A 60,948-nucleotide genomic window follows, 5' to 3' on the forward strand; every position below is an offset into this window, starting at 1 on the left:
CTGTCTCTCCAAAAACCTGATATAGGAGGTTCCTTCATGCAGGGACCTTGTTCACAACTGCATAATTCCTCCTTTTGGGTTGAATTCTGGATTCCTCCTGTCAGGTTCCTTTTAGTGAACTGGATTCACTTTTCTTTGTCTTGGCCCCTCAAGCCTGTATCTTCTCTCACCAGAACCAGAGGTTGAATTTCACACCAACAAAATATTCAGCCTCCCTCCCCGTTCTTTATTGGCCAATCTGCAAACTCAATAATTCTGAATTCTTTGTGCTTGTTCCTCCTCCTTATTAGTGGATTTCCAACCGGGCTAAGTGGTGCAGGAAGGAGCGCTTAATACTTTCTTTTTTCTTCTTTTTATTCATTTAAAAAATCATATTTTTTCTTAGCCCTTGATTTCTAAGCTAAACTTCTGGTGCTCTTCTTTCTTCACTGGGCATGCATTGTCTTGCTCCATGGCTTTTCATATCTTTCCTGGCTCTTTTCAGATTTTTTTCCCCTCTCAAAGTAGACAAATTCCCTCTGTTCTAGAGGTCTTCAATACTAATTACAAGCTGTTTAATGAGACAGTATGTTTCTTATCGTTCCCCTTAATGTCTATATCTATTAAGCTTACTACCTCTGAGGATCCCACTTCCTATCTTTCTGACTTCTTCCAGTTATATGCATCAAATCCCAGTACCAAGTTATCTCCCTTACTTTTCTTGCCCACTTGCCCCCAGATTTACTTAGTTCCTACTGTATAGTAACCAGCTGGATACTATATTAGGGTTTATATTGAATTGCATTAGAAATATAGTACATTTATTATTACCTTATGCTAAAAAAATGATGGGGGTACCAGACTGCTTATAAAACTGTTTTAGACAGCATTGTCAATAGCTTTTAAAAATAGAAACAATAACTATGTTAAAGGCCATATGATTGTGTTGCCAAAGTTTTCTTCAAATGTTATTCATGAAAAGAGAGATCCAGGGAGACCAAAACCCTGGTTTCGTTCCCAACTTCTCAGCCTCAATAGCTTTAATCATTAATCACTGTATGATGTATGGATGTCCAAAATAGGAAACCTATACATAGATACCTCTTTGTTTCTTGGATCCTGGAATCTGAAGACAATTTCAGCTTTTGCAAATCTTTTGGTAGAAATCTGTAGCCATAAGAGTGCATATATTGCAACTTAATGCACAGTTACTGAAATAAAGCCAAAGGAAGCCTTTGGTTTTAATATGGCATCAGTGTTACCTTCTCACTGTTCCTTTCTATACTGAACCATGTCATGTAAACAAGACCAATATTATTTTGAGCTCAAAAGCTTTTAAGAGATGCTTTTATTTGAAGGAAAGCATAATGCTATGTAGAGAAGATCAGTCCTGGATTCTGAAGACTGGAAATTTCAGTTGATAACTTAGCAGGAATCAACCCCAGTAATGAAGTATTTTATTACCATGTTTTCCTGAAAATAAGACCCTGTCTTATATTTTTTTGAGCCCTGAAATAAGCGCTTGGTCTTATTGCCATGCGCTCAAAAGCCCAATTGGGCTTATTATCAGGGGATGTCTTATTTTGGGGGAAACAGGGTATGATGTGAAACTACTGGTTGGATTCTAACTGGCTGAGCCAAACTTGATCATGATGCCTGAATTTTAAAGGAAGGTGTATTCATTCTAGGAAGTATGTCTACTTTCACATTTTAGTTTGTTTGTTAGATGTTGGTCTTTTGAAAAACATGAATCCATCTATTACTGAATCACTTGTTTAACAAAGCACAATTAGAGTATACCATACCTTAGTATTATATGGCATTATTACTTTATTGCATTATTACATTATTACAGTATTACTTATGTTCTGTCCCCATCTCACACACACACACCAGCAGTCGACCAAGAGTTAAAATAAACCAGCAGACAAGAATTTCCTTTGATAACAGAATTGGCAGCAATCCAGTGGCTGCTTGCCAAAGGTTTTTACTTACAAAGGGAGGTTTATCTCCTCCAACTGAAAACATCAGAGTAAGTCCATAAAAGCCAAAGAATAGTCAAGTCCAGTCCAAGAATCAATCCAAGCAGAGCATATAACAAAGTTCCAGAAATGCAGAATGACTTGCTAGCTTTCAGTTTTGTCCGTCACAAAGCCTGAATGGCCACCACACCCCTTTTTATCCCCTGTGGGGTGTGGTCCAGTAACTCAGTTTAATCTCTGGCATGCCTCCTTCTCTCTGCTGCGCGTGCTTGTCTTTCCAACGCTGTCGGGGATCCAGCCAAGACTTATCTATTTTCTATTTCAGCAAGCTGGCCTGGCCTAACTCCCCTCTTTTAAATTTTTTAAATTTTTTAATTTGTGGCTTTATAAATTGGGTGTTTTAATTTGTGTTTCGGCCAAAATATTTAATAATTTTAAGGGATTTTTAATATTTGTATTATCTGTATTTTATCTTGGCTGTTCACCGCCCTGAGTCCTTCGGGAGTAGGGCAGTATAGAAATTTGATTATAAATAAAATAAAATAAAATCTCCATCGCTGTCTAACTGCAACTGCTCAGAAGTGCCTGGCTCCTGGCCTATCTCTTCTCCTTCGGAAGACACCTGAGGCATTGCCAGAGAGGAGGGTCCTGGAGAGGTAGGCCTTGCCAACTCCTCTCCTTTACTTTTGGAGTCTTCTCCCTCTGATAAGACGGGCTCAGGGGTCGGAGTCACAACAACTTGGTCTGTTGTATGGATGTTTGGGTGGTTTAGGGGTGGGGAATTGTGGTTTTCACCAAATTAAAAGTTTTTCCCCTTCCCCAGTCAATCACATGGTCCAATCAGGGTGCCATCTGGTTGTGTGGCAACATCATTTTCCCTCTCTCTCTGGCCAGGTGTGAGAATGTTCTTGGTTCCCAAGAGAAAGTATTTTGTTTTGGCTACAAACCCCAGCTATCTCTATTCCCACTCCCTATCCCTCAGCTCCAGTGTGGCAATGCTGAAGCTCCAAAATGGTGCCCGTCAGGTCAGCTTCAGAGTTGATAATGGCATTATATCTTAATTATATCATAGATCAGGTAAGAAAGAAACAGTTTTTTCTATGTTGGTCTATGACTGGAATAACAATTTCATTGGATTAGCTTTCTTTTTTAAATTAACCACAGATTTTTCTCGTGTGAAAAATTGCATTTTTTTAATCTTTTACATGAGAACAAATTTGATTTGAAATTTTGGCTTGCACTCACCAATTTATCTAAACAAAGCCATCTGTTTTGAAAAGTTGATTTTTCTGAGTTTTTTTTATATCATTGTTTTTTAAACCAATCAATTATGTTAAATTGCCTAAGAAAAAAGTTGGCCTCTGTTTTTTACTTCAGTTTTTTTCTATGGTTTTCAGATTTGTTTTATTTATAAATAAAGCAATGTTCTGTTACTGAACCTTTGAACCATTAAGACTATTCGTTTAATTTGTGATATAGAAATATCGCTGATATTACTTCATTTGCTAGCATAAAGATAATATAAATGCATACATTTGGAAATCATCACCAAATGTCATTTCTAAGAAATATAAACATATGCTTTGAAAGTAAATATACTCAGTAATAAAACAGAAGTTTCTAATAAGCATTTTAAAGAAATATTAATTCAATGTCATCCTGCTAGTGTTTTTAGATATATTTAAGATACAATTCAATTTTAATCCCTGAGAAATTTGAGTTTCTGTCTTGAATAGACAATATATAAATACAAGAGTGGAGTAAAAATAAGGGAAAAGGGAAAAAAAGAAATCAAGAACAGATGGCTGCTATTTGTAACGATTTTATAGTAAATGAAGCCATCTTGTGGAAAACAGCAGAACAGCAAACAAAGCAAATGCATTACTTTGCATCAGTGATGGGTTTCAAAATTTTTTATTATTGGTTCTGTGGATGTGGCTTGGTGGGCGTGGCATGGCTTGGTGGGCGTGGCAGGGGAAGGATACTGTAAAATCTCCATTCCCACCCCACTCCAGGGGAAGTTTACTGCAAAATCCCCATTTCCTTCTGATCAGCTGGCACTGGGGGGGCAGAGAATAGATGTGGGCGGGGCCAATTAGAAGGGTTGTATTTGCCGATTCTCCAAACTACTAAAAATTTCCGCTACCGGTTCTCCAAAACTGATCAGAACCTACTGAAACCCACCTCTGCTTTGCATGTGTATTTAAACATATAGCAGTTTTAAGTACAAGAAAGAATCATCTTCAAATTGCTTTATTCTCCATGTTTTGCAAGAGAAGGGGGGAAAATTTGCCACCCTGTATTTACAACTCTTAATCAAAACTGTTGGAATTCTAACACATTAACAGTGCTAACCACAGGTAGGCCTATGAGCTAAAAACATTGGGGCCTTAAACTAACTGCAGCGCTACAAAGCAAATAAATCAAAATTAGGTTGTAGCATGGGAAGAAAAAACTACACATCTGACAGATGCCTCATCCCCTGTTTGTCTCCTATTCCCTTTTCCTGAGTTCTGAGGTGATTAGGTGTGGCTATTTTTCCAGGAAAAAGAGTACAGGTAGGTAATTATACTGACATCACCTGTTCCTGAAGGGGAAATGCTTATCTTCCTTAGATTCTGGATAGATCAGAAGAGAAACTCTTCCTTGCCCAAAGTGATTAGACTTAAGCATTTTGGGAGTGCATGGTTGTAGATCACCCAGCCAACATGGGAGTAATTAAGTATTGATGGATTTTTATGTTAAGGAAAGTAACAGAGTAGTGTTGGAATAAATGTCCATTTGGCTTCAGTTCCAAGTGGAGAAAGACACTGGAAACATGGAGGCTGGTTTGGAAAGATGGTTTAATGGTGGACAGGACCACATGGTTTGAAGTCCTGGGTAGCTGTCCACATGGAGTGGAGAGTGAGATATATTTATAACCTCTCTTGGGCTTTGAACTTGCTTCCTGTTCCTGTAAAAGAAATGTATTCTGATTGGTTGTCAGACTCCCATGGGGCGATGCAGGGGTAACTTTGTAGATTGTCTTGAGTCCCAGGCTTGGTTGAATCTTGCTGGGTGATGTAATCTTCCCAGGTGCCATGTGGTGAGATGGTTAGAGGGCTAATCCTATTATGTCCAGAGGGTGAAGGTCTTTTGTGTTGTAGATAAGCTGGCCGAGCCTTTTGTCTTGCAGATAGAATGGCTCAGTCCTTCTGGGGCTATTAACAAAGGTGGGGGCTGCTTTCCAAGTATCTCCTTTTCTCATCCAGGGAGATATAATATTCAGCCTTTTTAATATTTCCTACAATATTTCATTCTTCTAGGAGAAGGGTGGGTTCTAACTTTCTATAGTAGGATCTTCATTGAATAATTTAACTGCAACAAACAGGATAAGGCTGAGATCTATATTCCTAGAGCCAGCACTTAGTAATTTTTAACAGTGGTTCCCAATGTGGGGCCCACACCCCACAGAGGGGCAATTTTATTTTTAAAGGGGGTAATTTGAAGATGAGCTATTAGCTGAATTTTTGAAAGCCCGCTAATTGTTCTTATATATTTGTGATGAAATATCTGTGTTTCATTTACCTATTGTTGTCTTTGTTAAAATGCATTCCCTAGGGCCTGGTCTGAAAAGGATATCCCAGCTGGGGGGGGGAGGGAGCAACTGCCAGCCAATCAGATGTGTTCCCACTAAACTGGCAGAGTCTCTCTCTCCATCTCTCTTTCTTGTGGGCTTTGCTGCTGGGTGGTTGCAGGGAGAGCTGCTCTGTATGGAGACAGAGTGGATGACTGCTGGGGGAAACCCAGCGGTAAGGATACAGAACAGTGGTGGATTGCTACTGGTTCGCCCCAGATCAGGCAAACTGGTAGCGGTGGTAGGAGGCTCCGCCCACCTGCCCGAACGGTTCTGCACATGCACAGAAGTGACGCATGCACCAGCACGTGCGGACCCACAAGCGAACCGGTAGCAACGGGCTTTGAAACCCATCCCTGATACAGAACCAGGACCAAAGTTTAAGTAAGAAACTGTTAGATTTACAGTTATTTTTAGTCTGTGTTTTCCCAGGCCGTGTTTTACAAGACTTTTCCTCTCAGAGCAATCTGGGGCTGGGCCACATATGCGTAGGCCTTGCTAGGCCTGTGTGATTCACCTCCGCCTACTGAACTACCAAAACATTTCCACACTAAGCTGCACGTTCAAACCGAGTGGGTGAGTAGGGGGATTACAACTCCCCTTTCGTTCATGACAATCTTATTATTCATAAATTAAGCTAAGAATGTTTTTTTTAAATTTCTCTCTTTCTGCGCCATCTTCTTTTAATAGTTATTTCTTTTAATAATTTGCATCACTTCATAACTTTTTTTCACATTTATTACTTTCCGTCACAAACCCTATGCATAAAATGAGTAGTGCAAGAAAAAAGTATTACAGGGTCAAAGTATTACAGAAAAAGCGTTCATTAAAATTATTTTATATTTATGCATTTCAGTTCTCTATTATATGTTTTGAAACTTTATTTGCTGTTTTTTCATATCCCTTCATACTATTATTTTTTAAGTTCCTCAGTACTTCTACTATCTTTCATTCTTTTATTTTTCTCTTTCATGGATGCCATGTTCTTTGGAACCTTGTTTAAACCAAGTTAATGGCCTTTTAAGCTTCCTCCATATGAGTAGGAGTTCATTTTTTGAATAGTAAGAATTATATGTCACGGGGGGAGGGGCATCAGGATTTTAGAGATGCTTAGATGGGGCAGGGCCAAAAAAAGGTTGGGAACCACTGGTCTAAGGCTAAGCAACCAAAGAGATCGGTGTTTCTCAACCTCAGCCATATTTAGATGTGGACTTCAGTTCCCAGAATTCCCCAGGCCACATGTGGAATTCTGGGAGTTGAAGTCCACACATTTTAAAGTTGCTAAGATTGAGAAACATTGAGACAGAGTCAGGAGATGATGTAAAATTACTATGATGGAGCAGGTAACATTGACAAGGTTTTTTTTAACCCTCTTACTCAGCTGCTGCCAACTTAACTTCTGTTCCCCTAAAAAAACATTTCATGCCCAAATGTCTTTTCATTACCTGTTTCGTGGATGACTCCCAAATAAACACCCACTGAGAATATTTTACTCCGGGATTGTATTGCACCCCAAATTTGGCTTTCTTAACATGTTTTAATAGTTAACATTGGATGACTTGTTAAAGAACAGATTTTTTAATTGATAGGATGAGAGTTTAAAATTAATATTGTGCTGATTAGTATCACTAAGATCTGCATGTTAATTTGACTTTAACAAAGTATTCAGACAGATAGAACTAAGCTTACATTATACTGAAAAAGTTTACTCACATTTTACTCAGCTTTAGGATATTTGTCTACTTGTGCTTTTCTTGCTTTTTCTTTTTCTCCTTTTAAAATGTTGAATAGGAGAGAGAGAGAATCTCCTCTTCTGAATCCTTACTCTCATTGGGGAAGATTGCAACACTTTTGAAAATGTTTAAAAGTCCCTCAACTACCTATTCTTAATTGTTCATTAAATATACTTACTGGAATACCTGGTTATTTGCAGATAGATTGTGCATATTTGTCAACCAATGATGGATGTTTTGACACTGATTTTCAGACTCAACTCTGGACTTCAGGACTTCAAAAATCTAGTCATATTTGACATTAAGTCTCTCCACAGTAAGAAATAAATGTAGCTTCTGTACATCAATAAACTAAATCAATATATCAATAATCTATTTATGAAGATAAATTTTGCCATTTAAAGCTTTTTTTTTAACTACTTATTTTTAAATAGCCAGTCAAGGCATCTTGCTTTTAATCGGTATAAAGTCCTGTTATGATAGCAACAGCACTTAGACTTACTGGTATATACTGCTTCACAGTGCTTTACAGCCCTCTCTAAGCAGTTTACAGAGTCAGCATATTGCCCCCAACAATCTGGGTCCTCATTTTATCCACCTCAGAAGGATGGAAGGTGGAGTCAACCTTGAGCCTGGTGAGATTTGAACTGCCAAATTTCAGGTAGGCGGCAGTCACCAGAAGTAGCCTGCAGTACTGCATTCTAATCACTGCACCACCATGATGGCCAAAAATAATTGCTATTGTTTTGGCATAATATTATGTTCTATTTCAGCTTAGGTCAGTCATGGAGAACCTATGACACATGTGCCAGAGGTGGCATGCAGCGCCCTCTCTGTGGGCACAAGAGCCTTCGTCCCAGCTCAGCTCTGCCACACATGCATGCATGCCTCCCGCCAGCCAGCTGGTTTTCAGGTCTCTGCCGTGTATGCGCTGGTTCGGGGCACATACAGGGAGGCTGTACGCATATGCACAGGGGCAGGGCCGCACGTCGGGGCCACACACACATTGCATTTTGGGGGTTTGGGCCAGGAGTGGGTACTACTTACCTTTACTACCGGTTCGCAATGGGGCACGCACGCGTGCGCGCTTCTACGCATGCGCAGATGCTTCCTGATGACATTGGGGTTGGTGGGCAGAGCCTCCCGCCGGTTTTACTACCGGTTCTATAGAACCAGTCCGAACCAGGGGCAACCCACCACTGGTTTGGGCGCATTGGGCACTTGGTCCGGAAAAGGTTAGCCATCACTGGCTTCGGTGTTACAAGAGTTGGGAGGAAGGATGGCTTTTTTTCTGATTTTGCTATAAAGTTGTCTTTCATTGTAATGTGAAAAACTCATTCAAAATGAGACATGACTCCATCTTCTTATTGGCTCCTCTCCTAGTAATAACTGTTGTTATCCAGATCTGGGTCCATCCGCCTATTTCAAAGGAGATATGATGGTGGCAAGTGGTTTTACCACTGGCATCCATAAAGAAGAATGTTTTTAATGCAAAGCCAGAGAATGGGTCAGAAACAACACCCAACTAAATTCTGTCTGGATTTTTGCATCACATCTGTAGACATGTTTTCCATATTTCCCTCTGTGGTTGGAATTGCTCCAGTCCTCCTTTCCTTAACCACAGTTAGTTATAAAGTTGTCCCTATATTAATAATGCCCAGCAATGAAGGATCACCATCAATAAAAATATAAACAGGTTGGTTTTAATGAAAGAAGTGCTGCCAAAATACTAATCCAAGCTATAGTAGTATAGTGTTGTAGTATATTGTTTGTCATTGCTCTTCTTGTGGGATTTTTGGGAGGGACTTTTCAGTCTAGCCTAACAACCCTGGTGTTCCCTGGAGCTGCCCAATCAAAATAGGAATCACCCATCCTAGCTTGACTTCCAAAACAAAGCCTGAGAGATTATGATAATCACATGATAATTGGCAAAGTGTAATTGTCACAAGACATTTTGCTACAAGGTGAATGAAAGATCATGTGGCTTCATGCCACTGCAAAATAGCCATCTATTTTAGAATATATTTTTTTTTATTTGATTTATATGCCGCCCTTCTCCGGAGACTCAGGGCGGCTTACAATGCGTTAAGCAATAGCCTTCATACTTTTGTATATTTATACAAAGTCAGCTTTGAACCTTAATGTCTGCCAGTATTTTGAGGTAGGCCAGATCAAGAAGCAAGCACAACAGGACTCCAGGAATATAGGTAGTCCTCGACTTACAATCACAACTAAACAATTTCTGTTGCTAAGTGAGACATTTGTTAAGTGAGTTTTGCCTCATTTTATGACCTTTCTTGCCACATTTGTTAAGTGAATGGTTGCATTTGTTAAGTTAATAACATTTGTTAACTTAGTTGACATGATTATTAAATGAATCTGGCTTCCCCATTGATTTTGCTTGTCTAAAGGTCATAAAAGCTGATCACATGACCCCAGGACATTGCAATTGTCATAATTATGAGTTGCCAAGCATCTGAATTTTGATCATGTGACCATGGGGAAGCTACAATGGTCTTAAGTCTGAAAAACTGTCATGAGTCATTTTTTTCAGTGCCATTGTAACTTTGAATGGTCACTAAATGAACTGTTGTAAGTCGAGGACTACTTGTACTGCTATATTGCTGTAGGACAGTGTTCTTCAAACTTGGTATGCTAGCTGGGGAATTCTGGGAGTTGAAGTCGGTGCATCTTAAAGTTGCCAAGTTTGAAAACTGCTCTTTAGAGTTTATTAACAGAATTATGAAGTTTAATGCTGCTTTTTAAAGGCCATAAGATATAGGTGGGGCTGAATCCTTTTCTGACACTTTCTACTTTCCCACTGCCTGAGTAATAGATTCTACCACCCTCTTCTCAAGGTCTCAGCTAAATTTCTTTACAATGCCACATTGACAGTCTCTTTCACAGCAGCCTGTAAGAACAGGGGACTTAAACTTGTGTTGTCATGGTGAGGTCACATGACGTATGACGACTTTTTCCCCTTCACTAAACTGGGTGTGGGCGTGGCCAGCACATGACGCATCCTGCCCATGGGCCGCAAGTTTGACAGCCCTGCTGAGAAAATAAGAGAGGTCTCTTCTCCAATATCCTATTGCTACTTGCTCACCTTTCTACTATGGGAGCAGTTCATTGTCCATTTTTTAAAAAATGCACACCAGTCACCAGAAACGTGCCACAGGAGCAGATCAAGACATGTATATGCACAATGCCTCTTGAAACACATGATCTGGGCATATGCCTCTTCTCCTAATTGCACGATCAGGAGCCTCTTATTATGGTGTCATCTTGTGATGAATTGGGAGAATATTCATAGCACAGACAGCTCAGCCCAAGAAGCACAGATGTAAACAGGATACCAACTTGTGAAGGTGGAAATTGTTGGGGGATTCAGTTGAGAATGGCTGGGAGTGTTCCTGCCCCCTTCAGAGGGTGAGTGATAGAGCCAAATGTTGTTGTTTTTTAGTACTTCATGAATACTAGTGAAAATGAATGCATGTTCACCATTTCTCAAGCCTTAGAAAAACATTTCAAAATCGCACGTGTAGCAGAGCATAAGATAAAGAGACGCTTGCCCTGTTACAAATGAAATATAAATAATATATCTCTTAGATGTATTGCGTATCATATCTCATTCACTGCATACAGTATTTGAAAACAAGCACAAAGCTTTGCATGTACTGGCTATACAACATCACGTGACCATATTACTTGAAAGACTAGCTTTACTGTACTTGTTTCTATCTAGAATATTTGAACAGTGGAGTACTGTAAAGAAATACAGGTCTCTTTTCTTCTGGTAAAATGAAGTCAGATTCCATTTTATGCTATAAAGATTTTAGCCTCTAAGGAATATATAGGCTAAAAATACAGTTGTAGCTCTGAACAGGATGAAGATATATTTATAAATTATTATCTTTGGACTGAATTTTGCAACTGAAGTGCATTTACAAAATGATTTCAGACATTCAGCTGTTTTCAGCTATGTTGCATGTCACAGCAATAGATCTTCTATAGAGGGGACATCTGCTTATCACGGTAGAAGAAAACGGATTGAATGGAAATTCTAGTTTAAATTCAATCCAGCATCTTCCAATTTATCTTGTTTCATTTTTATAAGCTCTGAGACACACACAGACAGGAGACCAGGTATCAGGCATGCAGTATTTGTCATTTCGTTGCTCCTTTGGTTTGGAACAGAGAAATCCTGCTGGAAGCCTGATTTAAGACTTAATCCTGCCAGAAAGCTCTGTTACTCAGCCAATTATATTGCTGGCATCTGCACAGAGTATTCATTCTATAGCCAGTAATGATACTTCTAAAGACTTTGTAGTTCAAAGGCAAATTGGATTGAATCAGCTAGCTACGAGATTCTTGAGATGATTAGCTTTGAAGGACTGGATGCACTTTTGCCCCAAAACACTTTTAAACCGAGTTTTTGTTGTTGGGATTTTGTGATCAAAAGTAACTCTTATACAGGGTGTGTGAAGGGAGTAGGGGGGATTAGTTTTAACTACAGCAGGTTGGGAAAAAGATAGTAACACTCTGATGGTATAGACTCTATTCCTGTGTGTGCACTAAACCACAAGGTATTACATTTCTTTATGCAAATTATTTTTGTCATGTTGTAGGGACTCAGTCCAGTGTGGTTTGTAAATAGAAGATTAAGCTTTAGTGATTATGTAAATGCAGCAAACTTTATTTTTTGCAATAAATTACAGTGAAGATCTAGCCTTGTTTACAGTGCTGGTAGTTTAAGAATAATAATCAATGAGCCATTTTGAGTTTTCTTTTGTAGAGTATATATGTTTGTGTAATGATAAAGGTGTAGGACTGGAGAAACCCAAGTTCAAATCTATCTTCAATTTATCAAGATAGACAAATAATAGGACAAGAAATGCTAAAGAAGAACAATTTATCATAGGTGGTGTCCCAAAGGTGCTTTTTTTCAAGAGGCAACTTGACTTCCTGGTTTTTCTTTGAAGAACTTTCACTTCTCATCCAAAAAGCTTCTTCAGTTCTGACCTTTGGGACAACCATGACCTGGATGACTGAGAATCTCCATAGATATCATATGTGGTGGTTATATAAAAATAACATCCAAAATACTTTAAAGAAATATATAAAGAATATTCAGAAAACTTTGAAAATAAAATCTGAACATATTTTTATTAGGTATAATCCTAGAAAACTTAAATGAGAAATATCACAATTTATCAAGATAGATGTTGACAGCAGCAAGAACATATTCGGCAAAACATTGAAAAAAAGCTTCTTACTAATGATACAAGATTGGAAGAGCAAAATTGAAAAATATGCAGCAATGTTATAACTGACAGTATATATCCAGTGTATATTATTACTATTAAACATCAGGACAAATCTGGAACATGGTTGCTAGAAAACAGTTATGAGAATAATATAGAAATCACAAGATGAAAGGTCCTTAAATAAATATTACCAATAATCTTCAATATTCAACATAAAGTATATTATAAATATATAGAAATAAATATTTAGGAAACAGAATGGAAGAATATGTTTTTTCATAATGTTTTTATTTTTATTTTTCCTTTAATTCATTCTATTGCCACTGTCTAACATAAACTTCTTTCCCCTTGTATTTCACTATTCTAATAAAGCATCTTTTAAAAAGTCTACCTTCACTGATAGAAATTCACTGGGGGACTGTCATTCACTCAACTCAAATCTATTTCACCATGTGGTTGTTGAGAACTAAAGGAGGCTATGCCACTTGGAGTTCCTGAAGGAAATGTAGCATATAAATCTAACAAATACTTCTTGTATCAGTCTGCCATTAATAGCAAAACATAACATGACAACACGACCTTATCAGGGCTTTTCTTAACTATGATCTATCAGGGAATTTTCTTTTACAAAACATTGTTTGCATTTCTGAACATAAAAATTAAATCCTTTTATTCTGCTGTTTCTTATCCAAGTAAGAAAATCACTAGCTAATTATTTGATTATACTTCCTTGCATCTTCAAAGTATTTACCCCTTTTCCTTGTATCTTCAAATCACATTGTTCCTATTATGTCTATGATACATTTCTTAACTACAAGTCTGGTTGAATGAAAACGCGGAAATATTATCCAAACCACACCTAGCAAAATTAAACCTGTTGCATTCATTAGTACTCTGTGCTCAACAAACAGCTGTAAGCAGGAGTTGGGTAGAACCCAAGATGTTTCATAAAGGAGACACTTCCAAATGATAATTTTACTTTTTGTCTTTGGTTTACGACTCTCCTATATTTTCCTGCCCTATCCTTGAATATTTTTCTTGCTATAAAACATGTGAAAAATTGAGTATCTAACTAAGGGAAGAAAGGGGGTTTAATAATTTGAAAATGAAAATTTCTCTACAAGATGGAAATCAAATTATCTGTTACAGAACTAGTCCCAAAGGTGCTTTTTCAAAAGGGAACTGGACTGTCTTTGTTTTTCCTTGAAGAACTGAAGAAACTTCTTGGATGAGAAGTGAAACATCTTCAAGGAAAAATAAAGTCCAGTTGCCTCTTGAAAAAGCATCTTTGGAATAACCATGACCTGGATGACTAAGAATCTCCAGAGACATGTTGAAGAGTTAATATCCTGGATAAAGCAATAACACCTAATAATAATTTGTATTTCTTGACGCCAGGGAGAAGTGACTATTTTGTCAAATGCCACTTAGAAAAGTAACAATACTTCAAAAATAAGAGAAATCAGTTGGAAAGCTATTTTTGTTTTATTGTATGTATGCAAATTTTCCTGAATGCCATATCTTTCTATCAGCAATTCCCTGTGGCCAGTGTTTAGAGATAGAACTATTTTCACAAGTTGTCAACCCTTCAGGGAGGGCAAGAATAAAAGATAAACACCACAGGGATTCCAGGAACACTCCTTTACTACCAATTGATTATGTGCTATCCACTTAGTGTTGACTACAATAGGTTATAATAAGAGTAACTTGAAATCCTATAAGTGTTTCTCAGTCACCTCTCATAAACACAAAGGGTTAGTCAGAGTTTATTTGCACACTTGCTTCAACCTCTGGGCCACATAATTACTTCTCAAAGCCTTTCCTTATCCAGATATGAAGTTCCTTTATATCAGCAGTAGGCTTTTGATACCCTGTTTCCCCAAAAATAAGACATCCCCTGATAATAAGCCCAATCGGGCTTTTGAACACATGCGCTAAAATAAGCCTCCCCCCGAAAATAAGCCCGCCCCAAAAATATTTAAACGCAGAGCTGGAAATCAGTAAGATGGTAAGAGGAGCCCCATCTTGCTCCACACGCCCCAAAATAATAAGACCTCCCCAAAAATAAGACCAAGCGCTTATTTCAGGGTTCAAAAAAAATATAAGACAGGATCTTATTTTCAGAGAAACACGGTCGCAACATACCCCCTGAAGCATTATGTTAGAGACAGAGGTGATATTCAGCAGGTTCTAACCAGTTCTGGAGAACCAGCGGAAATTTTGTGTAGTTCGGAGAACCGGTAAATACCACTTCTGACTGGCCCCGCCCCCATCTATTCTCTGCCTCCCGAATCCCAGCTGATCAGGAGGAAATGGGGATTTTGCAGTAACCTTCCCCTGGAGTGGGGAGGAAATGGAGATTTTACAGTATCCTTCCTCTGGAGTGGGGCGGTAATGGAGATTTTACAGTATCCTTCCCCTGCTACACCCACCAAGCCACGCCCACCAAGCCACGCCACACCTACCAAGTCACGCCCACAGAACCAGTTAGTAAAAAATTTTGAATCCCACCACTGGTTACAGAATATTAGCAAAATGTCCTAATGTGAAGAACATGTAATCAGATATTATATGGAACAATATCCATCAGTCAAAAACCATTAATACTCTGGGATTGTTCAACTTTTAGCAGAACACCTATCTATATGAAGGTGGAGCAAGACAATGATTTGTTTCATGAAGATATAGAAAACAGATAGTTCACATTCAGTCTCAGACTTGGCTCAAATTCAGTTAGCAATTTAGAGTTGAATGATTCGATCCTATTATAGTCTCGAGAGCTTCTTTGTCTCCTACTGGCAAACTACAGATTATCAGATAAGTGAGGCTGTTGATATCATCTCCTTAGATAACTAATTTATGTTAGATTTCAGAGCAGAACCTGATCTCAGTAGAAGCTCAGTTGTGTAACAGCCATGACATTTCATTTGCTGGATTTTTATCTCCAAAGCGGTAAGCAAGGAAGTAATGCTGGAAAACTAGGAAAACCAGTTGGTCTAGTAGTATTTTGGACTGATAATTAATGTAAGGAAATTAGCAAAGGGAAGATAAAGTGGAAGTGGAAAATGAAAACAGGCTTGATGTTTGTGAGAAAAATCTAAGCAAATGAAATCTGAGAGATGATGAAAATGTAACTTATTTTGAAAGTCTGAAGCAATTAATGTGATAATTTAATCTTATATTTGTTATCTTATTCCAAAAGGGATGGTCACAATAGTTTTAAAGTTTCATGTTATTATAAAAGATATGTTCTTGGTAAATGTTTTGGTTCCCCTTTTATGATTTCCCTAATGAGGGATACTCATTAGATATGCAAAAACTTGATAAAGCTAAGCTATAATATGGAGTTATTTGTGTAGCAGTGTAAACATCCACATTATAAAACACTGTTAGAAAAAATCCAAATCAATTTGAGGAAATGTGATGAATTATCAGTAAAGAGATCAACAAACAAACCAAATGATTGGAAGTGACACATAAAATGCTACACCTGAAAACAATTTTCTAATTGTTCTTTGCAATCAATGGACTTGTCCAGAGTGAAACAGAAGCAAACAGAATTAGAAAATAAACAGGAATTCATCAGAACTTATTAGTAAAACAGATGCAGAGATCAACCTGTAATTTACCTGTAGTAAAACAGGTAGAATCTGACAGTGACAAAAACGTACCACATCAAAGACAAAAAATGAAATACAGGTAGCCCTCAAATTACAACAGTTTGATTAGCAACTGTTTGAAGTTAAACGGCACTGAAAACAGTGACTTATGACTATTTTTCACACTTACAACCGTTACAGCATCCCCATGGTCAAATGATCAAATCTGGATGCTTGGCAATTGATCTTGGCAAACCATCATATTTATGATGGTTGCAGTGTCCCAGGGTCATTTGATCACCTTTTGCAACCTTCTGACAAGCAAAATCAATGGGGAGGACAGATTCACTTAACCACAGTGTTACTAACTTAACAACCACAGTGATTCACTTAACAACTGTGGCAAGAAAGGTCATAAAATGGAGCAAACTCAGTTAACAAATGTCTCACTTAGCAACAGAAATTTTGGGTTCAATCATAAGTCAAGGACTACCTCTAATTGGATATTTTTAGGGAAGTACTTGTGAAACAAAGCATTGTTTAGTTTTTACAACACTTTTAACAAGTCTATTATTGCAGCCTGTTGGAAAAAGTTTCATTATGCAACAGTCCTGACTAAACAAACCAGTTCTACTTTGCTACCCTGAGAACAAAATGTGAGGTTATATAGTTTTGTCTGCTAAATAAAAGCATCCACACTTCCAATGTAATTTTTAATTTTATGGCCAAATTTTGAAATATAACCAAAAAAACACTAAGCTGTTTTTTATTTTTTTCAATTCTTTAGAACAATTACAGCTAGTGCTTGACTTATGACCATTCATTTAACAATAATTCAAAGTAAAATAGCCCTGGAAAAAATTATTTACAACTTGCTCTTGTGCTTAATACCATCACACCACATGATTGCAATTCAGATGCTTGGCAACCATCTCACTTTTATGACCAATTGCAGTGTCTTGCAGTCATATGATCACTATTTAAGACCTTTCCAATTTCGACAAAAAACTTCAATTGTGAAAGCTGGATTTGTTTAATAGCCACAGTAAAAAATGATTATAAAATTGGTTCAATCATCTGATGACTCACTTTGCAACATGACTTACAGCATTAATTCCAGTCTCAATTGTAATCATAAGTCTAGGCCCACCTGTAATCAATACAAATAAATGTAAGTAGTATACAAATATCATTTCCCATGAAAATCAGATAAGTGATTTTTCTTTGACACATTCTACTGCATTTTATAGAAATGAGCTAATATTTCATTTTAATGGTGGAACAATTTATTTTTATATTTGAGGATTGTTAACAATAGAGGGGTATGGGTGAAATTTGAAGCCTCGCAACACAGGTATGCATACCTGAGTTTCTTTTTTAAGAAAGACAAGAACCAAAATCAAATAATCTTTAGGGGAAATAAAATCAAAGAACATAAGACGTTATTGTTAATGTGTACCAGATAATTGAGAAAGCCAAATACTACAAATAAGTCAGTATTTGCTTCATTGATTAAAGAAAGGCATCCAATTGTATCTGTCATATCAAGATGTGGAATTTTCTTAGAAAATGGGAATCCCAAAAGAGTTTATTATCCTTATGAAAAACATATACAGATCAAGAAGTCACAGTACAGCTATAACATGGAGAAACATACTGGCTCCAGTTTGGCAAAGGAATGGAGAGAAGGCTGTATACTCGTATTTATTTAATATATATACAGAATATATCTTGAAGATAGCTGGATTGGACTAAGAAAAGTATGGTTTTAAAACTGGAGGAAGAAACATCAACATTATGCTGACATTACTCAAACAGCTGAAAATGCAAAGGAACTGAAACTCTAATAACAAAAACTGTTACTTTGGAAAGCCATGTATCATAAAGTTTACTCCAGCTTTTGAATATTTCTGATGCAAATTGCCTGTTCTACATTGGGATGCTAAGAAGAAACAGGTTGCATGGATGATAAAGCTCAGAAAGGTCATATTCCAGGCAGAGTGCTTATTCTTCACAGCAACAGACATGACTCCTGCCTTGCTCGTCACTGCATTTTTTTCACTGTTTCATTAGTTCTACACCAATGAAGGCCTCTAAGCCACATTGTTACATTCAACCTACAGTATTGTAGTCTGTATATGCTTTGTCATGCAAATCCACTGAAGGACAGTTGCTCTATTGTGTCAATGCTTGAAAGGATGAAAAAAAAATAGCACTCTGTAGCAGAATATCACATTTTAAAATAACCTCAATTAAGACTGCCGTGTAAATTTTTACATACCTTCAAAAGAAGAGATTTCTGCCCTGAAACCCTAATTCCTGATTCCCATAGATTGCAACCTTCAATCAAAGCCTTAGGAAGATTTCTTGTTGACACCCTAGTTTCCTGGGTCATAGTTTGGTGCTTTCTCTCACCTTCAACCAGAAATCCCTGCTCTTGCCACTGGCCCCAAGCAATTGACTCTCTCAATCTAGAACAAGGTGGTTTTATTTCCCAATTCCTGGGTATTTTCTTGGTTCTGAATTGTAGTTTCTCTCTCCCCTTAAAAGTTCATCATAGTTGCTATCAGTTCCTTTCTCTTGGGTTTGTGCTCAGCTCACTCTTCTTGGAAACCAAAACTAAGTGGAAGTTTCCAGTCTCCATCTTGCTCACATCTTTCAGGTACCTCTTTCCCTTTACTCCAGGTGTTGTTCCTCTTTTCCTTTCCCAAGTGCTTCCTCTCACATCTCCCAGTTCTCTCTCTCTCTCTCTCTTCCCACTTTGTCTGAGGCCAAAGGGAGGGACTTAGGAGAACCTGTTAGGCTAGTCTTGGCAGGTATCTTCTCTCTCTTTCCATCCCCACCCCATTGGATTTTGGAGTCAGTATGAGCTCTCCTGCCACCCTAAATTTGGGATTGTGCATTGGCTGTCTGGAGGAATGTGGGGGAAGGGAAGGATTTGCCAGCGTACGGGGATTACTCATCCACTCACTACGCTGAGCAAGTGCTGCAACGTGATACTATTAAAGGGGAAAAAAATGCAAAGTAGCCCAGTGAGAACCTGCAAGGTCGGAAGGGAACGGTGAAGAGAAGCAACACGTATTGGCAGCGACCTACAAAGGCTTTCGAACCAGTCTGACCGCAGGATTACCAAAATAGCCGAGGAGCCTCCTTTGGCCAGCCCAGCTATTCACTTCCAGTTCGTGCAATCCGATAGAGTGATATACCTGCGGACTAGAGAGCTACAGCGCGGAAATCAAGAGGCAAGCGCCTTCTCTACGGCTTTCTAAGCACCTGGAAGGAGGAGACCAGGCGCAGAGTGGGGTAAAGGCTCTGCCACCCATTATATTGCCAAAGCACGCCGCTAACCACAGGAGCCAGAAGCAGCTTCGGCGCCCCGAGACCTGGCTGCGGTGCGAGAGCACGTCGGAGAAAGAGGTGGGGAGAGAAACGGCGGTGTCTCGCTGACAGTCCCGCCTGTCCGGACTCCCCAGTCCCAGCATGCAACGCGCCGCGGTTTGAATGGCGCTGCTGTCTACGGCGAGTGGGCCGCGGTATTAGGACGCCGCTGCTGCTAATTCCACGGCTGGATTGGAGTCCCGGGCAGCGGCGGAACCCCTGGCGCGCTGGACCATGAGCGGCAGCAGGTGAGCGAAGGCCGTTGCTGGGCGCTTGTTTCGAAGGGGCGGCGGCCACGCTGCTGCATCCCGCGCTCTCGGCTACGCAGGCCGGGCTCAGATTCTAGAGTAGGGGGTTGCGGGTTCGGGAATGGGGCGATGGCGCTCTTTTCTCTGCGCCCTCCGTTCTTCCCGGCGTGGGGTGGTGGGTGGTTTTTTTTTTCTCCCCCTGGGCGCCTGTGAGGAAGGAGGCCCATCTTTTGCTGCCTCTGTTGGCAGGAGCTTTCCTGGGCGGGGATGAAGTTGGCTAGTCTCTACCTGCCTCTGAACCACCCCCTTAAATGGTGCTTGTTGGGAAGGCTGCACCTGCCCCGCATTGCTTGAGGAAGGATTTCCCCCGGTAGGAATTTTCTCTCAGGTTTGGCTTTGAAATAGAGGAACGTCTTAATACCCGTCAGTCTTGGTCTTTCCATTCTCATAGCTGCTAAGTCTGAAGGATGAAAAACCGATTCCAATTGTTCTAGTTTTCTTTCAGGCTACTTGGCTTTGTTTTCAGAAAAAGCATCTGGACTTTGGCTGCATAGAGTCTCTTAAAGCTGACTTTCTGCCACTTAACAAGAATGAAGTTATTTGTCTGAGTAGAATTAGCCTCTGAGTAAGCATGTTTAGGATTGCATTGGTGTGACTTTGCGGATCCCGTGATTATTTATGAAATTTTGCTACCTCTCTGTATTGCAAAATTCCACTCTGTCCAAAATCTCTCCCCCCCACCCAAAGCTAAAAGCAGCTATGGATCCTGGATGTTGAGAATTTAAATCTGGAAATATTATTAATTAATTGAGTAGTAATTTAGGTAGAGGATAAAAGCCCCTAGCTTACTTTCGGTTATTTGAAGACATATCTGCACATGGGATTTGTCTGCTTAATAGTGAGATTAAAGTGGAAATGCTACTGAAGATAAGTTATAAGTTGTAAATGTTGCTAAATTACTAGTTCCGGTAGCTCAAGGCTAATCGACATTGCCAATAAAGATGCTGGGATATATAAGTCATAAATAGAAAGAGTCAGTTTGGTTTAGTGGTTAAGACATAAGGCTAGAAAGCTGGAGACTGAGTTCAAGTCCCACCTTAGCCATGAAAGTCAACTGGGTGACTTTAGGCCTCTTTAAGCCGAATCCACACACAGAGTAATTATTGTGGGGAAAATAGAACAATGCGTTGGATATGTTTGCTTCCCTGGGTTATGTGTAAAAATAATAAAGGTGTCATACCTGCAATAGTAATAGTATGACATAGTGCAGAATATGAATTATGCCTGTCTCCAGAATTCCCTCTTGGTCTCTAAAAGAGAGACCATGTGTCATAAAGAGAAAAAGGACCAGAAGATAGAAATGCAAGAGGATATTATTTTTGGGAAACAGTAGTTAGATACATTTCTGGAACCGGAATATTTAAAGTACTACCTCCTTGCACTTGAACCAATAGATCAACTGGAACTGTTACTGAAGTACCATAAAATAAGATCACCTCTCTGAAAGGCTCCATAAGAGGAGTTTTCTCATAATAGAGGCTGATTATTTAGTTGCTTTTTAGGCAAATTCTTGTTTTCAGGTGGGCTGCTCACTGCTTTTTTAAAGCAAGATTGCTTATGTGGATGTCCTTAAGGGGCAAATGATGATGTATAGATTTTCTACAAATAAAATATTTTCCCTTAATTATTCTGCTTCACATCTTAGAGGCTGGCAATAGATATATAGAATGTAATCCTTTAAGCCACTTTACAGCAAGGCTTGAACTTATACCACATCACTTTAATTATGTTGACTAGACCGCACTGACTCTTTAGAAGATAGCGTTTTGGTATTAGCTAATTCTACATGTAGATCCAGAGAATGACATTTAATATTTGTGTGTATCATCTAGGTACCGCTTGCCTATCCCAGGGTGTTTGCCATGTTATAATTTTTCCTTCATTTTAGAAGCTCAAGGTAGCATACACTATATTATATTTTTCTTAGCTGTGCTTCCCCTCTCCCCACACAATATTTTGTATATACAAAGATATTGACTGATTCATACAATATAGACTCCTCTTTTGTATTTGATTATTTACTTTATTATATAGTTTTTAGTTTGCTTTCTATCATCTCAAAGATTTGAGTCATAGTAACTTATCACTTTGTGTGACTCAGGCTCAATTATTAGCATCTTCTTGCAGGTTTTTTTTTAAAAAATCCCTGCAGTCTAGCTTATAGCCCTGGTATTCTGATAGTTTCTCATCTTAATACTAACCAATTCAGATTCTGCTTTGATTTTTCACATCAGCCAAGCTCTGCCAAACAAAACAGGGTTTTGTTTTGAAAAGACCCAGTGAAGTATTATGCGGGAATTGAGAATAGTAATACCCCTTAGATATGTTGCAGTACTGTTTGTACTTATCTGAGAATGAGATCCTTTGAATTCAGTGGGACTTTTTATCATCTATGCACTCCTGTCACTCTTTCCTAAAAATAACACAGTGGATTTCTGGATAAACATGGATAGAATATTTTATTAACTGAAAATTCTGTTTCATTATAAGAGATGAATAGATGTGCTCTATTTTTACTGAGTGTGAAACATACACCATTAAGGAAAAAAAAGCATAAAGGTTCGTGTTATATTGATAAAAGTTGCTGGTAAGTATCTTCACTATTACAAGCATGCCTGTAATGATAATTCTTTTGATACATTGTTGAGGATTTGCATTCTAATTGTTAACTTTAAAAAAAAAACTCTGTAGGCCATGAGAAAATAATCCAAATTTCACTGAACTAAAGTTTATAATAGCTATCATTTGAACTCATCTGCAGTTCAAATGATTAAAACTAAAAAAAAAAGAGGGTTGCCTTATCTTTGAGCAAAGTCTACACTAGCATTCCTAGATGGAGTCAGAGTCTCTAGACATGCAAATTGGATATTGTATAGTACAAGGAGCTGTCCCAACCTTAGTGGAAAGAAGGAACAAATTTCAGATTCTAAAATCAAAACTGTTTGCATTGTATACAACATTCACAGTCACTTGACTTGTGGAGTACAGAGTAAAAATCGATGTTAATGAAGTTAGCAATACACTTGCTGTATTAGAAACAAAGATAAATTGGGTAAGATTAGCTAGTATTGGGAGGGAATTTACCCTCATAGGTTCCTGATTTAATCTAATAATAATTGATACCTTTAATCTTTATATATTTCATGTGGAAACATTAATAATTCATACCTTATTGTAACTGTCACACTAACTAATAGTAATTCCCCAAGTGGCTCTCACAAAATATCTGGCTTTTTTCTTAAAGCATTCTGTACCAATCTTTGAGTTGACACAAAACAATGCTGGCATAAAATGTGCTGTCCCTATTGGCAAGCCCTATCCCGCTATTGCATTTGTTATGAATTATGGCTGATTGATTTTACTCAGTGTGAGCGTACTACTTGTTAATGGGAAAGTGATTGATTTCCCTACCCTCTGCCCCATCTTTGCTCCCTTCCTCAGCATGTCTCTTGCCAAAAGGGGCCTGCATCATGAATTGGGTGAATCATTCCTGTGGGCATCTCCAAAATTAAAAATATGTGAAATAAAGAAAGACATTGAAAGGCAACAAAGTGGAAATTGCCCTAGAAGGGAGGGAGAACTGGCTATTAATTTTCTGCTGGGAATGGGTGACATAAATTTAATAAATTACTGTGTGTGTGTGTGTATACATATATATATAGATACATACATACATACATACATACATACATACATACATACATACATATATTTGTTTATGTAGGTTTATGTATGTATTTATGTATGTATGTATTTATGTTTGTTTATGTATGTTTATGTAAGCATATGCATATATATAACAGATATATTACTCCTGGTGACTGCCTAGACCAGGGTTATCAAACTTGCGGCATCGCATGACGTATCGTGACTTTTTTCCCCTTCGCTAAACTGGGCATGGGCGTGGCCAGCGCGTGATGCATCTGGACCACGGACCACGAATTTGACAGCCCTGATCTAGACTATTCCCTGCAGTTTTCTTGATAACATTTTCGGAAGTTTTGACATTACCTTCTTTCTAGTGCTGATGGAGAGTGACTGGCCCAGAGTCAACCAGCTACCTTTGTATGTAAGGCAAGATTGGAACTCATGGTCTCCTGGTTTCTAGCCTGATGTCTTAACCACTATACCAAATTACAAGTAACTAATTTTTGTAGCATGGGAAAATGGAAATATACCCTCTTCTTTTCCAAATTAATTTCCGATTTGCTTTCCCCTACCTCATTGAAAGCCTATAGAGAAATTTGTTAGAGAATTGATGTGGGAAAGAAAGGGAAAGAAGGCCACAGTTATGAAAGGATCTTGTACGCATCAAAAAACGGAAGAGGAATAGCTGTGGCAAAGACTGGCTAATGTTTTGAGGAGAGTGCATGTCTCTACCTCCTAGCATTTCCAAAAAAACCCCACTTTTGATTCGGAAGAGGTCACCTGACTTAATAGGAAAGTGAGGGAGTAAAAAAAAACCTCACAAAGTGACAGATTTTGTGTACCATAGAGCTGTGGTGGGACACAGGTACTCCTCAATTTATAGCCACAATTGGGACTGGAATCTAGGTTGTTGAGTGAAGTGATTGTTAAGCAAAATCTATCAAAGAGCCTTGATAGTACAGTGGTCTAAGCACCCTGTTATTAACACAGCTGCCTGCAATTACTGCTGGTTCGAATCTCTCCAAGGCTCAAGGTTGACTCAGCCTTCCATCCTTTCTAAGGTAGGTGAAATGAGGACCCAGTTTGTGGGGGCAATAAGCTGACTTTGTATAAAATATACAAAAGTATGAAAGCTATTGCTTAACGCATTGTAAGCTGCCCTGAGTCTCCGGAGAAGGGCGGCATATAAATCAAAAAAATTTTTAAAAATGTCACATTACTGCCTATTTGAATATTTTTCTGAATTACTGAAATCCTAGCACTCCTGATTGTGGTCGTTAAGCAGTATTGTCAGCCTCTGAGTGGAGAGATACTTGTGCATGACCTGCACTGGACCTCCCAGGGCCTTCCCCAACCTGAGGCATGTGACAGCTGGACGCCCTATCAGAGTCTGTCATAATTCCAGACCATCATAATTCCAGACCATTGTTGAATGAATGGTGCTGTTGAGGACTATCTGTAGTATAATTTTAAAGAATAAAATGCTGCTTTTGCCCTAGCACACCAATCTAAATCCAAAAACGAGGGAATTTCTGAAAGTTAGCATTCAGACAAACCAGCCATCAATCGGCACAGAAATAAACCATTATTTATTTAGCACTTAGCAACAGCAATAGCACTTAGACTTATATATCACTCCATAGTGCTTTATAGCACACTCTGAGCAGTGTACAAATATCAGCATATTGCCCCAACAATCTGGGCCCTCATTTTATTGACTTCGGAAGGTTGGAAGACTGAGTGAAGCTTGAGCCAGTCAGGATTGAACTCCTGGCTATGGGCAGAGTTAGCCTGCAATACTGCATTCTAACCACTGTGCCACCGTGTCTCCAATACCAGTATAAAGCTAAGAAGGAACCAAAACAATCAGAACATATCCGGTCGAGTAGCCAACACCCAAATAATTGTTTACCAGGAAAACAATCTAGCAGAAAATACCCTAATCAATAAATGACCAAGGAGAAAACCACGTCCCCATTAACACTGTAAGGCAAACTAGTGTATATAAATAGGGAGCAAACTTGACACTCACTTGAACTAATGATGTTACTTAGTTGGGTAATGAAATGTCTGTAAGCAAGAACCATGCTCAGAGAGCACCAGAGACTCCACATTGCTTGTTTTACGGCAAGCAAAAAAAACTTACTAAAGTAAAGTAATAAATCAAGGGAACTTCTAAATTGAAGAAATCGTTATCTTTTTTTAAGTTCTAATGTGATTCAAGTGAAGACTGTCAAATAGAAACCAATATTTTTGCTTCTTATAATTATATAGTCTTTATCAAGTCTGGAAAAGCCTATAAGGCCTATTAAATATAATAAAATAAAATTTTGGCAGTATTGTGTTAAAATGTTCTGATCAAGTGATAGTTGTTTTACATAGCTTTGGCCTGGGAGAAAAAGATCAGTGTGGGATTTTCCTTCCTTATTGCTTTCCTTCTGTCTTGAATCCATAATTCGTATTAAACCACAATTATCAAAATCAGTTGAAAAAAGGTCCACAACTTGTTCTTTATGATATTGATGACTTTACATAAAATGCTAATCATGTTGACTCTGAAAATGGGGTACATCTAATAATGAAAGCTTGTGAATTTGCAGATAATGCCAACTAATGACTGTTAAGTAATTGTAAAATAATGACTTTACCTAGCTATTCTGGTAGTTATTCTGTTGTATGAGAAAGTGAGATTGCTAAAGTGCCATTCTGAAACAATTTAGTAGATTGCAAAACTGCAATTCCAGAAATAAATGGTTTCAAAAATCCATTCCAGAAAAGTAATTCAATGTGAACATAGGCTGCAAATGTGTTCATATGTTCAAACGTGAACATAGGCTCTAAATCTGGTAGATTACTCATGTAATAACTGATAGTTTTAACACAGTTAAGTAGATTGACTAGACAAGTCTTAATTAATGACTAGGAGTAGTTGCATGTACTGTGGAAGAGACCATATGCAGCAAATGAGTACAGTATAGCAGAACAAGCTATCTACCCGTTTGTGATTTGGGACGGTAAGGCAAGCTTTAGTGATATTTAATCATGGGGGGTATGTACATATTATTGCTTGGTAATATAGGTTTTAAAGGAATTATTGATATAGGCTTTTCTGTCCTTAAAGCGCATCAGCCATTCCATATGCTATAGGTAAACCAATCTTCCCTTACCTGGTATCATCCAGTTATCTTCTCTGGGAGATTATAGAAATTGAAGCCTAACACAACTAGATTGTCCCAGATTGGGGAACACACCATAGATGACTCTATTCCTATTGATGTAATACTAGGATACCTTTTTATCATTTGTTCTTTAATTATGGTAGTTAAGTCAGATTTGAACATGTAAAAATAATGAGGTAAAAAAACCAAATCACTTCAGGTATTTCAAATATGATAGTGCTATGAAAGCCAAATCATGGATTTAACTTCTAAGTTGATTACTTGATCTCCTCAGCTTAAATAAAGCAGATGGCCTCCAGTGTTACAACATGTTTGATTTCTATGTAAAACATGTCTACCCTGTTTTTCAGACTTGTAGTTTAAAATACAGTATTGCTTTGCAAAAAATAGGGCATGAGAAAAGGAAGACAAGACTATTTGGAAACCTGTTTTTAACTTTTTGGCTTTCTAACAATGATAGTATAATTCTCGAATACACCCTATATTGCTGGTCTAATGCCTTTAAGTAACAGAGATGATGTCTCGCAGCGACCCACTGGAGTAGACTTATCTCTCTCCCCGCTATTTTCTGGTGGGATGTTTGGGGCTGATAAACCATATCAGGAGCGCAGTTGGTGGCTATTTTTCTAACACAGATGAAGAGTGAGAGTGGACTCCAATTTAAATAGTGCAGAATGCCAGAAGTTTCAGACCTCAACTGTAAAGGGAAAAATATTTCAAAAGTCACTACTAACTGCCACAATGAATAATAATTAATACAATTCAGAGAAACAGAGTAAGGGAAAATTTGGGGCTGTATTTTGAAGCTAGGGATACTGTCAATCCCACGTTAGTGCTTTAGGAGATGTAGGGGTTTCAGAATCAGAGTTCACCAAGCTATTTGTGCTGCTCATCATCAGAGCCTAGAAAGGATTCTTTTAAGCCATCTTGACCTGTCCTTTGCTATGTGCAGGACTTACAGTACATGTCTACCTCCTGCCTGAAAAATATTTAGTGAACAGTTGTGGAGCTTATTGGTTGAAGAAAGGAATACAATGCTGAGGAGAAGAACCATGTTTCAGTAGATGCATAACTCTTTAAGGCTGCACCCTAGATGAACCTTTATGATGATAGGTGAGGGCTTTCTCATTGTTTTGGCTGTGATGGGATTAAAAGGCTATTGCTGCAGTAGAAACATGATGTGCCGCAGCCTGGGGCTGGTTTAATTTCATATATGCAAATGGGAGAGCAGCAAACAGCAGAAGGGAATGAGGAAGTTTGGAATAGGAGAGGCAAAGGAGGCAGGCAGGAGTGCTTGCAGCTTTATTTCATTATTGTTCTATCACTAGAAATATTCCTAACTGTGTTAGTTTTCCTAGCGCAGCGGCCCCCAACATTTTGGGCACCAGGGACTGGGTCTTTTCCATGGACCAGAGGGGGTGTGGTTTCGTGGGCTGCCAGCATCTCACAGATGGGGCTCTGCTTGTTTGCGCGGCCTGGTTTCTGGCATGCCGCAGAACTGTGTCAACTGGGGGTTAGACAACCCTGGCTTAGTTCATCAATAGCAAACCTATGATATGTGTGTCAAACAAAGGTGACATGTCATACCAACATTTGACAACAACTTTCTCAAAAGCACAACTCTGAAAATGAGCTTCTTTTACTTGTATTTCATGTTCGTAACCATTTAATATTTGTTTATATAATACAGAGCACCTCATGATTGGACTATATTTTTTTAAATAAACAAATATGCAATAATTTTTTATGAGGGAGTGACAAGCCAGCAAAGTCAAATTAAGGCATTTTCTGAATTTTTGCCACGGTGAGCAAAAGGTTCATCATCATTGGTTCCTTATTGATGCTCAATACACAGAAGCTTCTACCTTGTCTGTAAGTGGCTCTCTTTGGCTACTTTGCTAGTTGAAAAATAACCAACAAATACATATTATGAACATTAAGGTAAACAGGGCTGGAGTTTACAATAACATTTAAGAAATAGCTTTTAGGGTTTAAATTTTTTTATATCTAGAGAATAATTACAGTGCACAGTACAACCTACAGTACAACCTACAGTATGATCTGGTTACAATATTATGTACAATTAGGAAAAACACATAGTTTAACTATAATTTTAGTATTTCAAGGATATTCAGTTCTATTTTAACATTCATGTTTAGACCGTATTGTAATATAGATTCTACCATATCCTTTCTCTGTATTACCCAAAATGTGAAATTAAAGTGGTATTTTTTCCCTTCAAGATAAAATCTGGTAGAACTTGAATTTAAAGCTGAGAAGAACTCTGGGAATATTTTTACAATATTGCAGCTGAGAACAAACTTGTTTTCATAATCCAACATTTACAGAAGTTTCACTTCACGCTTTTTAGACAGATTTGTTCACTATTATAAGCAATATTATTGGAATATGTTAAACATTGCTAAGAAAGTTTAGACGTGTGCTGAATCCAAACGTAATTGTATTCTTAATATTGTATTAATGAATGGTACTTAAAAGTACATTTTCTGCATCAGCACTTGTATTTCCCAGGTTCCAGCTTTCTCTTTTGAGGGAGGATCATTGAGCATTTGTAGTACAGGTAGTCCTCCACTTACCACCGCAATTGAGCCCAACATTTCTGTTGCCAAGCAAGAGATTTGTTAATTTGCCACATTTTACGACCTTTCTTGCCACAGTTGTTAAGTGAATCACTACAGTTAAATTAGTAACACTGTTGTTAAATGAATCTGGCTTCCCCGTTGACTTGTCAGAAGGTCGCAAAAGGTGATCATGTGACCCTGGGAGACTGCAACCATTATGAGTCTAAATATGATAGCTAATATTAAGATTGTAAATTAATTCTGTCTCCCAAATTAGGAATTGTGGAGATTATGGCATCTGAAGCTCAAAATGTTAGAAAACGGAACCTGTTATGTATTGAGGGTCGTCCTATTCATCTCCCTAAGAAAAGGAGCTCTCATTCCCTTAATGAGAATATGAAGGAGGTAAGCTTTTCATATATTATATGTCTAAATCTCACTTGTGTATTTGAATACTAGTTTTAAAAACTAATATATGTCATTTTACTATTCAGTAAATGTATATTGTGAGAGAGCTGCCATAAAGGGCCATTAAACTTATTAGATAGCAAGTGAATTGATTTGACTTGGATATAGTAGTGGATAGTTGGTGCTGCTTAGTTACTTGAACTAAGTACTGGAGAATTCTGGGGATTTAGATTAGACAAGGAAGAAAACTATCCTGAAAGAAAACATTGATAAACCACATCAAGAAGAGTAGACTATTGTGTCCATTAAGCCATTAGAACTCAGCTTTAAAGAGAATTTTTCATATATCTATATTGCAAATGTTTTGTGAAATATTTTATTATCTCTGAGAAAATGAAGCATATGTCGGTAGTCTTCTCTAAAAGGCATCAGAGTAATCTTCATGTTCACTTTGAGATTTGGACTAGAGTCTATTTTAGGGTAAGTGGAAATTTCCCCTTCCGGATAAAACAGTTTTACCTGTTCATTAAACTATAGTAAAGTCTTTTGCCTTAGAATCATACATAAACTCATTTGTTATGATTTGACATTTTTCTGTGGATGCAACTACTAGATATACTTGTGAAACAGCCCATTAACAGATAAGATGACCCTCTAATTATTAACCAAAATACTGTAAAAAATGTGCTTCCCATGAATAAGCTGACCCTTGAAATTTTATCATGTTTAATTTTTATAACTGGCTTACCTGTGGGTGGCAAAGTTTTCATGGTATTCGGGTTAAAAATTTGAGAGCCGGCTTACCTGGAAGCAGGGTGGATTTGATTTAAATCAAGTTGATTTAAATCACAATTTAAATCATGATTTAAATCACTAATAAAAAGGCTTGATTTAAATCAACTCGATTTAAATCATAATTTTTAAAGAGCAACTGTCATCTCTGCTACTCCTTTGACCCACTGTTGACTCACCGATAGTCCCAGTGTTGCAGAATATACAGCCTTATGCTACATAACTAAGCTCCATTTCATGCTGAATAAACTAAATTATTTATGTATCTTAAATAGAAAACTATCTTACGATAGATTTTTACCCCAAAAGTTTTTATTAAATTAAATCAAAAAAATCCAATTTAAATTAAAAAAAATTGATTTTTTTAAAAAATCATTGATTTTTATCCTGCCTGGAAGTATAATACAGGTTCTTCAAAAAAGTGGTACCATAGTCACTCGTGGATAAACCCATCCGTGGCTAAGCTGAAACAATTTTAGAGGTGCATTTCGGGATGTAGTATTCTCAGCTTATCTGTGTGTATATACCATAGCGCAAAATCAAGTAAGTGCTGCCATAAATTCACAAGGATTTTATTGATTACTTGTGATTTGTTCCATTTACAGAAAGGTTAGTTTCCAGTATTTATTGCATTTGGATAATTGTCAGGGTTCCGACCAGTACCTAACGTAATTAAGAATCTCAAGCCATCTGGCAATAAAAATCCAGTCTTTTATTAGGAGCACCATATCAGCATTAGCTAGGTGAAGCCAACGCTGACTTCACCGCCTTCACGCCTGACTCTTTCCCCCTCCTCCCAAAGTGTGTCACCTGGTCACATTCCCCAACGAGGTAATTTCACGGGTTGTAGACGTCACTCCCTCCAGCATTGCTGGTATCCACGGTGATGGCCTTGACTTGCTCAGCCAAAATGCATCTTGTTATGACTGAGGAGTAAATTCCTTGGGGTAGCTGCGAGGTGCGATTTCCAATTCTCCTGCCTATGGCAACTCGGGAGCAGGTCAGGGAAGCTTCACAAATTGACATTAATTTATTTACTTATTTATCACATATATAACCCCACATATATCGCCACAATTCCGGGACTGTCAGCAGGTTCCATGAAATGAAAAATTGTTCAGTAGCTAATGGATGAAAACTGGGTTTTCCAGAGGTATCTGTAGATATGCTTTTTATATGTTTGGACCTTGGGTTGCCCAGCAACAAGCAAAAGTAGTTTTAATTTAGTGCAAGTTTCCATTAAAAAGAGGAAACAGTTTTCCCCAAAACCTTGCTGCTCTGGACTTTTCCAATCAAGATTGTTCAGAGGGCAAAAGGGGAAGAATATATAGAAGAGATAGATAGATAGATAGATAGATAGATAGATAGATAGATAGATAGATAGATAGATAGATAATACATAGAAGAGGAGGAATATATACATAGGAAAAAGAATTGCTTTCTGTTAGTAGCAAGAGATCTCAGCAGAGTCATGCTCATTAATAATTATAGATTATAAAAAGGATAAGATGACTCTACAATTGAAGTTTCTGAATTACAGAACTGTAAAGTAAGCTAGGAAAAAAATGGAAATATAGAAAAAGAAACAGAAAATGGTAGTAGAATTTAGAAATATTTTGGGGACAAATAGGCTTGAATGCCAGCACTTTCTGTTAAAGATTATCTGAGGTTCTTAATTGCCCCAAGCTACAAATGTTAATCATTAATACATCAATGGTTATCTTTAACAAAGTTTCTAAAAAGCTTCCTTTGCACATTCCGTCCACCCCAATAATTTATTGTATTATAATAATGCTAGAGATTTCTTTGATTAATAGCTTATATCCTGAAATGTTAAAAAATGAATCCAAATATGTGAAGTAATAGAACCCCAAAGTCCAGAAATGGAAAGAGTTTATACTACAGCAACCCATATTATAGATTCTGAATGTTCAGCAGTAATGTTGTAAAATGAAGAAGTTAAAATGCAATTTTGCTAATACCACATAGATTGTAAATTAAATTGGAATGTTTTTAACTTGTGAACATAAAGGTGGCAAACAAAATGTTGCTTATATTGATAAAAGGCCTTTTAGTAGTATCCTAAGCTATTTTGTGAAAAGACTAAATTACAGATCAGAATATTAAATATTAAAGCATCCATTTATTCAATGATCTAGTTTCACAATAAATACTAGCTAAATTGATATTCTGAAGTAAGCCACATGCTGTATTTTTAAGCCATTGGTATAGAATGCAATAAATTCTTAATTGTTATATAATGATTTTTTCCATATGTCAAAAATGACATTATACTCCTGATTTAGGACAAAGTTTTCTCATACTTCTGATGTCATAATCTCTTCTGCCTTATAGATGTCATAATATCTTGTACTTCAGTTAAATAGTTAGGGTTGCCATTGGTAACTTTACTTTTCTGAAGCCAAAACTAACTTGATTTTCTCCAAATAGTATCAAAGCTAAGTGAAAATGCATTTTAAAAATATGAGTGAAATAAGGCATTACTATTAGTGTGTGTTGTTCTTTGTAACATTTTTTATGTTTATTTCTAGGATAAGAAATCTGCAAAACATTTGGCTTCTTGCACACGCAGGTAAGAGCTACCTTGGTTGATTGATTGTGAGAAAAGACTAGTATATTTAGAAATCCTTCTGATTTAAATAATCTATTGAAACTATTGAAAGAAGGCATTTTTGTCCAGGTTCCTTAGAACTAAATGCTGTTAGCATCTTTGGCATGACCTGAAATAGTTTTTTGGTCCCATTCCATCTCTTGGTGCTCATCTCTAATTAGGATAAAAATAGCATTGTCTTAATGTCAGAGGCATCTGATAAAACTGATTTGTCACACTGAAGGAAGTCTCCTGGTCATGTAAATTGGTCTATAAGGAATTTAATTTCCACACCTATACCTGTTTGGTGGTTGACTATAAGGAAAAATAATTAACCAACCAAAACTGCTTATACTGTTCCAATTCCAGGGGCCATTGTTTGTGACTGCTGAGCTATATACAGCAATTGGTCAAAAAGGATGCCAATCTTCGTTGGAAATTGTGCAAATGTTTACAGGGAGGAGATGATGAATAGGATATTTTTATTGCTGTACCTATTATTTTTCCTCAACTTTTTATGTCCTGAGGGAGAGATATAAGCATAGTCGTTTTTAGGGGGTAATGCTTCAAATAGTGTTTCCCACACCAGATTTGAAGCAAACTTACATGTCTAATAGTATTCTCATAGTAAATGCAAGATGGCACAAAAGATTCTAAGATTGCATGTGACTTTATACTCTGCTTGAATGTTTTATATTCAGATTTTAAATGAACTTTCTTGTTCTTGCAGAACAACAGTTGGACAAACTCTAACCAGCCCTCATCCTCTCTTCAAAGTAGTATATTGTAGAAGAAAGGCTCACTATTATTCTCCAAAGCCTTGTTTCAGAAAGAAACAGCTCCCTAAAGTTAGAGGCCGTGACATGGCAAATAAGGAAAATGAACTAGCCTGTGCAGGTAACCTGCCAGCCAAATTGCCTCCTAATGGTCGTACTTTCTTACTGAACTCCAGTGATGCTGGCCGATCTCAAACAGAGAGTCCTTCATCAAAATACAGTGGATTTTTTTCAGAGGTAAATCAAACGTTTTATCTTTTTAAAAATTTATGAATCAGAATGTAAGACACTGGAACCCTGTTTACCTTCCTCTGTTTTTCTGTGCATGTTGGGGTTTGATTATTCTTTGCTATAAACCTATCACCCATATTCTTTGCTATAAACCTATCACCCATATCTGCTTTGGATTAGGGATTATGAGAATTGTAGGGGGAAGATGTACCAGTGAGTAAATGTAATCCAATATAATTATAGAACTCGATATAATCCATTTTATTAATACCAACATTATTTAATATAGTAACTCAACATTGCAAGATCTAGAGGCTGTCTTGGAATGGATAGGGAAAAGCAAGCTCATACTATATTCTACTGAGACTGTGTTGCTATTTGTACATTAACATCTAAGTTATCTGGAAACATTAACCCCAATAGCTGTTCTTGACAGAATCACGTTTTCCTAAAGGAGATGATCTATATCTTGGAACTTCTCTTGGACCCTCAGCTCTTGCAGTAGAAAGTGGAATTACTGCTGGAGGCGGTGTTGCCTGGTACACCCTAAATTGATTTATAAGCCGTCAATGATAGTAACATAGTCCCTTATCACAGCATAATCTGAGTTCTTCAATGTGCATTATGTGGAGATGCCTTTGAAATCAACTTCACCAGCTTTAGCTGGTGCAGAATACAGCAAGTAGGCCAGGAATGTCAAACATGCAGCATCATGTGACATATCACAACTTTTTCCCCCCTTCACTAAACCGGGCATGGGCTGCAAGTTTGACAGCCCTGAACTAGACTGTTAACTCTTGAGAACACTCCACAGCAGAATTATTCCTGCTTTGGCCGCACATTGGTTGCCAGTACAGTATGTTTTCTGGCCCAATTCAGCATGTTTTTCATTGGCTATAAAGCCCCATGTACTGTAGCAATGGGATATATCAGGATTAACACATCAAACAGGATTCTATCTATCCAGTCTGGTTATCTAGAAAGGTACTTTTGAAAATCCCAATCCTCCAAAGTAAAGAGATTTGGCTGGGCTTGAAGACTTTCTCAGTGATATAACCATGTTCAGAACTATCTTCTGCAGAGGTGCTTAACGGCTCATTCAAAAACAATTATTTCAACTACCTTTTGGTCTTTAATATGATTGTGGTCAACTACTGATTTATTTATTATTATGTTTGATTTCTTCTGTTTTACTACTCAGAATACACCAAGATTAAAGCATCATACAAAAATTATAACTGTACAAATTACTGGAAAATAATATTTTCCATAACATACAGGAAACAGTTCAGTGTGAATAGAACAAGTATGTAATTGAAAATCTAATGTAAATGCTTTTTTCCATTCCATTCCTTTTCTATAACTATTACCACTGCTGGAAAGAAGGCCGTCATGCTGTGGCTACATTCTGTCTTTCTTTCAGAAGGCAGACAGAATGTGCTGGCTATATAATTTTTATTATTCCAGTAGGCTAATGAAACAACCTTTTTATTTTATTTTTTTGTTCCTTCATACTATAGAGGAACATGCAAATTAGAGCAATGTCTGGCAACAACTCCTTGTATTATTTGTAGAGTAATGCATCAAACATGGACTTAAGACAAGTTTCACAAAATACTATCTATAAAAATAATTGTTTTATAAATTCAAGCTTCTGTAGGTAAAGTTCAACAACAAGGTGAGCTGCATATAGATATCTTTAATAGACTCAGCTAATAGAAAATTAATAAAATCATAGTTCTTGGCTCATAACACTTACACTGTTCTTACACTGTTTCTAGGTTTCTGAAGATCATGATACAATGGCCCAAGTTCTGTTCAGTAGAAATCTCCGGCTGAATGTAGCTTTAACCTTTTGGAAGAGGAGAAGTATAAGTGAACTTGTAGCCTATTTAGTGAGGTAAAGTTTTAAGAAGACTGCCGTTAGCTGAACTGAAGACACATTGTGTGTGTCTGGTGGGGTGGGGGGAGGTTATAGGTAGGATTCTTTTTACAAAGAAAAGCCTGGATGGAACTGTTTGGGCATTCCCTGCAGGAATATCCACAACACAATTAATTATGTTTTATATGCTGTAATAGTAACAGTGGACTTAAATGCCAAATCCAGTCTAAACATCTATCCGACTGTACAACGGATAATAACAAACTGGTGCATCACTTGAACACCACTGGCACTGACAAAATAACAGTCAATTGCAATGCAGAGTTTTACTTGGATCAGTTTATATTCTGCAATGATATCTTTAACACCATCAAACAAGAACATCTACATATCCCAGGTCCTTGGGAAAGTGGATAAAAATGTCCAGTCTAAACTGGCTATGTGACAAACCATAACAATAATGGGATAATAATGGAATGTGAGATCATAATTTAAAAACCTGTGGGAATTCTTCATAGGCCTAATATGCACAGACTTTGTTTATCCTGTGTAAATTAATGTAATAAAATCCAGCCATTTCTAATATACTGCCCTTAAAAATATTGATCCTGTCTTGTGAAATGTATTGAAGAATTGCACAAAGCAGTGACTAATGGGGTATTTTCATGATGTTTCTAGGATACAAGATCTGGGAGTAGTTGTAGATTGCCTCCCTGTCCTTACCAGCAGGTAAAAGAAAAATCTAGAGGAAGGGGTTAATGGAATCCAAAAGTATCTATTTATACATACTAATAACGCCTTGTTTCAGTTTACAGGAAGAAAAACCTTATATTTCTGTTGGTTGCTGTGTAGATCTTCTACCATTAGTAAAATTAATTCTTAAAAGCAAATTTGAAGAGTAAGTGTTTTTTAAAAATATTTCCTTTGTGATTATTTAGAGAATAAAAATAAAAGTTAATCCTTACCATTCATAGTTCGTTATTTCTGATAAATTCATAGACTTGCATGTCAAGGGTGGGATCAACAGTTATTGGTCTCATTGTCCTAACATGGCAGGGCAAATATATGGCCTTTCCAATGTTGCTGAGCTATACATTCCAAAATCCCAATCAGGATGGGTTAAAGTACGGGATGCTAAAAAGCCATCTGTTCTGCAACTATTTTATATTTGCACTTAGTCTTCCTCAGCCTGATTTACTGATGTTAAAGATGTGTCTTCTACTATTTATATATTTAAAAACAAGCAATCAATGTCAGTTCAGTTGCTTAAGCCTGTTCAAATAAAAAAGATTTTGGGAAAACCAAAAGTAGTGTTGCTGAACAGAATGACCTGGAAAAAATGTTTCTCAGTAATAGCTTGGTTGAGTTAAACCCATATAATTCAGACATTTTGCCTTCTAAGAAAAAAAAAAACCTTAATACATTATTAGCAGTGGTGGATTGCTACCAGATCGGGCGAACCAGTAGTGGCGGCGGGAGGCTCCGCCTACCTGCCCGGACATCTCTGCACATGTGCAGAAGCACACAACCACGAGCAAACCGGTAGCGAACGAAATTGAAACCCACTACTAATTATTAGGAAGAATTATTCTGGTTGTTTTTTCCATTTATTGAAAAAATGGAATTTGATTTGAAAGATTTCTTAGTAGTTTGCAACTGTTTGAAAGAATATTTTGCAAATGTTTAAGCAGTTTTCAGAATAAAGTCTTACCATAGTGATTTCTTTTCCCCTAGATATGTAATTGTTGGTTTAAATTGGCTTCAGGCTGTGATTAAGAGGTGGTGGTCAGAACTTTCTGTCCATACGGATAAGACAGAAGATGGGTAAGTTAGCCTTTTTAAACATGCAGTATGGCTTTTAGTATGACTGCTAAACTTTTAGCTAGTGCCTAAAATACATTGGATATTTTTTAATAACTAAAAACTTTCCTGATTAAAAAAAAATAGATGTTTTAAACATACTATTGGGAACAATTCTAAACATGATCAGATTAAACAGTATTCAAGAAGTTTGATCGTGCAGATCTTTCTCTTTCACTTAGTATTGAAAACTCTGCTATAAAAATGGAGAAACTTTTTTTCTATTAGAGCTAGAAAGTATGACTCCTTGTAGATTTTCTTGCCTAATCTTCAATAACCTCTGTTATCTATACTTTTTGATATGTGAAACTGAAGGTAGAAAAAAATCACTAACTTGAATAACAATTTCAAAGTAATTTTGTCAACGTGAGATGCCCATAGAATTGTTCATTTGATTTATATAGCTATCCATCTCATATATGTAACTTTGGGGGGTTTACAGTAAAATAGATAAAAACAAATACATTATATAAAATAAAAAATATAGCAGTCAAGCAAATAAAATAACCATTAACAAAACCAAGAGATGAGCTCCATCTCACTTCCAGGCTCTAGCTCAAAATCAAATTTTTAGGGACTTGTGAAAAGCCAATACAGTTGGGGCCTGTTTAATCTCTGGTGGAATGATATTACACAAAGCAGGTGCCATGTCAGAAAAGGCCAGCCAACACTTCTTAGCTGACAGCACTCAGTGCTTTTGTTCCTACAGAAATAATATATTTCTGATCTTGAAAATATGGCATCTATTGAGGTCTCTAGCATAATACCAGAAAAAAAAATATAGAACTTAAATTAAAACCTGCTCTAAGATTAATGGAATGTTGTGATGGCCTTCTCAAATTTCAGTTACAATTATTAAAAACATTTTTTCTGCATTAGCCAGTAACTTACTAAAGATACAATTGGTCATCTATTTGAAATCTAGGTAATATAGTTACCATGAGACACTGATTGCTCTTTATTTATTGCATTGATATTCCATACTTTTGGCTTTCTTTCTTAGAAATATTCAGATTTTAAAAGAACAATTAAGTATATTGTGGAAACAAGAAAATCATCTTACTTTGGTTCCAGGATATACGGGTAATATAGCAAAGGTAATAGAAATCTATTTGATGATAATATATTTTTAAAATTAATTTATGGTTTTAAATTTATATAATTTAACTTATAGTGATATATACCAAATTTATATTCTTCTGCCTTTCCTTTGCTGTGATACTCAAAGTCTAATTTAAAGAGTTAGATTCTCCAGAGCTATGTTGGAGATGGGGAGTCCCTTGGCATGAGCCCAAACCCCATTATGTAACTTTGAAGATAGCCTATTGAGTTATTTTATTTTTCCGTTTGATGTTAATTATTTGGAATTAACAGTAGTTTTCTTTGTATATCAATGCACTGGTGTTCAGGCAGATACTGGGTTAGTCGAACAATCCTCTCACACCTCTCCCTTTTGTCACTATTGAGATAGAAATTGGTCTATATGTCTGCTTGTCTCCCTGTCTCTCATCCCTTGGTTATTTTATCTGGTTATTATCTCGATCTTTGCTTTTTATTTAAAAAAACACTTAAATGTTACCTTGTTTAGCAGAGAAGAACTAATTTTAATTATTTCATAGAACAGTCAGCACAATCATACTTGGCATTCCCAGAATAACCATTCAAAGGACATCATGTTATCTTGCAGATAAAAGAGAATACTATTTCCTGTACTGGAGACAGAAGGCTCTGAGTAGTGTATGTTATTTATACATCAAGGACAGAAATTTAATTTAATTTAATTTATCAAATTTCTATGCCGCCCAACTCCCAAGGAACTCTCCTGGGTATTATCTTCTAATATCTCTGCATTAGTTATCCCTCCCTTTAGCATTGTTAATTGAAATAGAAAAGTTAGGAGTTGAGGTTCTACATGCGTTCACATGAATACAAAATAGAACTTTCAGCATAATTGGGGAATTAATTATCTGAGCAAATTACAGAAAACTCTAGTTTATACTTTGTTGCTTAGTGCATCAAATGGGAGATACAGGGCGATATTGTTTGTATGTCAAAGGTTACGTTTCTAGATCAGTTTACTTGTTATTGTATAGGTGTTAAATTAAAACCTGAACAGGAACTAAAGGACATCTGAATTACCAAAATATTTTAGTAATGATATTAATATATTATCCTAAGCTACAAGTTTGTTTAACTATAATTCATTAATGAAATACAGCTAGTTATCAACTTACAACCACAGTTGAGCCAAAAATTTGTGTTGCTAAGTGAGAAATTTGTGAAGTGAGTTTTACCCCATTTTACGACTTTAGTTGCCACATTTGTTAATGAATCACTGCAATTCTTTTAGTAATTAGTAATTACTAAATTAGTAACATGGTTGTTAAGTGAATCTGGTTTCCCCATTGACTTTGCTTGTCAGAAGGTCGCAAAAAGGGATCACATCAGTGCGGGAACTGCAATCATCATAAATGTGAGTTAGTTGTCAAGTATCCAAACATAAATCACGTGACCATGGAGATGCATCAAGTGTCATAAGTGTGAAAAACAGTCATAAGTTACTTTTTTCAGTGCCAGTGTAACTTCAAACAGTCACTAAATGAACTGCTGTAAGTCGAGAACTACCTACAATATATACTGGTTGGCCGTTTACAAGCCATGTTGTACTACAGTTCCTAGGTAACACTTCAAATGCTCTGATAATATTTTTAAGCCCTGTTCTCAAGCATGGATGTTTTTATTATGTTTCTACAAAGAAATTTCTGAGTAAGAATAGAGATAAACATGCAAGTGTTTGCTAAAGCAGTGTTTCTCAACTTTGGCAGCTTGACAGATGTGTGGACTTCAACTCCCAGAATTCCTCAGCCAGCATTCTGGGTTTTGAACTATTACGGCTGGCATTCAAAGAGAGGCTTGGTGTTATGAATTACTTTTTGAATTAATGTGCTTTACTGCTTCTATTCTTTTTTTTTTTTTTTAGGAAGTGGAATCTTATTTGTTACAGTTGCACTGATGTACCTGGAGGACAAAGCTGTGTGTGCACTAATGTGCTTAAACAGAAACTGTCAACAGTAACACTAAGCAAGATACTCTTTCCAAATAATTCCTCATCTGAGGACTGTCATTGACAGAAGAAGGCTAGACCATTGGATTATTTAATGCGAACGCTAAATATCCATCTGCTTCACATTGAAGTGGAAAAAAAAATCTAACAGGAGCAACTTTTACTTCAGTGAGGTGAAAGTGCACTATGAAAACTGTATGTATGCCTTTGCCGCATTTGGGGGATATTTTCAGTTGCCTGGTGAAATCGTGAAAGTGTTTCTTCTACATAACTATATAATACAAAACCGAATTGTGAAGATAGAATTGAAAACCATTACTGGGAACCACAAAAGATCATTCGCCATAAAGATTTTTTAAAGTTGTGTTTTTCTTACGAACTGTAAAAATGTATTTTCAAATGTTAAATATTTTGACAGTTTTGATATACTGAATTTCTGAAATGTGTCTGCTATATTAATCAAAATATTAAAGACTATTTTTGTTGCACTACTGAAAAACTGCATCTAGCAAAGAGGCCTTAACTACTAGAATTGCAAATAGCCAATATATTAGGATATCATATAGCCAATATATTAAATAACTATATAGAGGGATGGAAATTCCTTTGAAAAAAATCAAAGTGTTTACACAAATTGTGTACAAATAATTTTGAAACGTTTTGCACACTGAAATATATTGAAGTGGGGTTTTCCACTAAATTGACTACTTAAATACCTATATGACTTAATTATAAGAGTATTAAAATGTAGAACATGGAGAAAGTTAACTGTAGATGTCAACATAATAGTGATTCTGTATATCTTGCAGAATTTTAATACCTTTTCTAATATATTCTCCTCCTTGTAGTTTGAATTACATGCAGCTTAGTAAATGTACTAATGTTACTGTTCAGATTTTCCCACTTCAAAACCTTTTCTGCTATTCTTTAGATATTTAAAACTACTAGAAATGTTTACAGCCTGACTAGACTTGTGCGTTTCAGATTTAACAACGCAGCTGCTACCTCTTCTAACAAATGTTGCTGCAAAGCTTTCAGACATAGATGCCACATGGTCAAATTCCTAACTTAACACTGATTTTTAAAAGAACAATAAATGCAGTACATCCCATGTACAAGTTTTACAGCTGTACTTTGTTTGGGTTATTTGTGACATTTTAGGACAATCTGCTATGGATTACGTGATCATTTGAACTGAAAAACAACTTGATGTGTTTCTAAGATGGCACCTGTGTTTTATATAAGTAGAAAACAAATATTTCCAAATAAAGGTTTAGGAAGTGCCAGCAGTGCACCAAAATGTAAACTGAAATATTTATAGCATGCTAGCAAAGTTGCTCATTATATTTAATGTAATCCCAAATTAAATTTAAATATTAGTTTTATGTATATAAGCAACTGCAGGCTGTAAGAGGCCTTATGTACATTTCCTTATAAAAACAATTCTGAATTGTTAAAATCAAAATTATAAGTCTAGTTCTGTTGACTTACAGACTCTTCCAGTTGTACAGAGTCATGCAATTTTTTCCTGGATCTTATGTCTTTATATAAGAGAAAAGCTGTCCTGTTCTTGAGCAGACAGAGCTAAAAATAAGGACTAAATATGTAAAATCAATCATTATTACCATAATGTTTTTAAAGGTCTTACTATATGAAATCAGTAGCATCAATAACAGACTGTATAATTCTATAACATTACTGTATTCATCTGATCAACTAACTTAAGACAAGTAGCAATTTTATGCTCTTTCACATTGACCTCCTATTTCATAGGCCATTTTGCCTTGATAATTGCTTTTTCTTTTATTCCATTCTACAGAAGGATAGGTAATATAAAGTGGCATTGCAAAAAATAAAGGCTTAAAATAGTTATGAATGGATGGAGATTTTGGGATATTTTGTGTATGGAGATTTGAATTTTTTTTATAAATGTTAAGACATATTAAAAGTAGTTTTGTTGTTTTGTTTTCCATTAAAATTGGTATTAAATCGTACATCCACACACTGCAACATCAGTCCCTAGAAAATGCAACAGGGAATGAGCACCAATCAGTTATAATGACTTACACATTAGATGTACCTAGCTTCAGTATATGCTGCACCAATGTGTACTAAACAAAGGATGGAGAAGGTGAAGCATCTGAAGGGTGTGCTTTGCAAAGCTATAGAACTGTGCAGCAGTATAGGTAGTCCTCATTTAGTGACCAGAGATGGGACTGGAAACTTGGTTACTAAGTGATGCAGTTGCTAAGTGGAAAATCACAAGACTGTGACTGCTTTATGATTTTATTTCCTTTTCTTTTCCCCCACTCCCCTGCCTTTTGAAATGCTCACTCTCAGTGCTAGGATAATTACTAAGTAGGGATTTAATGTTTCTATTTTCATTCATTGAAGAGGGAGGGACTATAAGAAGGTAAGCAGGCACACAATGGGAGATATACATTGAAAAGAATACAACAATAGACAACACAATCACATTCGTTTCAATGTATATTCAATGTGTGCCTGCTTACTGTCTTGTAATCTCTATTTCTTCATTCTCTCTGCTCTGTGAAGGAAAAAAAAAACATGTACAGGACAATATATAGGATTGTAATGATGACACATGTAACTGAGGGATGCTTTAAAGATTGCAAAAGCTCAGCTTGGTCACAGTTATCTTTTCAGCACTGTCAACATTTCAAATGATTGCTGCACAAGGCAACTGGTAAGCAAAGTTTGCCTGTATATATTCACTCGCCAAAAAGATCAGTCCTGGGGAAAAGCAACTCTGAAATACTTTTTGGAGATCAATTGCAAAGTGATGTACAACTGTACAAAACATTCTACTGCAATTGAAGCATAGAAGATTTAAAAAGCCATGTCCTTTGGAGAATGTATAAGCTGCTTCAAAAACTCTTGCAGTCTGCATAAATGTCTGCAATAATTTAGCCTCAGTGGTGTCTGAATAAAAGTGTGCATGCACAGTTTTTACTTTCATTTGCTTGACCCAGCCCTGTTGCTGCAATTACTAATAGAATAGTACATTGGTATGTCTATTTTGACAAGAATACTTCAGGAAAATGCATACGTTAGGCAAAATAAAGTTTCAATACTGGAGAATCAATATACCTCATGGCTGAATTGTTGGGGTTCTTATTCTTTGAGCTTTCTTCTTGCAACTTTTTTCCTCACTTATGCACTTACGTTACTTAGCCTAGTAATGAAATAACTGCAAGAAGAAAAGGAAACAGAGAATGCAAGAAACCAACAAAATAATTACATAGTGCTCAACATCAAGTACTTGAATAGAATTGTTATTTTTATTGGGAGGATCTATAATGTCTGCCAGGTATCATCTGAACTTTGTAAAATAGTAGACTTTGGCAATAAATTCCATATATATATATATATATATATTTGTGTGTGATTATTTTCCTATTTTAATACCAACATTGGTAATCTCTGTGTCTGCCTGACTCAGGATGTTATATAAAATTATGAGCTATAATTATAAATGCTTTCCTTGTGGAGAATTGAAAATGAAAAAATGAACTCACAAATTATACTAAGCCATGATTTTTTAAAAAATATTTGGGTTTGTATGACATAATGTGTCATAAAACATTTACAGACCACAATCCATATGCAATGAGAAAAGATTCCGTTTACCAAATGTTATTTAAATATACTACCATAACTACATGTCATAATAACATACATTACTGATCCTTTTCTTAAATACTAATAAGTTTAATTTTTCTATCTGAAAAACTGTGTGTCAACATTTTTCTCTAAATGATCTTGATTCATGGTAAGCAGTAAAGTAATGTATTCAGCACCAGTCTCTTCAAAAACTCATTGTTGCTTAAAGGATGGCTTCTAAAAAGCCAAGAAACAAACCATTTTATGAAGACGTGTACAGTCAAATTATGTGAAAAAACATATAGATGAAGCATGCTATGTGTCAGGCTATCACAGGGAACCGTTTAATATGCTGCAGTTTTTGTGCTGATTGGTAACGCTTTGTGATACACACCTAAGCTCTTACTTTGAAAGCTTTTTTAAAAGTCTTGTCCAGTAAAATTTGTTCCTCTTCCATTGTATCTTTTAAACAGAAACTAGAGAGAGACAGACACTCTTAAAATTAACTTTGGGATTGTCAGGGCATTTATTAATCCCATGTTTGGCCCTGGGACTAATTATCCTGGTTTAATTAGAGGAGATGAATCGTGGCTCCTTGTTTGCAATATTCCGAAAAAGAAACGCGAAGGAAGGTTTCTAATAAAACTCATTTATTTGTTATAAAGAAAATAAAACACCTCACTAACTAAGAAAAGTTAATTGCTACATTTTTGAAAGTAATTCTTGCCGGCTATCTCAGCCAGACCTTGCTGGAAAGAGAACAAAGGAAAGAGTGGGTGAAGCAAGTGAAGGAATGTGGGTAGATACGGAAACACGTAGCTTACTGATAAGAAGTTGGCAAGCTACGGAGAGTCTTGACAGTCCAGAAATGATGAGTTCAGCTGGTAAATAAAATAACGCAGTGACGGATCCATTTCAGATTTTTTTAGCAACGACTGAGATGAGAAACAAGGCCACACCCAAACTATTCATCAATAGTCAAGTTTCTGCAACCTAGTCCTATTGGTGAAAGTAGAATAAAATTTTATAGTGCAACATTTTTATATATCAGATAGTGAATCAGACCATTAAATAAAGTGCGGTACCTTGTTAATAACCTAAGAAATATGAATCTACAAATGAAACTATTAAATATCTATTACCTTTGCAATGGTCTCTGGTCTATCTGTACTCTCTATATAGGTTGATATTTAGAGGAAGCATAGTTGCTTCATCAACAATTCACATACATTTTGAGAATTTCCCGTGAAAAACCTTCGATAGTCTGCTGCAACCCTCTACAAGGACACATACATTACATTTGCACAAACTCTAAAAAAATAATACATTTTGTATTAATATTGTTAGAAGGGACTGGAGATGTTTCAAACTTTAAAAAAAAAACTTGTTAGTGTCAGTTGCTGAAAAATGAAACTAATTAGCATTTCCACTCGGGTGGCTCACGGAGATGTTTATCCTGATTCTTCGAATAGGGTAGGGTGAACTTTTGTCGAATCACAGTAATATAGCCTCGTCTGGCAACAATTTACTAGCAATCCAAGGCTAATTTCCACGCCCCCCTCGGGGAAAAAAAAATGCTAGAAGGAACCGGAAGTCCGGAGTTTCAGAGTTGAGGATAAGAACCGGGCATTTTCCTTATTTGTCACGTGAACACACGCAGCGCCGGCCCGTCGAAAGGCGCATTCCGGTCGCTTGGCGCATGCGCCGGTAAGGTTAAGAAAGAAAGAAAAAAAAAAAAAGCCTCCTTCCGCTTGTTCGTTATCCCGGTATCTCGCGCAAGAGCTATCATGGCGGCCGGACTTTTTGGTCTGCTCGGGACGGTCTTCTTCCTGGCGGCGACGTTTCAGTTCCCCTCACGTTCGTGGGCTTCAGAAACGCCCGGCGGCGGTGGCGGGGATGCTCTTGGCGCCGGTGAGAGGTTTAAGATCGAGGGTCGCGCGGTAGTGCCGGGAGTGAAGCCCCAAGATTGGATTGCGGGCGCCCGAGTGCTGGTGGACGGGGAGGAGCACGTCGGCTTCCTCAAGTGAGTAGCAATCGCGGTGGCGGTAACCGTCGACACTCTCCCAGCCCGGCTCTGCGGACCCCCTCTGGGGTGCTTGTTGGGGGGTAAGGGGGGGGCTTCCGCTTCGTTCCGGACCACGTCGAGAACTTGCTTATTAATTCGCTTTGGATCCTTGCGTCTCTTCGGGAAAACCCCTAAATTAAACTCCTAAAGGCTAAATTGGGCAACCACAAAAAGGGCATTTTTTTAAAAAAAAATATTTATTAATGTATTTATTAATTTCGGAAGCGGAATGACCGTCCTAGGCGAAGACGGGTCTCTTATCAGTCCAACAGTCTTCCCTCAGGGTTAACACCGCCGTCGCCTTAAACCAGAAAAGAAAAGAAAAATACTAAGCAAGTTTTGCACTTAATACCTGAGGGAAAGACTACCAGAAGCCCCCACAATGCTAATTGAAGACATTGACGACGCTAGCGAGATACTGCTCTGGTGTTGTCAAGTAAACAATGTAGTTTGGTCCGTGGAGTCAAGCTTGTGTCGAGGGAGGTTTTGCCTTCAGAGGTTGTAGATGAGATTTTGAATTCTGAATTGGCCCTGAGGAGAGACGGGTTCAAATGGATCCTTTAGCTTTTGGGAAGTTCAGGGGATGACTTTGGCCCCGTCACTCCTCCCAACCAATCCTAATCGGCAGCATTGATGTGGACAAAAGTTGGAGTAGGGTGTTTCTAAAGGAAAGGCATGATATAAATTATAACACAATTTAAAGCTTCCTGACTCACTAGACAAAGGCAAAAACATCTTTCGTCATTACTGTTTTATTCTGTCTTAAAATCTTGATGCCAGAGAATAGGCTGAGGGGAACGCTGGTCTGGATTAGATCAAGGCAGATTGGCCAGGACAGATTTTAAAGCATATTTATTGTGTCACACTGTGTTGGGATTGAGTTGTTGCTTGGGAAGATCACAATCAGTTTTTTTCTAAATGTATTTGGCCTGGCAAAGCAATACCTCTCAATCTTTACAGTCGGTTTTCTGCTCTGAGGAAGAATAAGCTGCTCAATTTCAGATGTCCTTGTGTTTCTGATCTTCAGATATAAGTTTACACACACACACACACACACACACAGTTGTTTGAAAATGTTAATTACCAACATATTTTAGAGTACATCTTTATTAAAACTTGAACATACAATTTCATGCCTCCAACCATTATGGGTTTTTTTCTTAATGGTAAATCAGAATTGAACCTAGAAGTGGTAAATATCAAAAATTGAATTAGTTACATTATTGTGGTATCCGTAAACACTATATTGATGGGGAAGTTGTTCTTGCTTTCTCCCTATGCTCCTCCCAGAAGGGCAGTTGCCTTTATGGGGTGCATTTTAAGAAAGTAACCCAATGTCTCTTATTAGAGTTTGTAAGATAATTTATCTTCTGTATTGAAATAGTCTGTGTTGAAATGCTAACACAACTTTTCATATTACACTAATGAATTCCTGCAGATTAGACATACATGCACACAGAATCAAGTTGCCTCTGATGTTGACAAATGAATATATTCCAATGTATGGTTGACCAAGATTTCATTACATGTAAAGTAATGTACATCAGAGCAAAACCTCCTAACTTTACAGGTGCTCTGGTAAAGCCTAATGTCTATCCAGTGTTTAGAATCCTAGTGGTTAGTTCAGTGAAGATGTTGGCTGAAATGTACAATATCTATCAACATTGCAATGTCATTGTACAAGTCTGTAATGCTTCTATATCTACAATACTATGTACTGCTCTGTTCATATTAGAAAAGTAACAGCAGGAAAAATGCAGAAGTTGCCAATCAAAATGATTTGGGGACTCAAATACCTTCCATGCTAGAAAAGAATAATACATTTGTAATTTTAGCTTGGAAAAAGAAAGTGGACAGATTTATTATAAACTGTGCAGAGAATTTTGCTATTTCATTTATTAAATTTTATTTAATTTTATAAAATATTAATATTTTTCTCTCTTAAAACAGTGGGACCAGGGGTCATCCAGTCAAGCTAATTGGAAGGAATGCTGTATATAATTGCAGATAACCCAACCCTCAAAATGTCAACCAAAATACCATCAAAAATGGCATTATCCGCAGATAAACCAACTTTCTAATTTTTAACTGCAGGAATCTGCAAGCTTTATAAAATTGTATAATTTTAAGGCCATCACAGGCTTTAAACATTTGAGTTCTGATCTGCAAATAATTTAAGCCCAATTTTGTGGGTATGATGTCAGATTTATCGTGATGCAGTAGGCCTGTTTTTATGATCTTTTACAGCCATTATGACTAGTAAATTTGTCCACACATTTTTATTTTCTTTTAAATGTCAGTTCACTTTAATTAAAAATGTAGAGTAGCTTAGAAATTTAAGGAATAAATACATTTTCTGAATTTTATACTTAAATATATTTAAGTACAATCTGCCAATCATATTCATTCAATGACTCCAATTTATTGGGTGGGCAAGCAAAAATATTCTTCCTCTTAACTTTTTCCATGCCATGTTACTTTACTTTACTTGCCTTTTATTTCCTAAGCAAAAAAAAAAAACCATATTGGAAACAATATACTTCATTTGTTTTTATACATAAATCCAACAGGTCTATAAGATAAATATACTTTGTATACAACATATTAGTGATTTTTACAGTTTGTCTCAGGCCAAGTGGTTCTGCTGAGATAGAAACTAGAACGTTTTATCTTGTATTCATAACTGCCCTGCTATACCAGTTCACTGTCACTTGTTATTAATGAAGAACATTGTAGTACATATATGTTGTCAGGAATTATAATCTTATTGTCTTAACGCAGAGTCTAATGCTCTGAAATGTAACTCTAAACTATGGCTAGTTTGTCTGATTAAGCAAAACTTTTCTTGTGGTATGAAATCTAAAATTATTGGGTTATCTCTGAAAACATTCTGTGATAGAGTTATATGTTTGGCTCTTTTCTATTTTATCAGGACAGATGGAAGCTTTGTGGTTCATGATATTCCTTCTGGATCATATGTTGTTGAAGTTATATCTCCAGCTTACAAATTCGAACCAGTACGAGTAGATATTACTTCAAGAGGAAAAATGAGGTGAATTGTTCAAAATTTCATATTGCAACATCAATATATTTTGTAAATTATGAGATGAAAAGCTTCACTTTAATATCTGCATACACAATCATATTACATTTGGAAAGACTTTCAAGAAATTAAGATCTAGTGAGTCAAAAATCCAAATGGACCATTTTGTGTTCATTTTTTATTGGGATAAAATATTTGTTAATGAACAGTGTAATAATGTAATATATGCTTGTTTCAGTTAGTAAAGTAAGCAGTAAATTAATTTCTCTGGCTTATACAAGCCAGAGAATATACAATATACAAATCAAGCCATTTGGCTTATGAAACTTGGTTTGATTGAATATGATTGAATGTGTAAACACGTCATTGACTTATTTAATAATGATTAAAACAAATTACTGCATTATGTTTACACAGACATAATTTTATTGCTAAGAATGTGTTGATAGGCATATTGTAATTACATAAGCAATTTGAACTTACCTTGCATATATCAATGTTACCTGTATATATTTAAAAAGAAATAAAACCTAGCTTTAATACGTGGATTTCTGAAAACTACAGTTTTTAATATTACGTATGAATTTGTTATGATTTGGTTGACTTATAGTGATATCTGGTACAATATCTCCATAGGTGAAATTGCAGTGTTAGTTAAACCATTCTCAAACTTCTCTTGCATTAATAAATTGTAGGAAAAGCCCCAGAGTTTAGAAAATGTAAATCCATATAGGTAGTCTTTATTTACTGTCCATTTGTTGGAGCAACAATTCCAAATTATTATGATGCTGAACACAGGGATTTCAGGTGTTGCAATGTTCCCATGGTCACATGAACATAATTTGGGCCCAGCTGCATTTATGACGGCCTTTGGATGGCAACCTACCAATTACTACCAATGGCCTTGCTTTGTCACAAGTGTGGTGGCAGAATACAAGGTGGCTAAAAGGGTAGAGATAAGGAAATAGGTGGGGGGGGGAGAGTTTAAGAGGAGGCAGTCCCATATTTTACCAAATCTCAGGGCTGGTAGGGACCAAGCTGAAAGTAGAATGAGGGTGGGTTTTTGGGTAACAACTGATAAGAATTGGTAAACAACAGCAGCTAAGACTGGGATTGCCATCACTAAGCAATGCAGTGGTATGACATTATGCTTTACGACTTTTAACCTAGCGATAGAAATTCTGGTTCCAATTCAAAGGCTACCTTTATAGTGAATTTCTGGATGAGTTTGTAGCAACTCTATATAGTTGCTACCAAATAAAAATAATAAAATTATCTAATAAAATTATTAGATTGCTGTCCTAAGAACATTTACCTGCAAATAAGCAGCATTTAATCTAATTGTAGGCTCTTGAGTGCGGAAATGCATTGAGGTACGCAGCTTACATTGTCACAGGATACTGTGTAGAGGCATTGATAAAATTGAAAAATCTATAGAACACACTTTTATTTTTTTAATTCAGAGCAAGATATGTGAATTATATCAAAACATCAGAAGTTGTTCGATTGCCATATCCTCTTCAAATGAAATCTTCTGGGCCTCCTTCATATTTTATAAAGAGAGAGTCTTGGGGATGGACAGACTTTTTAATGAACCCCATGGTATGTATGGAATTGTGTAAACATCAACAAGTTTACCAGATTATTCTTCGATTTATAGAAATTACATATTAAACAAGTTTTAGCTTTTATATTCTATTGTGCATTTTAATTATTGCGTATTTTAATTATTCAGAATTTTAGGTTGTCCTGAGAAATCTCAAGGGTGCTATGTATGAAATATAAACAAAAGCATATATTTTTTGTACGCATGGAGTAGATATATTCAACTTCAGATAAGCATGAGAGGAGACCTGGCTTTGTAACCAAAGCATCCTCGATAGGATGGGCGACCACCAGGAGAGGTCAGGAGGGGACAAGGGGATGGCAAAAGGCAGCAGGGCTGCTGGTGGCCAAACTGCTAAGGCAGCATTTACCCTCACTTGCTCTCATTATAATCTTCCTTCCTTCCCTCCCTCCGTTCTTTTTCCTTCCCTCTTCATTCTTCCTTTCTTCTTCCTTCCCCTCTTTCCTTCTTTTTCCTTCCTTGCTCTATTTCCCCTCTGTCCTTGTCCTGTTTTCCCCACTGGAAATAGCTGTTTGCAACACACAAGGCGGGGATACTTTCCTAAGAGCTCACAATTCAAGAATACCAATGTGCACATGAGGTATCTCAGGATGGAGAAGGCCATGGGGGGGTAGGGCTAGTGATAGAACAGGTCCTCAAGGCCTCCCCAACCCACTAAGATACCTCATGTTTATCCCTCCCTTCCTGCCACAAGGACTCACTTACCTTGCAAATGTCTGTCTCCTCTCTTTGTTTCTCTGTTGCTTTGTCTTTGCTTTGAGGAAGAGGGAGGAGATTTGGCTGGGAAATGTTTTTCGTGCCGAGAATGGACACTCCTGGGTGCTATAATATCACGCAGATTCAGGCACCCATCATCTTTCGCAGAATCAGGCACCCAGAAACTTTCATTCTCCGCGCAAAAAGCGTTTGCCGGTCTCTTACTCCTCCCTTTCCCCCTCTTTCCACTTAACTACTTAATGGAGCACGCTTGCATGCTAATGAGGTGAGACAGAGAGAGCAAGAGAGCAATCCAATTGGGGGGGGGAAGAGAGAGAGTGATCTGTACAGGGCACCCAAGCTGCTGCCCGCGGTGCAAGTGATAAAAGCCACTTGAACAGCAAGGCGGGGTGGTGGTGGAGTATGAAGCAAGGCAGGGTGTGTGGAGCTGCCCCCCCTCGCCCAGCACCGGCTTACCTGAGCGGCCCGCCAGCCAGGTACTGAAGCACCGCAACTACCGCTGCAAAGAGACAGAGACGGGGGGGGCTCTCCAAACTGTGTGTGTGTGAGAGAGAGAGAGAGCGCGTGATCCCTGCTTTAGTTGGAGCATTCAAGCTGCTGGCAGCAGCGGGGGAGGGGGGTAGAGCCAACTGAGCAGCCTCCTCGTCCTCCCCACTCAAGCAGTGCAAGTTCTATGGGACAGCAGGGCCTCTCGTTTCTCCCCTGGCACAGCGAACTCCAACTTCAGTTGGGGCATTTAAGCTGCTGGCGGCAGCAGCCACCTAATGGTTACTCCCTCTCCAACCAGCCAGCACCGCCTGACCTGCTCCTTGCCGGCTGGCGCAAAGCCTCGCTGTTCTTCCCGTCCTCCCTGCCCAAGCGGCAACGGGCTCCACAGGACAGGGTCTCATTCCTGCCCCAGCACAGCGAACTCTGGCGGGCTCAATGTGGGTGTGAAAGGCCTGGCCCCGCAATGCTTCCTCACTCAGTTGAAGGCTTCGTTCAGCCTTCAAACAGTAAGGCTGGCCCACATAAGTGAGCAGTGCACCATGGCCACGGACAGCATTGGTTCCTGCACCCTTCCGATTCCAATTGTTTTAGCTCATCTCGCATCTCTATAATCCCAAGAGATTTGTAATTTCAGTGGTTACTTAAGACACATTTGATAAATGTAACTTAGGTTGGTAGTTTCCTTTTTTCAGTCTTAAGGAATTGTATGAAGCTGTGTCTTGAATATTTCTGATCATCATAATTTGTTGTGAAAGGTTCAATACAGGTAATCCTTGACTTACAAACACAATTGAGCCCAAAATTTCTGTTGTTAAGTGAAACATTTGTTAAGTGATTAACAAATTTGATGACCTTTTGATTTTTTTTCTGTTTAAGGTTATGATGATGATCCTTCCATTGCTAATCTTTGTATTATTACCCAAAGTTGTCAATACAAGTGATCCTGACATGAGGCGGGTGAGTAAGTTTGCAAAAGTGAAAACTGCAAATATTGAATCAAGATATAGGTATAGGTATAGATACAGATATATAATATACAGAATCAGGAATATAGATATAATAGTGAGCTTTTGGTTTATTGCTATAATTGAAATATAGTGCTGAGCTAAAAACTTCAACAATGCAAAACAAATGGAAATTATTACTGGAAAGTAGGGTTTAAGACATAAAAGGAGATTAGTTTTTTTCATGTTTTATTTGCATTCCCCAAACAGCTTATGAAATATAGGATGAGCTTAAAGAGAATGGAGTCAGTATCATGTGATGATATGACATTTAGTTATAGGACCTGTATGGCTGCCTTTCTCATAAAATGATTTGTGGGCTGCTCACCAACCAACCTATGAAGCTTACCTGAAAAAAAAAATACCCTTCCCCCAGGTACCTGCCTAACCTGTCTTTTAGTTAAACCCCCACATGAAACGCAAATGTGATAAAGCTGTTGTGCTTGAGAATGCATATACTAGATAATCTTAATTTCAACAGTTTTGTGTTCCCCACCTACACAAAACAGGGCTGTGGAGTCGGGAGATAAATGTTACGACTCCGACTCCACAGTTTTTTGTACTTCCGACTCCGACTCCCCGACTCCGACTCCTCTGTATTAATATACGAATGTATTTTAATGAAGTCATTAATTATAACTTTTTGTGAATTGGGACATTTAAACTTGCTTTTTTTTTAATTCCAATCTAAATTTAGTAGGAGTTGGAGTCGGTGCATTGTTTTCCGACTCCGACTCCAGGTACCCAAAATTTCCTCCGACTCCGACTCCACAGCACTGACACAAAATACCGTGGGGTGCTCTGAATCTCAAAGTCAAATCAAGAAAACATCCCCTTGAGAGAATCAATCCCCTCTCATTTCATGATTGAATGGGAAATCTTCAAAAACAGGTTTATTTTCCATGTGGGTTTATCCCATATTTCATTAAAGCTTATTTGGAGGATGTTAGCAAAGGCATTTGCTGCCTAAACTTTCTTCTGCTCCTATTAGGAATTAGCATACTCTTTTTTTGTATATGGGAGCTCTAGTAAACATTGTTATTTAAAGCAAAGTCCTGGACAGATCTATGGCTAGCTGAGCATGCATGCTCTTTGACTTGATTTCTTGAACTGCTCTGATATTAGATCAAGAGCTCTTTTGTATTCACTGTAGCAAATTGTTTAGTACAGATTTCTAATAAAAAAATTTTTAACTAACTGGTTAAAAGGAATTCAGTTTCTGTGTTTAATATAAGTTTCTAAAACTTTCTGCCACATAATGCTGTCATTCTCCTTCTCTTTGTCATTATGATTTCAGCAAGAATGCCCATACTTTTGATAAATTCACATTAATAGGAAGTTGTAGTATGATATTTCTTACATTATTTTAATTCATTGTCCTTTCACCATGCATTATGCCGAATAGCGGAGGGCTAGAACAAAATGGAGACTCAAGGTGTTTACTAAATCTTCTATATTTAGTGGTGCTTACTGTGTGCCTTTGACTGCTGCTTCTGGGATTCAGTTGATTTTAATTTTTATTTCCTCTGAATTATCTCTGTCTTCAGTAGTTCTTTACAGGTATCAAGTTATTTTCAAGTTACTCCTATTACACTCTAGTCTAGATCCTAAAATGTCCTAATAGTCAAATATGCTTGGATGATATCTCTCTGCTCATTTGTTTGAAGAAAACCTATAAGAAAAAAATTCTTAAAATTGAGATTTTTCAGTTTTTCAAAATGTATAAGAATCAATATTGTCCTGTAAGACTACTTTAGACATGTTTTTAAGCTTTTTTGCTTTTAGTAGTTTCTTTCCTATATATATGTAACAATTTTCTTTTAAGTTCTTCACACTGGCTGAATAGAGGAGTCTGTAGTGGGGATATGTGGTAGAGAGCAAATGCAACCTGTAAAAATTCACATTATATTCTTTAATATATAATTTAGAAATGGTTTTCTCTTATACTTTCCTCTGTTTGTATGTATTTAGGAAATGGAGCAATCCATGAATATGTTGAATTCTAACCATGAGCTGCCTGATGTGTCAGAGTTCATGACAAGACTTTTCTCTTCAAAATCTTCCAGCAAGTCTACTGGCAGTAGCAGTAAAATAGGAAAAAGTGGTGCAGGAAAAAGGAGGTAGTTGTTTCTTTTCCTGGAACCACAATTTGCACAACTCTGTGATGTGTTATCATCTGGATGTTCTATGAAAGAACAGAAAGCCACTACTGTAACCTTAATTCAGTTTGAATTTTGAAAGGATACAACTGTAGCTTTTTAATCTATTTAAGTATCTTGTTCTTGAAATACCCGGGAGCATCACTTCTGTCTAAAATATGTAAGGTCAGTACTGATGATAATTTAACTCCTTTGTAGAAATGACATTAAAAAATTTAAATTATGTGCAATATATTAATTATTCTTAAACAATACATCACTGTAAATAATTTGATTTTAAGAAATAGAAAACATTCTTTAATAATGGCAATGGTATAATTGTGCATTTCTTAATATTCCACACAATGAATTGCTACGCTTTTTCTGGAAAAAGTATTTTTTTCATCAGTTGCAGATGTTTTCTTCCAGAATCTTAGTTCAACTTCCTGTTTGATTCATTCCCAAATTTCTTTGATATTTTTTCCTATGGAATGCTTTATTTCTCATTATTTAAGCCTTATTTAGGAAAAGTCCCAATGATAAACACATGTGCCTCTATTAATCTTACTTTTAAAAAGAATTCCCTGAGTACCTTGTATTGTAAGATTATAAAAGATAATACAGTTCTGTGCTGGTATAAGTAAAAAGAGCCAATTACTTGATATAGTTTGTCACTACAAACTTGTAATACAAGGCTAATGGAATCGGTTTTCATGTTACATCTGAAGAATACACTTGAATAGCAGTTATGTATTGATTGAATACAATATTAATACAGAGCTGATTTATGTAATGATTAGGTTTTAATTCCCTCCCTGTTCTCTATAAAATAACGTAGAAGCTTATATCTATTATATGATTTTTATAGTCAGGATTAGAGAAAGTTTCAGGGAAAACAGTGATGCCTACTTTGTATCTAAGAGAAATAATTTATTCTGGATTTTGTTGTTTTATTGGTAAGTGCAATGCATGATAATTAGACATATTTATTCAAAGCCAAAAGCCACGAGTTTGCCACAGAAACACCTTTGCCCATAGATCTAAGTAGACATCAGCAAAACAATAGTCATTGTCCTTTTATCTCAATTTCAATTCCAGTATCTCTAAGCTTAAGTGTTTTTCAGCCACAGGAAAAAAACATATGGGAGGTATTATTTTGCTAGGAATAGAAATTACTGAATGTTTGTCAAGGGGACGGTGCAGAAACAAAAGCAGATGAAAACCCAGCTTAGTCTTGAATCCAATTTTCTCATTTTAGAGAAAAATTTGGAATAAAGTCATATTCCAAATGTGTTAAATGTGAAAAATACATCATGGCAGCTTACATAGTTTGGTCATGGTGTTACAAAATTAATATATAACTGCCTCTTACAAATTGTTTTAGATATATGGTAGGCTTGTTTATTATTTCAGGGGGGATGGAATGGAAATTTGGTCTCTTGCATGCAGTTTGTAGCTTGTTAAATTGAGATTTCACATAATCAAACACTTGTACTTCTCTCAGGGCTGAAAAGTTTTCCATACAGTTATATGATAACAAAAACATAGTTCTATTAATTTATTATTATTAATTTGCAGGCAATTATTAACTTATTGCCTGCAAATTAGATATCCATTTCTTTCATCTTCAATGTCAAAGCCCTGTGGAGAGATCCCATGCAATTTTTTTCTTCAAAATGATGCACAGTCATTTTTCAATATCTCTTAGGTGTTTGATAAATCCACTGAACAACAGTTCTATCTTATCTTTATCCAACTTGGCATCTGTTGTCCAATTCAGGAACTGCTTACAAGTTAGCTAACAGTTATTTCAGTTTAAGTAGAGAAATGGTAGATATTCTAATGATTCCATATATGAAGAAGTTGGTTTGGGATTATCCAGCCTCAAACTGAAAGAGATGTTATGGACTGAAACACAGTTGTTCTGAACAGAAGTAGTTTGGCAGGTAATGGCATGAAAAAGCCAAGGGCCTGAAGAGAGGAAAAATTGGAGGGAAGATCTGAGGTGGACAAACTGGTGGGATTTGTCACTTTGGGAATCTTTTCTTTGCTGCTAAATCCATTACAGTAGGAAACAGGTAAGTAGGCCAATGCTTTTGTGGTGAAGGAAGAAAAGGGAGGGTCCATGAAAATCGAGGCCATCGGGTTGATAACATATGCTGTTCTGGGGGATGGTGAATGGAGAAAGAAGGTGATATATTTTTCTGACTCATATTAAAAATTACAGAATCCCTCACTGTTTGGTTTCTGCTGAACTCCAGCAAATCCAAGGCAGTCTGGTAAAATTTGAAAACAAAATGGTTGGTTCTGGGTTCAAACCAAAATGTAATTCCTGTTTTATTCACACCCTGATACTGAAGTGGTGTTATAGGTGAGAAACTGGAAAAAAATAATTCATGAAATACAAAATATAAAAAGTAGGTTTATACTGTACAAAGAAGTGCTTTGCTTTTTAGCATAAAAGTTGACATGGTGTGGCTGTACTATTACACACAGTTGTGAGGTGGGCAAAAACAAAAGAGGTGATTAAAGCAATTGAAGATGCTATTTTGAGTTTAATTGGAAGCATGTATTCCCAAGAATCTTTTCTTCTTTACCTCTTAGCGGAAAAAGAAAATTACCATATTTTATAATACATAAACCATGTAATATAAAGTGTGAACTAGGCTACCATATAATTTGTTCAAATTATAATCAAAACAAACCATAACTTAGTTTGATTGATCTGAACCTGTGCACCACTGAGAAAGACCTGTGTCAGAAATTATGCTAAACCACAGATTGTTATACCATGCCTTATTTAATAAATTACGATTAACTCAGTTTATGCAACACATTAAGCCCAAATCAAACATGCAATTATGGATTATTGTATTATGTAAACAAAGCAAAAAGATGCTTAAAGTAAAGTGTCCATTTTTCTCCTTTCTTCTATATGGAATCGATCAAGACCCTCCATTTCCATTCAAGCCTTCTCCCTAGTTGTACTCTAATAAAGGAGATCAATTTATTCACAGATATAATCACACATGCAAAAATGGGTTGCTTTCCTTGTCACTGGAAGCACACTAGAAGCTCATCTCAGGACACTTCTCACTTGTGCAACCAAACTTGCATACAAAGCATGCTGTTTCTAACTGGTAATAAATAAATGATTTCAAGCCTTTTTCTGGTGTCCTTGCTTGTTTTTCTAATTCTTCTGATGCTTTAGTTTTTTTTTTTTCCAGTAATCTGATTCCTCACTCCAGATGCTCTTCTATTTTAATTTTCCCATGAATTATTTAATGCCATGTTTATATCTTCTATTTAATTTTATTGCCTTTATTTGATATATGTGCAAACATCAGAAACCAATAATAAAAGACATTGATATGAGGAAAGGCAGACACTCTTAAAATATGTTACATCTTTTCCTTTCCCATTGGGGCTTCTTTAACACTTGCAACATTCAAGGATTCTAGAATATGGCCCTGCTTAGTTTATCAATAGGTAAATTTCTCCATGTAAAAAGTGGTTAAAAAGAAATATATGGTTTCCTGAACTTCAGAGGAGGTATGGGTGCCATGCTAAAATGTGAATGAAGCCTAAAATTCCATATAACAATTTTATTCAGCTTATATGCCACTCTAGTTCTGAAGAGACAAACAGCTTACAGCACACTGACCAATAGGACTAAAATTAATAACCATTTGGAGGCAGTATGATTATACTCAGCCCCAAACTGCTACTCTTCTCCATTGAGAGTGGAGACAGCAGCCAGTGTGGGGTACTACTCATCCAATCAGATTGAAGGACTGAGTCAGCCAACAACTTTAAGTCCCGCCTCTGTTGCCGGGCAGACCCAGCTTTGGCTCAGTCCTTCAGTTGGACTGGCGTGTGGGTTTCTAGCTCTGGCTGTTTTCTCCAAATTATCTGTACTTTTTGGATATATTAGTGTTTTTATCTGGACCTGGACTGTTTCTGACATTTCTTCTGCTTCACCCTATGGACTTGGTTGCCTTTGGACTTTGTGAGTTTTTCCCTGTGTTTCCCTTTAAGACCTATTAATCCTCTGGTGTGAGGGCGTTTTCGGTTTGTCCCTTTGGGGACCCCTGGGGGGCTTTCTGGGAGTCCCTGTCAGGCTTGGCAGTCCCTCCCTTTCAGGATCTGGCCCTTCCTGGCTAAACGTTCCCTCCAGGGTCTCGCATCTAATTTTTTGGCCGTTTTTTCGCGCGTTTTCTGTGGCGGCGGCCATTTTGTTGCCTTCCGATCTGATTCAAAAGCCTCCGGATTTAAAGAATTTTTCTGCCTGCTGTTTGGGGACTTTGGACTGCTCCTTACCCCTCTAAGGGCTGGATTGGCTGCCCTCGTGGTCCCTGATTGCTTCTCTGCTATTTGAACCCGACGTTTCTGCAAGCGCTCTTTTCGCCGCTCCGAATACCAGCTGGGCTAATTAGTGGTCGCTGACAGCCGACTAGCAGCTGAGCCGAGGCTGCAGGACCCCTTTTTTTGCACGCTTCCCTGCTGCAGCGTCTGGGCGGCTTTCTGACTGTTTGGCCATTGAAATATTTGAGAGTGGAGCTTTGCGCCCCCCCCCCTCCATCCTGTGATAGTGACTGAGCTGCTGGTTTTTCCTGTCAGCTGTTGGCAATTTTAAGGGGCATCTGTCTGCACTGCACTGGACTGGGCTGGCTGTGCGGGTGTTTGTGGAGCTTCGCGCCCCCCTTCCTTTGGCTGTTGGACCTGTCAGTATCCCCGCTGCCCTTGCCAGCCTCCATTTGCTGCCTTTCTGACCGCAGCGGCCATTTTGTGGAGTGGCTGCGCTCCCCTGCCTTTCAACCATTGGACCGTGCACGGGGCTTGAAGTTAGTGGAGTTGCCGCGCTCCCCACCTGGTCCTTAGATTGTGACTGCTGCTTCTGTCTTGGACGCTGCCATTATGCCGAAGTCATTGTCCAAATCCAAACATGGTCGTAAGCACAGTTCTGCTTCTCAGAGACAGTCAGAGGATGGATCGACTTCTTTTCAAGATCCTGCGCAGTCACTTGTTGCCCCGTCTTCTCACGCCCATCACAAGAGCAGGAAGCATACCAGTGCACTGGACAAAGTGGAAAAGCGAAGGGACAGGGTCCTCACCCAACTTTGCGCCAAGGCGAGCTCTGATCTTCAGTCTTCAACAACTTCTGCTCCGCTGCAGGATTCTCGGCCGGCGACTCCGGACCAGTTGTCTCTCAGGGACTGCCCGGTCACCATCTCCACTTCAAATTTGTGGGGCTCTGTTCCTGCGGACCTTGTCACTGCACCGCCTGCGGATGAGGAGATTCCTGATATTCCACCTCCTCTTGACACCTCTGCGGTTCCCTTGGTT

At 37.3% G+C, this 60,948-nt stretch overlaps 2 protein-coding genes across 5 annotated transcripts; both read left to right on the forward strand.

Moving 5' to 3' along the window:
- Nucleotides 1-19,272: 19,272 nt before the first annotated feature.
- KATNBL1 (katanin regulatory subunit B1 like 1) lies at nucleotides 19,273-44,230 on the forward strand. Of its 2 annotated transcripts, XM_070940194.1 has the most exons (10): nucleotides 19,273-19,802; nucleotides 29,549-29,676; nucleotides 33,024-33,064; nucleotides 33,813-34,095; nucleotides 35,871-35,989; nucleotides 36,650-36,700; nucleotides 36,780-36,869; nucleotides 37,706-37,795; nucleotides 38,835-38,928; nucleotides 40,812-40,940. In XM_070940194.1, exons 2-10 carry the CDS (start codon nucleotides 29,563-29,565, stop codon nucleotides 40,842-40,844), a joined length of 915 nt encoding a protein of 304 aa, XP_070796295.1. In that variant the 5' UTR covers nucleotides 19,273-19,802; nucleotides 29,549-29,562; the 3' UTR covers nucleotides 40,845-40,940. The 2 variants fall into 2 exon arrangements, with proteins under 2 accessions (XP_070796295.1, XP_070796286.1); XM_070940185.1 differs by lacking the exon at nucleotides 38,835-38,928 and having other exon boundaries at nucleotides 40,812-44,230.
- Nucleotides 44,231-46,219: 1,989 nt separating this feature from the next.
- EMC7 (ER membrane protein complex subunit 7) lies at nucleotides 46,220-58,768 on the forward strand. Of its 3 annotated transcripts, none has more exons than XR_011600188.1 (6): nucleotides 46,220-46,542; nucleotides 49,517-49,636; nucleotides 51,091-51,229; nucleotides 53,337-53,417; nucleotides 55,436-55,788; nucleotides 58,553-58,768. XR_011600188.1 is itself a non-coding variant. In XM_070940205.1 (5 exons), exons 1-5 carry the CDS (start codon nucleotides 46,307-46,309, stop codon nucleotides 55,586-55,588), a joined length of 729 nt encoding a protein of 242 aa, XP_070796306.1. In that variant the 5' UTR covers nucleotides 46,220-46,306; the 3' UTR covers nucleotides 55,589-58,768. The 3 variants fall into 3 exon arrangements, 1 of the variants encoding a protein (XP_070796306.1); XR_011600189.1 differs by having other exon boundaries at nucleotides 55,436-55,783; XM_070940205.1 differs by having other exon boundaries at nucleotides 55,436-58,768.
- The last annotated feature ends 2,180 nt before the right edge of the window (nucleotides 58,769-60,948 follow it).

The sequence above is a fragment of the Pituophis catenifer genome, unplaced genomic scaffold (assembly GCF_029215685.1).
Source record: "Pituophis catenifer annectens isolate HBS135680 unplaced genomic scaffold, rPitCat1.0.hap2 SCAF_1, whole genome shotgun sequence".
NCBI lineage: Eukaryota > Metazoa > Chordata > Lepidosauria > Squamata > Colubridae > Pituophis > Pituophis catenifer.

What these genes read in the sequence shown, in the direction of transcription:
- EMC7 (XM_070940205.1), top strand. Translation starts at nt 46,307, where the DNA reads ATGGCGGCCGGACTTTTTGGTCTGCTCGGGACGGTCTTCTTCCTGGCG. An exon ending in GAGCACGTCGGCTTCCTCAA is followed by an intron (nt 46,543 to 49,516) that starts GTGAGTAGCAAT and finishes CTATTTTATCAG; the next exon opens with GACAGATGGAAGCTTTGTGG. An exon ending in GTGATCCTGACATGAGGCGG is followed by an intron (nt 53,418 to 55,435) that starts GTGAGTAAGTTT and finishes GTATGTATTTAG; the next exon opens with GAAATGGAGCAATCCATGAA.
- KATNBL1 (XM_070940185.1), top strand. Translation starts at nt 29,563, where the DNA reads ATGGCATCTGAAGCTCAAAATGTTAGAAAACGGAACCTGTTATGTATT. An exon ending in TTGGCTTCTTGCACACGCAG is followed by an intron (nt 33,065 to 33,812) that starts GTAAGAGCTACC and finishes TTGTTCTTGCAG; the next exon opens with AACAACAGTTGGACAAACTC. An exon ending in CTCCCTGTCCTTACCAGCAG is followed by an intron (nt 36,701 to 36,779) that starts GTAAAAGAAAAA and finishes GCCTTGTTTCAG; the next exon opens with TTTACAGGAAGAAAAACCTT.